Source organism: Ixodes scapularis, unplaced genomic scaffold (genome assembly GCF_016920785.2).
Source record: "Ixodes scapularis isolate PalLabHiFi unplaced genomic scaffold, ASM1692078v2 PGA_scaffold4__175_contigs__length_147842914, whole genome shotgun sequence".
NCBI lineage: Eukaryota > Metazoa > Arthropoda > Arachnida > Ixodida > Ixodidae > Ixodes > Ixodes scapularis.
The window spans coordinates 80,632,557-80,704,645 of record NW_024609879.1 but is presented as its reverse complement, the minus strand read 5'-3'; the positions used below and the strand labels follow the sequence as shown (position 1 = coordinate 80,704,645).

General features: G+C 45.8%; 1 pseudogene; it reads left to right on the top strand.

Annotated features, from left to right (window-relative positions):
* Positions 1-18,292: 18,292 nt before the first annotated feature.
* LOC120848082 lies at positions 18,293-61,280 on the top strand (annotated as a pseudogene).
* Positions 61,281-72,089: the final 10,809 nt, after the last annotated feature.

Sequence of the window (72,089 nt, the reverse complement as noted above, 5' to 3'; positions counted from 1 at the left end):
GTTCGACTACCTCCTTGGTTTCCGAACCCCCTTTTATAGGCTTGTCTACCGACCAACCTCCCGTTTCCCCACCGTTTGGGTCATTCAACTTCCCAGAAAAACAAAGCTACCCGGCATCGACCTAAATGGCAAAACCTATTGCATTTTTCCGACAACCAAACATACGTGCCCATCCATTCCCCCATACAAGTCCAAAAACATCAATTATCACCGATACGTAGAACACGACAACCACGACGGGCGGCAGACTGGGCAAAGCCGCCGCCTTCAAAAAGCGCGCTAGCCAGCGTAAACATCTTTGTACCTTGGCGGCACCCCCGCATGTCAAATCGGAACCACACCCGATCCAGCACACGCACCCCTCCGTCTGTGAGGTCAAAGCCACAAACTATGCGCCGGGATGATCCGCGTCCCCTCTCAATAAAAACCCATCCCGCAAACGAGCAAACCAATTAGGGACTTAGAAAGAAAACTACGATGGGACGAACTGAGATTAAAAGCGGTACCGCACTCCCCCTTCCCGACCGTACAGACATTTAAAGTGGTCCGAAAAAAAGATCATAAAAATATTTAAAAAAATAAAATAAAGAAAAGCCTGAATTTGTGACACCCCTCCCCGCTTCAAGAACTTTTCACGCGTGAAAATTTAAACACAGCACGAATTCAGACACATTGACGCCATACCAGCCGCTTCAAAATGTAAACAGAGAAAAACAACCACATACGTCTCCAGGCGGTAAAGAGCACACATACAAATGAACAAGAGAGAGCGCTTCGACGCCCCTGAAGTCAAAACTTTGCAAAGAGAAAATAACAATAATAAAAAAATGACAAAAAAAAAAAAAAACTCTTAAAGCCGACCTAAATAATCAGCTCTAACGTTTTCCCTGCCCTTTATGTACTAAACTTTCTGTTCGATGACGCCTCGTACTGCAAATGGTAGCGGGCACTGCTTTGTTCGCACTGGCAGATCAGTAGAGGTTTTTGGTTCATATCCGAGGAGATCGGTCCTTCTCGGAAAGTGCGAGAAGATTTTGTGGAACCTCTCTACTACTGCCTCGGCGTCCGTCCTATGTTGAGGGCTAAGGCCCGTCCCATACACAACGTCTTTCGAGCTCTCGCTTGCTTTCATTAGTAAAGAGAAATCCCGTTCGCGTTCCTCTTCTTCGTAAGTTACTATGTTGCAGGCATTGGTCGCCCCCTCCGTCTGTCGCTCTTCGTACTTTGTCAGCAGGTTGCCGTGAAACAAAATTGTCGAGTGCCCCAGATCCACCTCCTTGATAACGAACTCGCAAGGATATCTCTTCTTTTTGACAGTCATTTCTTAACCCTCGTTCAGGAAACAGCTCCGGAGGCCCTTATCCTTACGTTGTTCTGCTCACAGAGCTTCGGGAGTGACGGTTTCATTCTGGATTTCCGGGACCTTTAGTGGCTTAGATCCAGCCGTCTGGCTGCTCTTCTTTTGAAGCCTGGTTTCCACGGGGGCACTCATGGTAGACTCGACTTCATTCTCCCTGTCGGCTTTGGGTGGTGATCCCGTCATCAGCTGCTTCTACATGACACTCGGAATCGGGCTCTCCTGCTGCCAGAGCCCCGGAAATGTTGCCCAGAATTATGTCGTATAATGGAATATCCATGCAGAGTGCTCTTACTTCACCGCTGAAGAAGGGAGTTCGCATCGACAGCCTGGCTTCGGGGAGTACCCTGATTGTGCCATCCGCCAGGTAAACCGCTTTAGACGTTCCCGTGAGGTTCTCATCTGCGATAAGGCTCCTCCGAACGACAACGGTGTTGCACCCGGTGTCGCGGAGGATCGCGACTCCTCTGTTTTCCGCCGTTTTCCCTGCGACGAGGTTTGACTTTGGAACCAATCTTACAATTGAATAACATAGAAATATCGGTGAAGCAGGAACATAAATTTTTAGGCATGGTCTTCGATAAAAAACTTACATTCAGGTCTCATTTAAAGGAAATAAAGCAAAAGTGCTTGCGATCTTCTAACATCCTTAAGGTGCTGCCACATATATCTTGGGGGACTGACAGACGATGCCTCCTACGTCTGTACAATGCTTTATTTCGGTCACGTCTGGATTATGGAGCGATTGTTTATGGTTCGGCACGACCTTCCACTCTAAAGATGTTGGATCCGGTTCATCACCTCGGACTCCGGCTTGCCACTGGGGCATTTCGCACGTCACCCGTATCAAGCTTGTATGTGGACACTCATCAAATGTCTCTGGAAAAACGCCGACAGTACTTGAGCCTATGTTATTATTACAAAGTGCTTTCGGATCCGAAAAATCCTGCTGATAGTATTTTACAGATTCCTCAGTTTTGTAATTTGTTGGAAAACGAGCCAACAATTGTGCGCCCCCCAGGGTTTTCGAGTTCAAAGTATTTGTAGCTCTCTCAACCTCCCTGTCCCTTCCACAAGCGGTGTTAACTTGCTAAAATCTATGGAGAGAATCGCCCCTTAAACGAGCTACCCGTATGTTGTGACTGGTCTTTCACCAAACACAGTAAGAAGACCGTGGCTCCACACTTTCTTCAGCAAGAGTTTCCATCTTTGCAAGAAAGGATATCTAGCGGTTGCGCTGAATACTATACCGACGGGTCGAAACTTTTATATTCCGTTGGTTCTGCAGTTTATTCAAGTGGCTTTGGAAGAGCTGTGCAGCTTGACTCAATGGCAAGCATCTTCACTGCAGAGCTCTATGGTATTTTATTAGCCATTGAGCATATTCTGGATACCAGTGTGTTGAACGCAGTCATTTTTGTCGATTCACAAAACGTCTTAGCTGCTATCTCTTCCAGAGTTTCCACAAAGAATGTACTTACACAACATGTTCGTTTTAAAGTAAACAGTGCTCTGCGCCTTGGAAGTAATATCAAATTTTGCTGGGTACCAAGTCACGTGGGAATTGCAGGGAACGAGAGTGCCGATCGCTTGGCTGCATCTGCCACAGATTCAATAACATCTTTTGGCCTGCCCTATCAGGATTTTAAACCACTTTTAAAGAAATCTCTTTTAAAGACTTGGCAGCTAGAATGGGACAGTGAAACCAACAACAAACTCCACGTGATTAAACCAATGATAGGCATCTTGGAAAGTTCATTTCACAGAAACCGTCGTCTCGAGGTTATGCTTTGTCGCTTGAGAATCGGCCATTCACGTCTGACACATATGTACCTCCTTTGTGGCGAAGAAGTTCCACTTTGTGCCCATTGTGGGGAATTACTTACGATTTTGCACATTCCATGGGAGTGTAGGTTTTATCGTCAATTGCGCGTATCATGTTTTCCTGAACTTTTTAGAGACTATCTGCCCTTTCATCCTATGTTTCTACTTGGTGACAGTGCTTTAGTATTACTTGGACGAGTTTTTAGTTTTCTTAACAAAACTGGTTATTTACACAAGTTATAAAAACCTTCTCTAGCCTAGCATCTGTTTTGCTGAGTTTTAATAAACATTTTGTTTGGCGCATTATGGCCTCTGTTGCTGCTGCGCCATTAAAACCTTAATCTTACTTACTTACTTCCTCTGTTTTCCGACTTTTCCAGTTCGTACTCGTACTCCATCCGTCAAGTGCTTTGTTCCGGCCGCAATGATCGAACTTACAACCGGGAGTCGCTCCCCATTCTTCAATTTCACGTACCCGTTCTGAATGAGCCCGTCGGTCATCTGGGAGTTCTCAGCACCCACGCAGCAGAAAGCTTAAGATCGCCCCCGGGGTTCTTCTCGGGATCCTCCCTGGCAGAAATTTGCGGTGTGGCCCGTCCGACCACATCTCCAGCAGGAGAGAGTCTTTGGGCCTTTCTCCCAGCAGTCAGCAGCCCAGTGTCCCATGCGGTCGCAGAGAAAGCATCTCAAGGGAGGCCGTCCTTCTCCCGCAGGTTACTTGTTGACGTCTCGTGGAGCATCAGGGTTCGGTTTCTTCTATTCCGCCTTGAATTCAACAAACTGGGCCCCTTGTGCTTCCAAAAACCGATCGGTCAAGTCGGCCATGTCGTCCAGAGACTTAAACCCTTTCTCCTTGATGAAGATGGCGAGCTTCGGCGAGCACCCCTTCATGAATTTTTCGGTGAGCACTAGGTTTTGGAGAGTGTCGTACTCCTTGATCGTCTCGGCAAGTTCGACCCAACGGTCGAATAGGCTTGCCAGGCGTGCTGCAAACTGTTCTCACGACTCCCCGCTTTCCGGTTTGGCGTTCCGAAACTTTCCCGGAATCCCTCTGCAGTCAGACGGAACCGTCTCATCAATGCCTTCTTCACGCCTTTTAGTCAACGGGCTCCTCCGGTGTGAGTCGAGAAATTACCGACAGTGCCTCGCCCTTTAAACGCAATGCGAGCATCGTAGCCCATTGGTCGCGAGGCCAGAGTTCTCCCAGGGCTAAACGCTTGAACCGAAGGAGATATGCTTCTAAGTCGTCCTTCTTCTCATCAAAGGCCGCCATCCAGCGTTGAGGGCTCGTTAGGACGGCCCTGTGAGTCGCCAGAGCCCCATTCGTAGGGCTCGCATTTTCGACTTCTTCAAGCCGAATCTTCAATTCTATCATTTCCTTTCCCTTGACTTGCCGCTCGTCCTCCCGATTCATCTCATCACTCACCCGGTTTCGCAATTCCACCCCCTCGTAGCCCAGCTCTGTCCAAGCGCGGTTAATTCTACTCGCGACATGGTAGCACAATAACTCTCACGCTCAAAGCAAACAAACGATTACTCAAATCGCCCGCCCTCGTTCTCCCTCACGGCCCTCCTCCGCAGTGGGGTCGTCTCCCTAACCTTGCACCATGCCACCGGTCCTGTCGCGGACACCAGTTTGTCATGGAGTGGGGGTCAAATTAATAAAAATAAATCAATGATCCACTGTGAAGATCAACGAGAAATTACGGGAAAAGAACAAAAGAGCTAAGTTGGACCGGTGACTAGCGCTATGTCCACGCGTGGTGTAAAATCCGTAGAAAAAGTCAATGACAGAGGGGGGATAAGCAAACAGAAGATTAGATTTAATAAAGTGAAAAACTAAGCCGCGCACAGCAATACAGTCAAGCCCGTGTATAACGAACAGCAGGAAACGCTCCAATCAGTTCGATATAGCAAAAACCATTTACAACGAACTTCCACGATGCGTTCGTTGTAAGGCGAGAGCTTCTTTTTTCTCTCATTTCTTCTCTTCCACTTTGTAACAAAGCGCTGGAATGTTGGTTTTTTCTTTTTTGCATGCTTGCAGAGTTTTTTTTTTTTCTTTTTTTTTAGCTTATCTCCCCTTCCGAATCACCTGTCTTCGTAGGCCACCGCTTTGGGATGAAGTTTTTTTTTTTTTTTTGAATTCGTGCAGTTCTTTTTTTTTTTGGCTTTCTCCTTTTCTTAATCGCTTCTCTTTGTCAACTTTGTTCGCGGTTTGAGCTTTCAGCATTTGCTTTCTTGCCCGGCAGGCAGGGCACAAGCTAAAAATTAAACTTTCCAAGACTCACGTGCAGGGAGTAACCGCGTCGAGCAGCGACGCGGCCGGCTCCGGGGTTCGACTACCTCCTTTGTTCCCGAACCTCCTTTTATAGGCTTGTCTACCGACCAACCTCCTGTTTTCCCGCCTTTCAAGTCAGTCAACTTCCCAGAAAAACAAAGCTATCCGGCATCGAGCCAAATGGCAAAACCTATTACATTTTTCCGACGACCAAACATACGTGCCCATCCATTCCCCCTACGAGTCCAAAAACATCGATTATCGCCGATACATAGAACACGACAACCACGACAGGCGGCAGACTGAGCAATGCCACCGCCTTCAAAAAGCGCGCTAGCCAGCGTAAACATCTTTGTATCCCAGCGGCGCCCCCCGCATGGCGAATCGGCACCATAGGCGAGCCAGCACACACACCCCTCCGTCCGCGAGATTAAAGCCACGAACTGTGACCCGGGATGATCCGCGTCGCCGTCAACAAAAACTCATCCCGCAAACGAGCAAACCTGTTAGGGACTGGCTTAGAAAGGAACTACGACGGGACGAACTGAGATTAAAAGCGGCACCGCACTCCCTCCCTGACCGTACCGACACTTAAAGTGGTCCAAAAAAATATCATAAAAATATTTTAAAAAAAAATGAAGAAAAGCTTGAATTTGTGACACGCGGTTCCTCCATCCTGTGTTTATTTTGTGCTTTTTTCTACCACGAAGCAAGATATTATTCCAGCCGTAGGCACCATATGTCATTCCCGTCTGCGATCATAAGATTATAGAATCCTAACTTCCGGAAGCTAAGTGTCAAGTACGTCCGGCTTGTGCATGCAGTGCAACATCTTTTGCTATTTAACTGATCATCACTTTACAGCCTGGGTATCTCTTCTTGTAAACGACAGTAGTGCTACATGTTAAACGGCTCTACGGCGGTGGAGCAAATTCGTATCTCATTATCGTTTAGCTGAATAAACTCTTTGTTTGGCTATCCTTCTTATCCAATCTTTATGTTTTAAATTTAATTTTCTCATATGGACACCTTACATTATAGAAAAAAACATTTCTATAGTACGGAGGTGTCCATATTAAGAAGACGTGACTGTATCATCTTTGGAACTAGTTTGCCACAGCCAGTGTTATAATATGAAGTGATTTTTTATACAGTGCCTGCCTTTCCTTGCCTCTCGTGAGGACGACTGAGAAACCGACTTTGCGCCACAACGACTGCTGACAAGTATTCCAAGTGTCGTCACCTATACGCACCGTGCGGGAACAGTGGGGCGCGTTCGGCAGCCTGCGGCGCCTTTTCGCATGCCAAGCTTTGGCGGCGGAAGCGCGCACGGACGGAACTTTTGCTTTTTGAGCCGATACGTTGAGGGTGACGTTGCATGAGGGCTGAGGAGATCCAAAAAGGACATCTAGCTATTCTTCGCATCGTATATTGAGTTTAACTCGTTAATAGGGGTCCTTTTTCTAGTTGCGGTCAAAAAGGGGGTTGGAGCAATTATCCGAACAGCAAGATGGCCGCCATCATAACTGCTCTCAGTGGAAATTTTGTTTGGCTCGTCGCTGTAAACATAGGACTACTGGGACCATTATATTTGGAGGCCAGTGAGATGTTCACTAAAGGAAAGTGTGAAGACTTTACAGGTAGGAAGGGCCAGTGGACTGTACTTCCAATTGGAACAACTTTACGAAAGGTGGTTCAAAAGCCGAGAAAACAAAATTGTCGGCCAACACACGGTTTGGCCGTCAGAGGCTTTTGCAGTCAGCTGTTGAGTAATAACCTGGTTGTGCGAGTTGCCGATTTTCGGCATACAGGTACTTCGACATGACCGCAACTTGACACAACACTTACTATACCCAAAGAGGTAGCATAGAGAAACCAGGTGAAAATTTAGTTTGGGCGGCGTAACTGAATGGGAAACGTTTCAGACCGTCAAAGGCTGTCAAGAGAATACCACTCGTCTTGATATGTGCACACTTTACATTTCAAACAACTTTACAATAAATAACTCCAAACCGAGAGAAAAAAAAAATGTTGTCTAGAGGACTTGGGATGTCGGCATTTCCACATCCAAAAGGACACTGATAAAAAAAGAAAGCGCACTACATAAACTTCCATACTGAAACGTCGATTCTCCAGTGATTCCGAGTGTCATTGTAATTTTCCTTAGATTCATATTTGGCACTTATTGTATACGGTCCGAGGCTTTCTTCATGAAGTACAGACTGCATGCCATACTGTTCCGGAAATATCATAGACACGTACGATGGGGACGAAACTTCTTTGGAGGGCATTCCCACTGCATACCCTCGAGTGTGGGATGGCATTTCAGTTCGTCCCATCGGCTCTAACATGTGTAGGCGTTACTGGTACAAAAACAAACTCAGAGCGCAACACGGCAGTGTAGAGTATGTCAGCCGTGCCGACACAGTGGCAGGCATGATCGGGAGACCAAATTTCTCGCGTCGTGCGTCACGGGTTCATTGTTGTCGCTGTCCCACAAAACATCGGCGAGTTGAAAAACTGGGAACCTTTATCCCCCCGAGATACAACTCATAACTATTGAAGCACTCAACGAAGCAGAAGTTCATGCTGTTAACCCAGCGCAAACGCACTGCTACAATTTCAATGCCTACCAATGTATTCGGTGTGGTTTCGTTTCGCTGGGGTTCTCACTGCCTACCTTCAGTAACGGCCGCGCGGCGGCGCACCGGTCGCGTCGCACGGTGTGTATAGTGGTCATGTGCTATATGTTCGCAGCATTGTAGACCGACCGTGGAGCACTTTCAAAAGGAACTTTCGCCGTGTGCACTGTATGAGCGTGTACAATACGGGGCACGTACGGTCAGAAGAATTATGAAAGGGAACATGCGGGCGCGTGCCACTTGGTGCAGGCAGAGCAGCGTAGCAAGTGTCACGCTTGCGCACTGAGGGGCCCTGGTTTGAAGAGCCGAGGCAGAAGTTTCAGCGGCAGCGTCACCGCCCTGGCGGCTTGTAGCCGAAGCAGAAACGGTGTTAGCTAGCTTTGTTGGTGGCTTGCTTTGTGTAGTGTATGTAGACCGGGTACGTAGGCTTAAAAAATTCGGCAACAAGAATACTACGTGGCTCTGGTGTTTTGGTAGGAGCCACAGACGTGACACAATCTGCTACGACTAGCTACGACCACCCACCGCAGCGGTGAAGGCATCGAAGAAGCGCCATCTGTGTACTACGCCGTTGCCGTAACCCAACAGTGCTCATTTGGCATGGAGGGCTTTCTGCCCAGAGACTTCGCTCATCACAGAGTGTTATTTCCCGTGTTTCTCTTTGTGAGCTCAGTGGCTGGACGGGCCTCATACAGCAGTTCTTCAGGCTCAAAGGTGGCTAAAAGTTGAGGGTGGATGGACTTGCAGCAATCCTCTCCGTTGGTGCGTGTGACAATACCATTTTACGGCATCATCGGGAGGACACCGTCGTAAGTTAGCAAGTTGTACAATTTTATGTTCATTACAAATTCAAATTTTAAAAAAGCATGTTTAAAAGGATGCTGGACCAAAATTTGGATTTCATAAAATAAGGCCGCGGAAGCTTTGAGTGGAGCTCTACAAACTCCAAAACATCACTCATACATTAATATCTCAAACGGACGGCCGTATTCTTGGAAAAGAAGGGCACAATCAAACAAGAAATGCGACGTCATACTTCTCCTGGAATACTTTAGAATGAGGAAAAGTGGCCTCGCTTCTCTCATTCCCGCTTCGGTTCGCCTGCTTGAAGGGATGAAGCCTAGAGGAGAGGGAATGAGAATCGCGACATCACATGTCTTGTCGTGCTTGTTGAATCCAACACGCTTCCGAAAATTCGGCCATCCGTTAGAAATAATGCTCTATGACTGATGTTTTGGGGGTTTCGCAGCGTCCCCTCTATCGCTCAAGTCTTGTTTTGCGAGCTTCGAATTTAGGTTAACCATACCTTTTACAATGAATAATTGTGTCAACAGAACGTTAGATTATATCAGTTCTACACAGCTACTCTCAAACATTTTTGAGTGGTCTCGCCTGCCAGATGCACAGGGAGGGGAGGGGGGAGGCGGCAACCTGTACATGTTTTTATCTCTACAGCACAAATTGCTCCTATATGCACTGCAAATAGCTGTCGATTGACAGACTAGATAAAAGAGTGAGCACAAACAAGTCCAACTACCAACAATGCCGACCATGGCGAAACTCGGACACCATGTCTTACGTTATGTGGCCTCAGCGGTCTTTGTGTAGTTATTCTCATTGTTGCCGGTAGAGCAGCTACCGATAGTGGGGTTTCAAGGTTGTCAACTTTGAAATGCAGTTTCTTCACATAACGTTTGCATTTTGGGAAGTTTCTACACATATACCTTGAAGTCGTTATTCTACAGATGAAACAACTTTATAAAAGTGTCTATGAAAAATTTGGCAGGGTTCCTTTTAAGGTGCCTGACTTAACAAGGCTGTACAACTTGAGAAATTTCACAGGTGGGAAGCTTATTTGCATATAAGAACGGTGTACTTCTTCACAGCGCTCTATGTATACAACAGAAACTCCAAATGTCTTCAATAAAAGTTGCATTTGCTAATATTGTGTTCTCTGTGTATCTGATGCAGTAGGTTGTATTTGTCCTGGACGCTTGCAACATTTAGGCTATACAAAATCGTCTAAATTTTATGAGCATTAAAAACCAGTGCAACTTAAATCCGACAAGCATATAGAAAAAAAGTGCCCGGTCTGAATAAAAGATTCCAGAAAATACACGCAAAAATAAATTTCTACTTGGGGTAGTACAAATGGTGTTTTACAGTGTACTCTCATTATTTCAAACTCCAGGGCCCGTTTGCTCGAAGCGCTAACCGCGGCTGAAGTTAGCCGCAGTACCTAAGAGCGGGATTTTGAAATCACGTGACTTGCTCGGTAGGGATGCAGGGAAACATGGCGGTGCCCCGGTGAGTGAGCGCCGCTCGCTTTGGAACTAATATGTCGTTGTAGCTGCAATATCGGGCGTGTTAGTCACCAACGAATGGTGCAGGAGGCTCTCGCTTTGCCTTACCTCACTTGAATTGCAAAGCATGAGCAATGACCTCGCCGCATTTTTTAGATAGTCTTTCAATTCTGGCCATTCCTAAGCTGAAATGAACGCGGTAATTGTCGGCTGGGCAACGTCTTTGAAAAGCGGATTGTCTTGACTCAATCGGTCGGGTATTGATAGCACACAAAAGCAGACAGCATCCCAATAGACCTTTTTCTAAATTACCCAAGCATCAAGAAGAACGCTGGAAGTGTAATTCTACGGCCCGCGCGCACTGGCCTTCGTCTTATAAAAGATTCGAAGTAAGTAATCATAATAAAAATTTGACGAACGCGCGTGCAAGACAAAATTTGTTTTAGACTTTTTGCTTTAGAACAGTTACTACTGCAGACGCCAGCACGTGCAACGCGTGTAACTGCACTCGTAGCATGCACCTCGGTGCTTGAGAAATTTAGAGAAAAATCTATTGTGGTCTATTGGGACGCTGTCTGTTTTTGTGTGCCATCAATACCCGGCCGATTGAGTAAAGGGAACCCATTTTCCAGAGACGTTGCCATGCCGACATTTATCGCGTTCATTTAGGCTTAGGAATGGCCAGAATCGAAAGACTATCTAAAAAATGCGGCAAGGTCATTGCTCAGGCTTTGCGATTTAAGTAAGGTAAGGCAAAGCGAAAGCCTCCGGCACCATTCATTGCTGACTGACGCGCCCAATATTGCAGCTACAACAACATATTAGTTTCAAAGCGAGCGGCGCTCACTCACCGGGGCACTGCGATGTTTCCCTGCATCCCTACGAGCCCAGTCATGTGAGTTAAAAATCCCTCTCCTAGGTACTGCGGCTAACTTTAGCCGCGGTTAGCGCTTTGAGCAAACGGACCCTGGAAGCCACACACTTTAGTTTGAAATATCAGAAGATTGAATTATCAAAATTCATCTAAATATTGTCACGAATAGAAACATACTTATTTATAAAACTTACAATCAGTGTGTAATGCGTCGAACTTGTGCTGAGACACATAAAGTAACGAAGACCTTTGACGGTGACGGAAGGACAACTGCCTCAAGCACCCATGCGAAGGTCCTTTTGTAAGCGTGTGGGTATCTAGAAGTTTCCGAGCTCGAACAAAAAAATTGTAGTCATCTCATCATTCATGATTCCAGTCACGTAAACAAAAGAAAGATAAAAAGGACATGCGCTGGCGGGGTCAGTGGCATGAGAGTCGATCACGCTGCTGACTCGGCTATTTACACGCCGCATTACTCGCCTCTTGTGAAAGACTCATCGTCTGTATGCAACACAAAATCAAATCAACAGCTTAAAGGGCAACACCACTCCTTTTTTACATTTTTTGGGGGTTATGCTCTGTTCAGTCGAAGTCGGCGACCCTGAGTCACGAGATATAATTTGTTTTTCGGTAGTGTGTATAGTTTTGTAGATATCGCGAATCCAAATATCGTTCCGGCGGAACGGCGAAAGCGAAACTACGGGCTGAAGCAGCTCGGCAACACTGATATTAGTAGCGCGTCGTCGGCATGACCTAGGTCTCGTCCCGCGCTCCTGAGCCGACGCACCGACAATGCCGGCGCAGTCGCACGTGGAGTTTCAAAACAGAAGGTAAATTGCACATCTTCTTTTTTTAGCGCTTCACTTTGTGTTTTATTCTCCAAATGTAGTGAGTTTTAATGAATATTTATAAATTTGCCGGCCGAAAAGGGAATCCGACTGCTATAAATATGACGCGGTCAGAGCCGGCGCAGCGTGACTGTATTTGTTTCTTGCTCGCGGACCGAGAGAAAAATAAATAATGGGAGATAGATGGACAGATGTATCCACAAGTGGTCTAAGTTGTTAAAGCTAAGGTGCCTTTATGTGCACGCTAGTTAGGTCTGCCGCGATTCGCTGCGTCCGGCCGATCGTGCTGGAGCAGCGGGCGGACGGTACGCGAACAGCGACGGCACCGCATCCTTCTTCAAAGACGCGTGTTTCGTGGATAAACCCGCAACAGTCAGCGGCCGCAGATCCTGTGTGTAGGTGTCTGACGTAAAGTGCTGGGAGCAGAGCTTCGCGTTGGAGCTCGGAGTCGACGGTCTTCCGAAGTATGTATCCGGCGAACGGCACCGACCCACACCTTGTGCCTCTTCCGGTCTCTCGGGAAATGGTGGAACCGCAGCTTCGGGTTCCGCAACGGATTGTTGGTGCAACCCACAGCACTACAAGTTGTGCTCCACATTGCCCAACGCGAGTCCGGCGTGTGTCCCTGGCTCCACGACACGCGCGTGAGCGAGCAGCACCCCTTCGCTCTCTTCCGCTTTGTCGCGGAAGCAATGCTGGGGTTAAATGAGCTGCCTGGACGCTAATAAAAATAGGAGAACACAGGGTAACGTGGTAAGCACCTCTTCCGTCAGCTGGATCGCAGAATGCCACGGGAAACGAAGCGTCCGCGGCGTCCGTACGAGAACGTAGGACTAAACCTACGTCATTGCCCTGTGTTGCTTCACTAGCTCACCCGGTGCCAGCGTTGCTCACCCGCTTTCGGGCCGCTGACCGAGCCGGGAGAAAATGTTTAATATTAGTTTTATTCGGTAATATGGCGTCGGTTTGACGTGATATTTTGGGTATGACCGTATTTTGACCCCCTAAAGCGATATCAGTCATTTCAATAGGGTCGACTTTTTGAGTGGAGTTGCCCTTTAAACAAGACTAGGTCAACATACAAAGTCACGTAAATAGCAGATTTTCAGAGTCCTATCGAGCATACCTAGTTCAGTTGAGCCGGAATACGTGGATCACCTTCGGGTCGCAGAGCGCAGCGTGACAATGTTTATGTGCCATTGGCCAACGACTTGCAACTTAGGTCTCATGTAGCGAATAACCTTGGGGTCGAAGCACCACTTTAACAGTTGCTTGCTGTGACGATGAATTGGTGTTTAGATTCACACTTGGTAGCCAGGCTGAAACTGGGCGTCGTGGCGACAAAGATTGTACCAGTCATCGTCAGGAAGATGTGGCTTGCATCAAAATGCGACCGAGCTGGCAAACTTCCTCCGTTCGTTGAGTGACAACCTAAGCGTCGTCATCCTGTTCGTCTTCGTGGTTGATTTCACACTTGTCGCAGGTATTGGCATCGGGTTCATCATCAAGGTCATCGTCAAGGTTGTAGTCATGGTTGTCGTTGAAGTCATCGTCCGGATTGTCCTTGGGTCGCTGTCAAAGCCGCAGTCGGGATCGTCTTCCATTTCATTGTTCGAGTTGTCGCCTGGGTCATCATCAGTGTCGTCATCAGTCTCGTCATCAAGGTTGAAGACTGTTTGTCGTCGAGGCCGTAGTCTTTGGAGTCGCTCGTTTCATCATCGGCGTAGAAGTCGTCATCATGAGTTCGTCTAAGTGTGGTAGCCAGGTGCTTTGTCAAGTTCATTGTCCTGGTCGTTTCCTAGGCCATAGTTGAGGTCGTCGTTGATGTCACAGTTGGAGTCGTCCTCGGATGTTTTCAAGGACGTCGTCTTCACAATCGTTGTCTTCAGAGTTATTGTGTTCAAAGATGGTTTGCTTCATGGGCATAGATTGCGTTACCCTGCACATCCACCATTATGTTACGACCAAAAACAAACTTGAATAATAAAACTTAAAATCAATGTTTATTGCAGTGAACTTGTGCCGAGAAACATAAAGGAACAAAGACCGCACATACTTTGACGGCGGCGGAAGGACGACTGACTCGAGAAGCCATGCAAGCTCTTTTTGTAAGCGCGTAGTTATCTAGAAGGTTCCGAGCTCGAACAAACAAGATTCTTGAGTTATCTCAAACATTCTAGGCATGCAAACAAAAGAAAGATTCCCCATTCCATCCAACTAAATTCCAGAGAATTGGATTTTCTAAGACTAATTTCATTCCTTCGAACTCCTGGAAAGGAAAAACTGGGCCCATGCCCACCCCTGGAATGGCTGAACTGCTCCATTCCATTCCTCTCAATATTTCCCGATTGTGAAAAATGGCACTTGACAGCTAGTACTAAGTTACCGAAAAATAACGTCAGCATAAAGCTGGCGTTGTGAAACGCGTAGACAACTGCAAAATTATGCAAAACCCACCCCGAAATCATTGATTTTACTAAGTTGACCGGCGGTGGCACATAGCGGTAGTGGCAATCGGTAGGGGGGCACTGCAGATATCGATCGCACCACCAAGCGTAAAAGCCACCTAACAGAGAGGAAAACTTTAAGTCACCCATCTTCTCCACAAAAGATCCGTATATGTCCTTCACTTTTACGAGATACATAGTAAGTGAGGAGTCGCGTGTATTAACGAAATGCGGGCGGTGTGACATTGTCCCTGCCTGGGCCCGTCTGCTCGAAGCTGGTTAACTCTAACCGCGGTTAAAAGTTAACCGCGTTTCCCTACCTAGGTACCTCCGAGTACCTAGCCGCGTTCGACAAAAACTCGATGCACAATTTCTCCGTGTTTTATTATTATGCGGTAGCTCCCGCCACCTGCCGGTTGAAGCAAACAAATAGCCTTTTAAGAAACTTTTTCGCTAGTTTTGTCTTTATTAAAAAACATAAAACCGACATATTATCGCAGTGTTTCTTTTTATGTATAATATATATATATATATATATATATATATATATATATACTTTAAAAAATCATAAATATGTTGATGCATCTATTGTTTTGCCAAACACAGCATAAGTTTATAGCGTTGATTTCGGATCTGGCAACTGTTTTTATAGATTTGTTGTTTTGTTCTCGTATCTTGCAACGCACGTTTTCCGCGTTTTCATTATCAGCTGATTTTCACTGTTTGTCTTCTCTGCCGTTTGCCCAACCGACCCGCCGACTCGCCCGCCGACTGACTGACAACTGATTTGCGGTCGGATTGGCGAAGATAAGGGATGCAATGTCGACTGTGACGCGACGCCGACATCGAAGAGAGCGCGTGTTCGCCCAATACGCTGTTGTGATGAGGGGACGGCAGCTTGTGTTTCGTGACCGCTTGAACCCTTTGGAGGGGTTCGACAAGGACGAACTGCAGGAGCGCTTTCGATTCGGTCGCCGGGTATTGTGTTCCTCGCCGACGCACTGCGCCCGGACTTGGAGCGGCCGACGCCTCCGCAGCCGCGCCCTCTCTGCAGAGCATGCAGCAGGTCGTTGTCGCCCTGTAGTTCTACGCCACGGAGAACTTCCTCATCACCGCAGGGGACTACATCCCCGTGCATGTCTCCACTGCTTCGCGGACTGTGAGGCGGTGACTCTGGCCTTGTCACGTCGTGCCCGAGACTTCAAAGTGTAAGTGGTTTGGAGCATCTCCTGGCGCGTACCCATACTAGGCGCATGTGCATGCCAGTTTTCCAAGAAGGAAGCCTGGGCCTAGATTGCTCGATGAGCAATCACCATTATTGCAAAAACCGTTTGTATAAACATTTTGGTGCGTGAATACCTGAGTTCGTTAAAAGTGGTCTTCTCAGCACACCTATTCTCCAATTTATTTACGGCGCACCACCTGTGCAATGACACTTCAGTTTTTGTTTCTTAAGCTGTAGACTTGCTAGCATGAATATCTGCCAGCGTATGGATCCCCCCGTATACTGGTACCGCCCTGAAGGAACATTAATAGTGTTGCTTCAGCATTCGATATTTGTTTTTTAGTTATGAGCGTGACATGCAGACCAGTGAACTGAGCAGTAAAATTACACGAACCAACAGGAGTGTACAAAATGACTCCCTTAGTACCTATTATTGGTGCAGGTGCAAATGCAACGAAACTACAAATGAAGTAGGAGTGCAGATATTTATAAACAGCCTGGTTTCTACACTCCCAACTATGCACTTGGTGCCGCTGAGCTAGTCTTGCGGCTACTGAGTACTGTCATTGTGCGGACAAGGTTTTTATTGCTCGGTATTGATGAAGATGAATGATAGCTGTGTTATATTTAAGCATGTGATCGTAACAACAAAACCATCGCTGTTAATGTCATAGTGCTACAGACTGACTCAAATTCATCTACAATGCAGGTGACCAGGTGAAGCTGAGGGTCATGCCTTGCAACAGGCCTTCTTTGAGGTCGGTGGGCTTCCTTCGGTCGCGGGTGCTGTTGATGCCTGGAAGCACCCACGATTCTAGAATATTCACAGAGGGCTCGGTGTCAGGCAAGCTGGCCGATGGCGTTTAAGATGGTCTATTGCTTGGAAATAGCGGCTACACCTGGCAAGCCATGGCTGATGACGCCCTTCTCTCCGTCATCAGCAGCGGAGGTCGCCTACAATGCGTCGCATAGCAAAACGAGGAGAATCGTGGAACGGTAAAGCCAGGCTATGGGTCCTTGTTCGACGCTTCAGAGTTTTGGCACCTTGAGGCACCTAAACTTTTCTATATGGTTGTGCCTGCGCTTTACATTTGTTACCATTTTTATGTTCTTGCATAGAAGGCTACGGCTGCTCAGAAGCAAGGAAAGGAAGGCGTTTCTCTACTCCACCTTATTTATACTACTGGCTATAACCTACTGCCATAGCCTGTATTGTTTATTCTAAGGTTCAATTATTTGTCAGCTAACTCTATATGTCACATTAATTATTCTATTTCATTCGCTCTTTTCTGTTTGAACTTCAGAATAGAAGTTAGAACTTCTCTGAAACATATCCTTCCTGCTGGTGCTGTATGACTGGGTTTATTAACCTACAAGTTTTTACTAGGAGTTCATACTTTTAAAAAGATAGCAGTTGTAAGAAATGCCTAAATGTAATGCAATTCTTAGAAGAAAAAGCAATGCTTTGGATGTGAAATAAAAAATACACATTGGCTTATGCAGGTCTTGTTTTTGGACAATTTGAGTACAGACATATTCAAACATATCCTCTTAAATACTGCTTATCTCAAACTGCATTTTCCTTGCAGGTTTTTGCGAAGAACATTTTCATTATATCAGTGATGCGATTGCTGCGCCATTTGCCCCAAACTGATTACCCTGCAACCTTCTGCTACATTTAACCAAAATGTGAAGAATTTGCTCGAACATACTGCCAAAACTTAATGTCACTTTAATAATACTGAAAATATAATAGCTCGGGCCTCGCTGCCCGGCCGGACCGTTATGATATGCTTACGCAAGTGTTCAGGTTTTCAAAACTTTTGATTATCGTCTCAAATACCGTACTATTCAATCACATTTTGTATGAATGACAGACAGTATCTGGAAGTTTCGTAATAATTTTCATTTTAGTCGTCTGTTTATTCTGGAGGGTTAGCTAGTGTCGTTGAGTGCGCTTTTCACCGCGGTCTGGTGTACTGCAAAGAAGCAAACACCACGGAGTAGGCATCGCGATTTTGCATGTCCTGCTTCGCCGCAGCGCACCTCAATGGTAAGCGGGAAGCACTCCCCCAAAGCGAGACGCAACACAATTCCTGAATACAACATCAGCTCGTAAATATGATAGATTGTGAGATCCTAGCGGTACCTTTTTCGAATTCCAGATTTAGTAAGGATACTTCGGTATTGCAAGAACATTTATATGTGCTCTTTTGTATGTTTATTTATTTATGCCAACTCATTTGTTTAGCTATCAATTTTCTATAGGTGTGAGTAGATTAGAACTAAATTGACAGGAGCAGTGGATGGGATCTCAGGAAGAACCTGAATGAGTTCGGCGGGATTGGTTTTAAGTTTCGTTCACGTGCCTTTTTTGCTATGAAGTTCTACAGATAAAATGTAATTTATGTTGATAATCAAATGACAAGTGCTTTGCTTTTTATCTGAATTATAAATTGCAGTTTTATTACAACCTACATACCCTTGCAGCATGCCAAAGACTGTCCTCCCCGAAGAGGTTCCCGTCGAGCCCGTGGCAGCGGGTCGTGACGAAAGCAATGAGGCTCGGTAAGCCATCATTAGCCAGTTCATCGGTTGAGCGTAAGTATACCAATATATTGCGCATGCTGCTTCGCATGATCTTGAGTGCCAGTGCACTGTGCTGGCAAGGTACTCCCAATGATGTAAAGTCGTCAAACATTGCCTTTTAGAACTTATCCTCTGTGATACAATAATGATATATAAAATTTTTAATACGCTGTACATGCTTTAGTTATATTTCATCTCACCCGATGAAGGACTAGGGCCTATAGCAAATATACCACATGGTTTCAAACAGGCTCGTGATTGTACCCGGCGGCCTGTAGCATTGGGCATTTTAGTTCATCGTAGGACGAGACGGGGTATAGCAGAACTGAATCCAGAAATCTATTGACAGTTGCAAGTAAAATGAATTTTATTTCTCAGCAGCTGTGTTGGGTTTGTCATATGTAAACAAATACATTCAAATTGCAAATTAAGAACAGCATAATATGTCAACGTTTACTCATCTCCTAATAGTTTTTTTAACAATTTGATTTGCAATTCTGCACGCTGTGTTTCCAGTCCAATTAAAATTTTTTTAAAGTTTTTTGGTCCTCTAGTAATTTTTTGACTGATGGTAGAACTCCTCTGCAGCAGTTGCTGCTGCGATCATTGCTGTGGCAGCTTGCTTAACCCCTTCTGTGCACTCCTTCTCCAGCAGGAGATTCGCTCCCTCCAGATGCTGCTGCCTCTCTGTCTCCTGCAGGAACCGCTGCGAAACCTCCCGGCACCAACGTCAGCTGTACGGCACATTCGTTGGAGCCCGCTGCACCGCCTCATGTAGCAGACTCTCGTGCAGCACTTCCGCTCCCAGAGGGACCAGGTTTGTGGATCTATTCCCCTGGAGCTGCGACAAATGCATGTGCAAAAAGTGGTCAGGTTTTGTTCTTGTCAGTACAGGCAAAGAGAACACACTGTGCATAGTTTGTAACCCTGATAAAGATGTCGATGCTGTGCCAAAATACATTCATACGTGTTGGTGCAGAGGACAAAGTTTGCTCGCTAAGTTGGTTTATATACTGACATGCAGGCTTGAGGTCGGAGTACAGTGTCGTTACTTCTTGCACAATTGCCCAATACATCGTGTGGAAAATGCGCATTTGGTTGTGAAGACCCCGCAGGGGGCACCTGTGGAAGCAGGTGTTTGGAGAGTGGCGTCTCCACGTACCCCGAGCCCCGCAGGGGGCGCCTGCACCTTAGGTGCTAGGTGCTTAGTGAGTAGCGTCACCACGGACCCCAGCCACGTGGGCCACCATACCCGCACGCAGGGGGCACCTACTTTAGTAGGTGCTCGGTGAGTGGCGTCACTACGAACCCCGAGCCATGTGGGTTCGCCCACCCACGTCTGGCTGTGCGTGGCGTACCCGTGTCCGGGGAAAAGGGGACCCTGGTGGTTGAGCTGAGCCCGGGATATACTTGGACCCTTCGGGGCCCCCCGGGCGAGGCAATACACCGCTTCGGCCTCTGCTTCTCGTAGACGGGTGTCCTGGCTTGGCCCGACCAGGATAATTTAGTCAGTCGCCTCTTCTACCCTCTTCTTCCTTCTTTTACTTTTCCTCCCACCTCTTTCTCTTTTCTTCTACATTCTCTTCCTTCCTTTTTCACCTTCTTAGGCGGCAAGGGCCAACCTTGAGTGGAAACAGGACCTGTCCCTGCAACCACACTAGGGTATAGTGCTCGGGCAGCACCGGTAGTGTAATTGTGTCAGCCAAGCCTTTCTTGCTATAGCACATTACCTACCCCCTTGTTGGGCTCCGTGGTGGGCGGTACACCTGGGCACTGAACTTTCTTTCCCATCTTTATGGGTCTGCAAACCAAAACCTTCCTCGATCGGGCTCCGAAAAGAGTCCGCACCGAAGCACGTACACTTGAAGTTCCATTAGTAGCTACTCCGCAGTATCCAAAGTTTTTGGTTCTGCACTCAGAGACTGAGAAACCACTAAGTAAACTGTCCCCTTTTCTTGTCGCGAAAACTGTAGAGGGCGTTGTGGGAAAGACTTTTCAGGCTAAGAAGATGATATCAGGTGACCTCCTCGTAGAGGTTCACACTAAGATCCAGAGTGATGCTCTACTAGCATTGAACTCAGTCTCCGATTCCAAAGTCACCGTAACCCCCCACCGCACACTGAATACAGTACAAGGCGTAATTTCTGAAGAAGACCTGTTAGAAACTCCAGAAACGGAAATTGTTGAGGGCCTCTCCAGCCAGGGTGTGATCGCCGCACGGCGCATCACACTTCGACGTGACGGCGTGGAACACAAGACAAAACACATCGTACTGACCTTTGCAATGACCACCCTTTCACCAGCTGTCAAGGCAGGTTACCTGCATTGCCGCGTTCGGCCATACGTACCGAACCCGCTGCGCTGCTTCAAGTGCCAGCGTTTCGGCCACGGCTCGCGGAACTGCCGCGGATCTGACACGTGTGCGAGGTGCTCTAGCAAAGAGCATCTCGCAGATCACTGTGAGAACGATCCAAAGTGCACTAATTGCGAAGGGAAGCACGCTGCATACCCTCGGTCTTGTTCTCTCTGGAAGCAAGAAAAAGAGATACGTTGAAGGTCCAAGAGAACATTCCATAGCACGAGGCAAAGAAGCGTGTCTTGTTTGCCTCACGTGGCTCATATGCAGAGGCTGTGCACAGGGGACCTGCACGGCCAATGGTGTCCACGGGGACGCAGACATCTTCGGGTGACCTGCGTGTCCCGTCCGGGTCCCCCTCCACCTCGGGAGTAGTGCGGCAAAAACCGCCCCCGAGCTCTAGGAAAGATGTGGGCGTGCCACACCCAGTAAGGAGCAGGGCTTGGCGACCCTTGCTCCTCCCACTGCCCTGCCTCCCAAAGGACGGGGTATGGCACTCCACCCTTCTGGTACCCAGAGGAACCCTGGCCTGCCAACCAAGCCAGCGGCATCCAAGGGTCAGCCTTTGGTGACAACCACTGACGAGCCAATGGATCAAAGTGGGCTCAAGTCCGACGAGGACAGGTCCATGTCGGGGTCGGAGTGTTCCCTTCCTGGCACTGGTGGATCCACCAGTGAGCAGAAGGGTTCCACTAAAAAGAAAAACACTCCACGTATGAAGATTGATTTTAAGACCTGAAAATATATTCCTTGTCTGTACGTACTTAAGCGTTCCATCATTTTTAAGTTTTTAGCTTTTTAGATTTCGCCCTTTTTAAAATATGGCTTGCATTATGCAGTGGAACTGCAGAGGTTTTTTCTGTAATTTAGATGATGTGAAGCTCTTGCTGCAGAGGCATGAACCCTCTGCATTTTGCCTGCAAGAAACTTACCTCAAACCTTCCAACAGCAACTTTCTTAGATCATATCAAGTCTACAGGAAGGACCGCGTGACTACCTCTGGCGCTTCCGGTGGAGTTGCTATTGTTGTAGACAATGGCACTCCTGCCTGTGTGGTCCCTCTAGACACGCCTCTGAGGCTGTGGCGGTGAGGTTGCTACAGCAACGCCTTATTACAATTTGCTCCATTTACATCCCCCCCTCATTTGCCCTGGAACTCGCCCAACTCGAAGCTTTAGTCGATCAGCTACCTGAACCTTTTATTTTAATGGGTGATTTTAATGCACACAACCCCCTCTGGGGCAGTGTCCGAACTGACACTCGAGGTTCTGTTGTGGCGCGGTTTTTATATCTCGGAGAGGTATGTGTACTAAATACAGGAGAGCCAACATATTTTAGTTCTGCTAATCACTCCTTTTCTTGCATTGACCTCACTATTTGTTCAGCTGCACTTTTTACAGATTTTATTTGGAATGTATTGGATAACCCTTATGGAAGCGATCATTTTCCGGTGTATCTTACTCAATCGGAAGTCCTGCCCAGGCTGACTTGTCGTTCCCCCCGTTGGAAGATCTGTTCAGCAGATTGGGACCTTTTTCAGTCAAATATCCCTTCCTCTCTGAATCTTTCGCAAGCAGCCTCCGTGGGCGAAAAAAATGCTCTAATAACAACAGCAATTGTTGAGGCAGCCCGCCTGTCCATCCCACAGACATCCGGCAAGCTGCCAAGACGTCCAAAACCATGGTGGGATAACGAGTGCAAAGAATCCCGAAACCACCAAAACTGTTCTTGGGCAAGATTTAGGAGGTATCCTACTTCCAGAAACCTCTTGGCATTTAAGCAATTACGTGCAAAAGCCCGCTATATTAGGAAACGGGCCAAAAAGATATCCTTTTGCTCGTATGCATCTTCTATTAATAGTTTCACGCCAGCGAAGATTGTCTGGGACAGGGTAGGTAGAATGGATGGTGACTACCATCCTTTCTCAATCCCCTTGCTGTTAGACGAGAAGGGAGAAGCATTTTCATCATTATATGAACAAGCCAACGCACTTGGTAGACGCTTTGCACAAGTCTATAGTTCTGAATACTACACTGCAGAGTTTCTGCAGTTTAACTCCAAGCGCGAGAGAATTCCAATTCGTAGATCGGAAGATTGCACTGAAAAATACAATTGTCCTTTCTCCCTCGTCGAGCTTCGTCGAGCCCTTGCTGCTGCAAAGCCTACATCCCCTGGGCTTGATGCAATTCACCCTAGCATGCTTTCTCATCTACCTGAAACATTTCTAGTTATTCTCCTCCAGTTTTTTAACATCATCTGGGCGAAAGGAAAGTTTCCTAGCACCTGGAAACAGGCTATTGTCGTCCCCATCTTAAAACAAGGAAAGGACAGAAGTAAAGCCACGAGCTACAGGCCAATTGCCCTTACTAGCTGTTTGGGGAAAACTCTTGAGCGGCTGGTTAACAACAGGCTAATCTACATACTAGAAGAAAAGAACCTACTAAGCAATTTCCAGTGTGGTTTCCGCACTTTCAGGTCTACTGTTGACCACCTGGTACGTCTTGAGACGACAATCCGCGAGGCTTTCATAAATAAGCAGTTTTGTCTGTCTGTATTTTTCGACCTTGAAAAAGCTTACGACACCGCCTGGCGTTACGGCATAGTCCAGGACCTTATCTCTATGGACATAAAAGGCAGAATGTTCAACTGCATTGCTGACTTTCTGCAGGATCATAGCTTTCAGGTACGCCTGGGAGCTACAATCTCCGACCCTTTCCCCAAGGAGAATGGCGTGCCGCAGGGCTGTGTCTTAAGCGTCAATTTGTTTATTATAAAGATAAATTCTCTATTTCAAGTAATTCCGCCCACAATCTCTCATTCTCTTTACGTCGACGATGTCCAGGTTTGTTTTTCTTCATGTAACTTAGCCATTCGTGAGCGACAAGTTCAACTTACGGTGAACAGGATGAGTAGGTGGGCTGACCAGAATGGCTTCCGGTTTTCTGCCGAGAAGACTGTAGCTGTTTGTTTTTCTCGAAAACGAGGAATGTCTCCTGAGCCATCATTGTATATTAAAGGTACACCCATTCCGGTTAAATCAGAGCATAAGTTTTTAGGCCTAGTATTCGATAGTAAATTAACTTTTGGCCCACATATAAAGGAACTAAGATTAAAATGTCAGCGAAAGTGGAATCTTCTGAAGGTCCTTGCACACCGTTCTTGGGGTTCCGACCGTGTTTGCCTTTTGCGAATCTACAGGGCCTGTGTTCGCTCAGTTTTGGATTATGGAAGTATTGCTTATGGTTCTGCCGAACCCTCTACACTTAAAATGTTAGACCCAATCCATCACCAGGGAATCAGACTGGCAACCGGAGCCTTTCGAACGTCCCCCGTGCCCAGCTTGTATGCCGAGTCAAATGAGTGGTCGCTTGACAAACGTAGATTTTACCTTAGCACGCAGTACTATTTAAGACTCCGTACTCTCCCACAGCACCCAAATTTTTCTTTGATTGAAAGCATAAAATATGAGCAGACCTTTCAAAACAAGCCATCCGTAACGCGTCCCTTTGCACTTCGTGTGAAGGATGCTGCAGCGACTTACAGTTTTGACATATCTTGTTCTGTCATGGAAACTGAACAAAGACTTGCTCCTTGGGATGGCCTAACTATAACATGCAACCTCTCTTTGACAAAATACAACAAGAAAGTGGCCGCCGCTAATGTTATAAAACAAGAATTTTTTTGAGATTGCTAGTCGTTACGAGACGGACAAAAGTTTTTTTACTGATGGGACGAAAGGAGCTGGCTATGCTGGCTGTGCTGCGGTTGGGCAGTCCTACCAACGTGTTATTCGAATTAATGCCAATGCATCTGTGTTTACAGCTGAGCTTCATGGACTCTTAGTGATTGTAGATGAAATAATCAAACAAAAATACAGATTATCTGTGATATTTACAGACTCGCTCAGTTCCCTCCTTGCCCTTAACTCTGCAAGATCCTGGAAGCATCCCCTGGTTTGTCTGCTTCGTGTTAAATTAATGAATGCTATAGAGCAAAACATCACTATTCACTTTTGCTGGGTTCCTAGCCATATAGGAATGCACGGCAATGAGTAAGCCGACCGAGCCGCAGGTACATGTGTAAACAGGTCCATTGAAATTCAAACCCTCCCAGCGACAGACTATAGAACCAGGCGACGAAATAAAATCAAAGATTCTTGGCAAATAAAGTGGGACTCTGACCCTCACAATAAGCTATATAAAGTTAAACCTGTTTTGAGTGAATGAATGAATGAATGAATAAACTTTATTGCAGGTATGGGTGTTAGTACACCCAGTCGGAGCCCCTAGTCCGGGGCCCCATACGTGGCGGCCACCGACTCGGCACGGTCAATCAGCCATTGCTGGCCGGTGGCCGTGTCATCGGTCAGCCGCTCCTCCCAGGAGGTGGGGGAGGGGTTGGGAAGAGGCGAGACAGAGGGAATGGCTTGGCATTGCCAGACCATATGGAGAAGGGTAGGACGATCGCCGCAGTGCGGGCACTCAGGCGGACCGCGGGAGGGGTACACTTATGAGTAGAAAAGGGGCGTCGGGAAGCTGTTGGTTTGGAGCTGACGCCATAGGACGCCCTGTCTGCGAGTAAGGGAAGGCCGAGGAGGAGGATAATGTTGTCGAGCAAGGCGTAGCTCAGCTAGGTGAGTTGAGTATGAAAAAGGGGCTGGTCGGATGGTAGCAGAGTCTTCCCCAGGTGCCCGGTTTGAGAGTTCTCGGGCGAGCGCATGTGCGCACTCATTACCAGGGATGTCTGCGTGCCCAGGCACCCAGACTAACCGGAAAGTGTGGGAGGTGGAGGATAGGAAAGAGTCGAGTAGGGACGCAGTGAAGGGATGTAGGGTGTTGTAAAGGAAGTGGCGACAGGCCGTCTGGGAGTCGGTCAGAATGTGAGTTGGCGTGGAAGAGGAAAGAGTGGAGGTGGAAAGGATCGCCCTGGCAACCGCACGCTCCTCCAGGAGCGACACGTCGGTGAGACCACGTTCCGTGGCAGCGTGGACCAGCCTGAGATCACTGCTCATGACGACTGTGATCCCCCCACGTGCATCCTGCGGACTGGCGTCCGTAAAGAGGGCACGAACGGTATCGCAGCCTTCACTATACGCGCGTCGGAGGTAGCGCGAGCGATGGTCACGCCGGGCCGAGTGACGGGTAGGATGCATATGGCGGGGAATAGGAGCCACAATGAGTTTGGCGCGAGCAGCGGGGGAGAGACCCGCAGCGCTAAAGGAAGCAGGACAGGGTGGGAAACCAAGGGTGGCAAGGAGACTCTGCCCTTGAGCCGTCGAGCGCAAGCGCATCAACTGGGCAGCCTCATGCGCTTCTATAAGTTCCTCCAGGGTGTTGGTCACACCAAGCCGCTCTAGGCAAACGGTGGCTGTGCGAACGGGGAGACCGAGCGCCAGTTTCTGCGCCTTCCGTAGTAGGGTAGACATACGTTTGTGTTCGGTCTGGGTGAGGTTGTGGTACGGTAGGTGGTAGAGTAGACGTGTATGAATCAAGGCCTGGACAAGGCGCAAGGCATCTGCCTCTTTAAGGCCATTTCGGCGGTTAAAGACGCGGCGTAGCATGTGCATGATTTGGTTGCACTGGGTAGTGAGTTGGTGAAGGGTTTGTGTTGCCTTAGCGTTGGACTGCAACGTGAAGCCAAGCACCCGTATGGCCGATTTGCGCGGGACGGGTTTGTCATCTAGTGTGATGGTGAAGGGAAGATCGGTTTGTCCGCGAGCGTGTTTTGTCACGACTAGTAACTCCGACTTAGTGGGGGAACATGTGAGGCCCCCACGCCGGGCATATTGCTCGATGGTAGTAGCGGCTTGTTGTAGCTGAGTCTCTATTTGTCCGAGGGAGCCTCTCGTTACCCAGACAGTAATGTCATCTGCATAAATTGCATGTCTGACATCTGAGATCTCATCCAGAAGGGGAGGGAGACCACGCATAGCAAGGTTAAACAGGAGGGGAGAGAGTACAGAGCCTTGCGGAGTACCTCGGTTTGCCACCGGAGTGGAGGGGGAGCGAAGGTGACCAAGAACGAGGCTGGCAGACCTGTCGCGGAGGAAATTGCGGATGTAATTGTACACCTTCGCTCCGCAGCCAGTGGCTGCCAACTGTTCAAGGACCAGGTCGTGGGACAGGTTGTCGAAGGCTCCTTTAAGATCTGTGGCAAGGACAGCGCGATATTGAGCAGTGCGTGGAGCGTCTAGAACTTCGTGTTTGAGGCGGAGCAGTACATCCTGAGTAGAAATACCACTACGGTATCCATAGAGGGTGTGGGGAAGGGCGGAGGTGTCGGCAAAAAATTTGTGTAGGCGAAGCTGAAGGACCTTCTCGAGCAGTTTGCCCAGACATGAAGTAAGGGAAATCGGGCGCAGGTTCTCCAAGGAGAGGGGTTTGCCAGGCTTAGGAATCAGAACGACTGTGGCTTCCTTCCATTCCTTGGGAAGGGTACCTGACTCCCACACCTCATTCAAGTACGTAGTAAGTTGAGTGGTGTCGGAATCAGAGAGGTTGTACAGGAGAAAGTAGCGAATCTTGTCAGGACCAGGGGATGTGTTGCGGCGAATGTCGGTGAGTGCAGCGCGAATCTCAATGTCCGTGATGGGCGCGTTAAGATAAGGAAGATTGTTGGGGAGACCCGTGTAGTCCGCATAGCGTGGGGTGTCAGGAGGGGGAAGGTAACGCTGTCGTAGCTGTGTGAGGCATTCGGAGTCTGTTAGGTTAGTGGCCTGGAGAAGTTTGTATATGCCCTTGGCCCTGTCCGATTTGGCTTGGCCTGGTTGTATTAGATGACGGAGTAGGGACCATGTTCGTGCAGTACCGAGCGTACCATTGAGCTTGTCGCAGAGCGTATTCCAGTTTTGACCAGTGAGGTTGGCAGCATAGGTAGCAGCATCTACAGTGAGTTGTGCAATGCGTAGTTTGAGCTTCCGGTTGTGTCGTTGACGTCGCCACCGCTTGGTTAGACCGCGGTGCGCTTCCCATAGGTGAAGAAGGTGGGAGTCTATATCCGGCGCATCGGGAGTGGTGGTAAGGGTGCGCGTGTGTCGGTCTAGCCGGGTTTGCAGTGTCTGCACCCAATCCGTGAGTGTGTCGGGCAAGGTAGAAGAGGAAGATGCGCGGAAGGCAGGCCAGTCCGTGATGCGGATTTTGCGTGCCTCACCCGCGAAGTCTTTGGTGTTGATATGGGTGACAAGAATGGAATGGTCACTGCCGAGCTGCTCTTCAAGGTTGTGCCAGGTGCAGGGTTTTGTGCCTCGGTACAGGGTGAGGTCAGGACACGTGTCCCGTGCAACGCTGGTGCCAAGACGTGTAGGTGTCGATGGATCAGTAAGTAGAGTGAGATTGTGCTGTTGGATCAAAGTGTGTAGCTTGCGCCCCTTAGGTGTGTCGCGAGGGTAGCCCCAAGTGGGATGAGGAGCGTTGAAGTCGCCTGCAATGAATGTTGCGCAATCCTTGCGCCGTGCGGCTTCAAACAGCGTATCAAACCGTGCGTAGCGGTCTTGGGGGCGGCTATAGACATTGAGTAGGCGGAGAGGTTGGGTGTTACGCTTGCGTGGGGAGGCGGGAAGGAGTTCAAGTAGGACATGAGGAACGGCCTGGTTGTCTAAAGTAAAGTCTACCACGGTGTGAACACGTTTGACTAGGGTGGCCACAAGGTGGTCCTGTTTGGGATCGTTATGTGCCACATGTGTCACATATCCAGGAAGATTAGGAAGGGAGCGAGGTTCTTGTAGAAAGATGATGTCAGGTGGGGGAGCGTGCGATTGAAAATACTGTATGAGGCTGCCGCGCTTTTTTCGGAGGCTACGGCAATTCCACTGCCACACAGTGAGTTCTGAAGAGGAATGTGGCGCGGCAGTTGCCATTTACAATGATCTAATAAGGGGAAGGGCCATTTGAAGAATTGTGAGTATGCTGCGGGCCCATTCTGCGTCAATAGATTCCAAAAGCTTGCAGATTATGTTTGCTGCTGTTTGAAGCTTCGGAATCCACCCCTTGCTTGGAGCTGTGTCAGTTGAAACAGACGGAGTCTTACGCTTCGGTGTTCTTCACTTTCTTGGATCGGCGGGTGTGTTTCCTGACGTTGTCGGATTTTCGAGTTGGATTAGGTCAGGTGAAATAGGCCCTTCCTTAGTCGGAGGGGCCTCTATTTTGTTACTTTTTGGAACCTTAGTTAGTGCAGCGTATGTAGGCCTCTCTGGCACCTGGTTCTCTGTTATGGTAGCCAAAGTGTCCTGCGCAGTTGAAGAAGGCCCTTCGCTTTTTCTAGGCAGCTCCGGCCATCCGGATTCATGAAGTGCAGTTCTGGCAGTGCGGAAATCGACTCCGTGTTGTCTGGAGTAATTTTTTGCCTTTTTTTCCTGCCGCCATTTTGAACAGGATGGTGATGTAGCCGAGTGTGCGTCGCCGCAGTTAATGCACTTTTCTTGAGCAGAGCAGGAGTCTCTGTCCTCATGCGTGCCGCTGCAGCGTTTGCACACTGGGCTGCGCTTGCAGGTTGTCTCTCGATGTCCATAGCGGCAACACTTGCGGCATTGAAGTGGATTCTCTTGGAATTGTGAAACTGCATGCCGGACATGACCGAGGTAAACGTAGCTTGGCAACGTCGATCCACAGAAGGAGATCTTGATCGCTGAGCTTTTGCCTAGTCGTCGAAGACGAGCAACTCTGTTTTCAGGGGACCTTAGGTTGCTGGCGATTTCTTCGTTAGTCAGCGTGGTGTCTACGTCCCTGATTACACCTGTGGCGCAATGTCTGGGGAGAGGCTCATACGCTCTGACTTTGATTCCACAGAGCATCGTGCATCGTAGCAGCCCACGGGTCGTCTGTCCGTTCCTTACGTCAACGGCAATGAGATTCAGGCGGTTGTTGAACCTAATTTCCGAGATACATTCAGGGAACATCTTCTCTAGAGCAAGGAACAGTTTTAGGCTACTAAGGGACGTAATCACGTGGCCCTCCTCTAATGGCGTGAATACGACAGTAAGCCCTTCAGGCACTACTGCAGCACTGCAGACTGTCTCAGCACTTAGGCTCGAATTAAGGCTAGTCTTTTTCCGCTTTTTTCTTGTCTTGGCATCTTTCCATTCTGGTTCGTCAAAGTCAGAAAGCTCTATGTCACTGGTTGGTACAATGACTCGACGCGAAGAGGTTGTGGCACATTGCTGACCTGGAGTGATGTCCTCAGCGGTATTCATCGGCGAGTCCTTGTCTTCTGATTCAGCGGTTGAGCTGCCACAGATGGAGGAAGACAGACTATACTGATCGGTGGAGACGTGATGACTCGAGTGTTGAGAGGGTGGCCCGGAAGACATAGCCAGGTCGATTACCGTGCACCGGGAAAATGCCCGGCGCGGGAGACCACACCGTGGACAGGAGCAGTCAACTTACGAAGGTTATCTGGAGTTCCAACTATTCAGACCGACTGATAAGAGTAAAAATGTAAATTCAAGGGAGCGAGCTTGAAAAACGCAACCGTCTTCGAAACACTTCTTCTTCGTCCTCTCCCTGATTTGAGTGAATAGCGCAGCGCCAGACATCGAGAAAGGTTCTATGAGGTCATCTTATGTCGACTGAGGATAGGCCACACACACCTGACTCACAGCTACCTTCTAAGAAACGACGACCCACGGATGTTTGACTACTGCTCAGAAACTTTAAGTGTACTTCACATCCTTTTAGTATGCCCACAATTTAATAACGAACGCCGCTCCTACTTTTCTATCTTTTTCACAAAACAAATACCTTTCCACTTGGCACTTTTGCTTGGAGACGAGCCCGTTACTCCGTACAGACAAGTTTTTAACTTTTTAGAAATGTTTAATATTTTACATCGACTTTAAACTACAGTTTTCTTTAAGTAATATTTGATATTTTGATCCACTGCAATAATAAACATTTAGCCTTGTGATATTTCCTTACCCTGTGTTTGGCGCACTATGGCCTATGTTGCTGCTGCGCCAGAAAACTCCAAATTCATTCATTGGTTGTGAAGAGCATTTGCAGGCACGTGTTCATACACTTTCACTGCTAAAGGTTCGAATGCAGCTGTGTAGTTATGTGATTAACAGTTCATAAAATTAGTGGTCACATTTCCAGTCAAATCTCGTTGCACTGTGCGCATTGATAGGACAACTTCGAACATTACAGCACATAGTTTCACTGGCATTGATTTTACTCGCACAGGTTACCATCATGGGAGTCGTTAACTTCACAACTGGGATGAAGGTAGTGTTTGGGCCAATTTTCCTAAGTTGGTAAAACTAGCAACAGGATGGTTGTGCTGTGTGTGATCTTTCAATTTACAGATTGAAAACCTGTTAAGTTAGCATAAAAAAGCCATTGCCACTTTGTTGCATTTAATTTTGATTAGATTATGGTAATCAGCTTTACCTCCTGATTTTACCATTGCGTGCCGTCCTATTTCATAAATTTGTAGCTTCGGTAAAACTCTTTCAGCCTTGCTGAAAATAATGAGAAATGTGGTAGCGCTTTGTCTTGTAAAATCTTGGAGTGTACTCTGGAAGACGGTTTCGCGACTTATACTTCGACCCGCCTTTGAACTTTTGTGGTCGAAATAAAACTGAAGCCAGATTTCCCGAGACTTTCTTACGACAAAAGACCTTGTAAATTTATCTTACGAGAAAGTTACAAACTTTTGATTATTCCCGAAGCAAAATGTTCGCAAGTTTTGCGCAAGTTACAGATTTCGTCAAAATGTGCGCAAAACTTAAAAACATTTTGCTTCGGGAATACTCAAAAGTTTGTAACTTTGTTGCAAGATAAATCTACTAACTTTTTTTGCCGTAAGAATGTTTCGGGAATCTGGCCTCTGGTCTTTATATAAAAGTACTCGGCAGTAATGCTATTCAAATGGCAACATGCCCATCTTGTTATCAACATTTGTCCTCGTCTTTTAGAGCTTGGCCTGGAGCGACAGTTCTGCTTTACTATGACCGGTTCCTTAGCACCATTTACTCGTCACACAATCGGGTCTAGAAACCAGTCACCTACTCTTCCGTGTCACCTATGGTGGCAACCAAACCCGCACAGATTGGAAAAGTCCTCGCCGATCGTCTCGAGGACGGCTTCGACGAGGGGCGTCAAGACATGAGGGTTTAGCCTAGGACCTATAAATTAAGGCATAGTAATTTCGTCTCGTCTACTACTTACTCGAGTCATGAGCAAAAACAAAGGAGGTGGGATTCACTGTTCAACCAAGTATGTAAATGAAACTTTCATGGGAAAATCAAAATAAACAAATACTGCATGAAGCCATTCATTTAAACATTCAGTAACTGTGACATCACATTGCTGAAACTGTTGACTATGTAATCACGCAATTTTTGCTTTCTTACAGTTTGGCCTGTCGGCCTCGGTTGGCCTGGACCATTGTGCTCTAAAAATGTGTGTTAATATTGTGCCCAAAGTTTTGGGTCCTCCATAGAACGGTTTTACGAGTTCCAGACAGCCTGTGCAGAGCTTGTAGATAAACTGCAATAAATGGTCTTCTGATGCTGTAACACTGCTTTTACTGCTGTTCTTAGAAGATGACAAGTCGACTCCCAGCAGAGGGCAAAGGTGCACGAGTATACAAATGTCCACATGCGCGTTTCTAGGTCTGATTGTCAATATATTATCACTAAAGCAATGCAATTTTTTTAACTTAAGAACACAATAAACTTACCCGTGCGCTGTACGTGCTTCTTGTATAAGCTGTACAACAATCTGGTCTTCTTTAAAAGGTTCTTTGAACACTGCTGTAATTGGTCTGGAGTGCGCAAACAGCCCATGCCTCTATTTCTGTTTGGGTCGCGATCGCAGCACCGAACTTCCCCATAATTTGATATTTTCGCTTCCCCACTACCCGAATTAGTTGTAATTGTTCATCCCATGTCCAATTTCTTTGCCGTTTCATGCTGATGCTTGATGTCGCCCGACTCATTTTCGATTTCAGATTGGTTGTGATAGTCTGCTACGTAATTGTGCCTCTCCTTATAAACCTAACAAAACATCTAGTTGTTCCAAAACAAAATAAATTGACGAAAGACAAGCGCAAGAGAAAACATGGACACTTTTTCATGATAGAAGCTTTGTTTATTTCCCAGTTGTACAAGTCCGCCATCCGTGCCGGCAGTTTATATTGAGGTAACGGATATTTGCTTCCGAGGAAAGTTTTTAGTCTAGATCTTGCCTTCGTTGAACCGTCTCCCGCTGCAAGGGGGTCGTCTGTGTTGTGGATGCGCTGCAAATACAATACACGGTGAACTGTACTATAAACCAGACTCCGAGATTGGAGGAAGTTTTTCGGAGAGATTTGTTTCACTACCATGCGATTGCGGCTCAAGGTAAGTTTCAAAAGTGAAAAAAAGAAAGCTGGACGTTGATTAAAACGCAAGATCTACTTACATGACATTTCGATAGCGGTACGATCTCATAACTTCATCGTGAAACATCGTGGCACTCACGTAGGTAATATATTTTGAAGGTCCCGCTGACTGTACGTAGTATTCATTGAAACAGGTCCACTTCAGAGGGCGATGCGTGAACTCGAACTTAACGTGACCAGTCAAGCGTAGCCCTGCTCCCACAGCACGCCCGCCGTCCGGCGGTGGCCGAGCTGCCATCGACTCCGACTGTAGACTCTGTGTTGAAATGTTCCTTTCGTGGCACGAGGAGGACGCATCTTCGTAAAAATAAATGTTCCCAAGCGTGACGAGCAGCCGTAGCAGCTATATTGTCTGATGCTAGGTACTATTTGACTCCGCGTCCCTACTCTGCAGGTCACGTGACCTAAAATTCCCCCTCGTAGGGAAATCCGGTTAACCGCGGTTAGTTAACCAGCTTCGAGCAAACGGGCCCTGGTGGCCTGCGACTGGTGCTGTAATCACACATGGTCCCAACAGACTTATGGTTGCATCTCACAGCACCAGGAACGACACCTTGTCCGCCTACAACTCTACAGTTTGGGTTGCTTCACTGGGGTTACCACTTTCATCCTCGAAGGAACATAAGCAGTCAGATAACCAAACCGTATGTTACCTAAGTGCAATGATGCCGTTTCAAAAGCCCCTTTGACCGCATCGACGCAGCTCGCATTAGAACAAAGCCTATTTCATTCGTACTCTATTCTGGGTAAAATGCAGCTACTAATTTCATTCCCATTCCATATCAGTGCTGCCACCATTTTGTTTGGATTCGATCCCAGGGTCGCGGAAGTACGGAATCGCACCACCTTTGGAGTGGCAACTCCACAACACTGGTGATAGTCACCAAGGCACCCAGTTCAGTGCGAATATTGTCCTCACAGCCCATCCAAAGCTGTTATTACTGTAACAGACTCCAGTACGACGAAGTATGCTTAAAATTGCGCACAAATATATTTGTGCGCAATTTTGACCATGTTCAATTATTACCAACTCGCCCAACTAACCACTTTACGACGAAGTAGTTGGATCCGGAAGCCTGTTCTGCAGATTTGTACCTTGTATTGTTTCCGGTATTTTTTATTTCTTTCGTATTTTATAATGGACAACTCTTTCTTGCTAAAAGGGTAACAAGCATTGTAATCTCGGTATTGTTGCCAAATCTGCAGGTGTTATCATCGGCGCACTTTTAAATAAATATATGCCACTGCCGAAATGATAGATAATGTTGGACACCCGCGGCATATGTGATCTGAGCATTTGTTCTTTTCATCTGAAGTGTGTCTCTTGCTTACTATCTATAGCGTATACGATGTTCAGGACGGAAGAAATGCTGCGACCGACTCCGAGCAATAAAAACATTCTGTTTATACTCATGTCGTTGAGCTCGTGGCAATGAGTATGAGTAGCATTGTCATCTTTGGCGGTGCCGAGGCTGAACCGATAGACCGCCGCAGAGCTGTCGCCGTCAGCTCTGCAGACTGTGAGGAATGGCACGATTCCGTTGAAGTGATTGCGGCTCCAGAGAGGTGTTGTTGCTGTTGACATGTACCGCAAGCTGGATGACATACTAGAGAGCAGGAAAGAGAGCGTTCGGAAGGCGTGTATGGTAGTCAACGCCGAGGTCAGGAAATGAGGCAGCAGACAGGGGGGAAATCGACCCTGTCGTGCTTTAAGTCCGGCTCGGTCAGTTGGGAGTGTACATACTCAAACTGAAAGGGGTATGCCGGCCGACTGCGGGGCCGATGCAACATCCCCTAAGATGAGGAACCGAACTGAGAGCGAATGCCTGACGTGGCAACGATGAGGAGACCCTGGTCGGCTAGCAACATGCCTTGTGAACAGTGTGGAAATGTCGATGAATATTCACTTGCCGAGCCGGTGGGGCGAGCAAGGTGGTGGCAGCCCATTGCTGAGAGATGCCAGCGCTAGATGCGACAGAGCAGAGGCGGTGGCGGAGGCAATGCAGACGTGGAGGCTGTGAAAGTTGAAGATACGCCTACTGCATTTTCGCCCGAAGAGGCAGAGCCGTTGCCGTGCTCTTGGCCACGAAGAACATTCCCCTGGATAGCAAATGCTCGGAGTCTATCATCATGTCCAGATCACCAAATTGTAGCACTTTCGATCTTGAGAACGGAAGAAATGGTGCAACAGACTCTGAGTTTAACTGTGAAAACATTTTCTTCATTTTCGTACCGTCGAGCTCGTTCCGACGAGTAGCTTGCTTGTATACACGGCAGTCATTAGCATTATATTTGATCTAAGTGTTTTGCAACATTATTAATACGGCAAATATGGCGAGATGGTAAGGAATAATTACGAACCAGCGCACAGTTAGACAGTTACTCAAAATCCAAATACACAAAAATATACACTCGCACAGCGCTGATGTATTATTTGTGTTTGGATTTTGGGTAGCTGTCTACCTGTGCGCTGGTTCGTAATATTGCCACACTGCCGTCTTTAGGCGTTGTGGAGGCTGAACCGATGTACCGCCACAGGCCCATATCTCTATCTGTTTCATATACTGAATGCCTCTTTGCACGGCTCTGTGTTTGCCTTTGTCTTCCAGATTTTTACTGCTCACTTTTTTTTTCAATTTTATTTAGAGAATACTACAGGCCATTGAAGGCCCAAGTAGGAGTGGGGTACAACATATGCATTCACACATACAACAACAAAGAAATAACACAACATTAAAAGGTTTACAACAACTAACCAGCAAATATACAGGATTGTCATTTGTTTTGAATTTCCCCTCATGTAATGCGTCCATCGGACGCCCTTGGAGTGAATAAAATGAAAATGAAATAAAATGAAATATATATCTAAAAAAAGGGGGGGGGGGGCACAGCAAGCATCAAGCCCCCCAGCATGTAATTAAATCACTTGTAATAATAAATGTGAAATTTAAAACTGTCATATTTAAGCTTGAACATTATCGAACAAATGTGAATTTATTTAAGCTATACATTTTATATTGACTGTTACTTTTTATACAATTGTGCCTAAATTTGTCAGGATACAATCTGCAAGTAAGCATAAAGTAAGTGGAAAGTTGACAAAGCAAATTCGAAATTTCAAAACCTGCTTCTTAATAGATTTTTTTTTTCCAAAGTATTTACGTGACAGTGCGACTGAAGGCTCCTTTTTCAGCTTTTTTATTTGAAACAAACTTTAAACATGCATTGTTTTCTCATTTTTTTATATTCTCGGAAAATTAAGTTACCGATTGTGGTCATCTTATTCTAAACTGTTTATATCAAATGCCAGAGTGCTTCGGCTAACAATGGCTAGATAAGGTTTTCATAATTTCTGATAAAACAAACTGACTAGTTTCTCTGTAGTGACCGTGTCGCCAAGGTGACAACAGAACAAGTACCGGATCCCGATGTCAAACTGCAGGAATTTGAGATATATGTTTTCTTGGCGAATGCACGCCACTGTTGTGACATATTTGAATATCCTTATCGCTTGCTTTGGCCCAGCGGGTAATGCAAGTCGGCACTAGCATGAGTATAAAGGTTGAACTGCATATAAGCGATTTAGCGAGCGACGGCGACAGCGACGAGAGTCAGCGACGAATGACAAAGGTTTTTTTGCTATCGCTCGTCGCGTCACTCGGTTTTTGGATTTCTAGAAAACATCGTTCCGCTTTCATGCGGCTTGCCTCAACGCGCCAGTGACCGAGCGTCAGTGAAGCGGGTCGCCGTCGCTTGTCTCGTTGCTCGCAAAATCGCTTACATGCGGTTTATACTTCACGCTGTCAAGGATATCGACTCGAGCGCGCATACTTTCACCTAACATCTCATTTCCACGAGAGCGCGTGTAAATCAAACCCTAAACCAAGACTGGGGCAGCAGCCAGCCGCTTTGAGAGCGTCATACAACGGAGTATGGTTTGACAGTAGCAAGCACACACTTCGCTAGCGCATTACAGCATTGAGCGCTCGAACTTCCGAACACGAAACCAGATTTCGCTACATTTTGGCTAGCTCGAAACAATATTACTAAATACAGGGTGTCTTTTAGCCATAATCTAGACTAAGAGAAATGTGTACCTCCCCAAATTATACTGATGTCACTGTACTATATAAGTAATAATTCTGTATTATCGTTACGCTCATGTAAAATACGGTGGGGGTCACCGGACCTCCGTCTAAAACAAAAAGTCTGCTATATATACCGAGCGGGTCACTGCTATAATTGATTAGGGGTGTCGGGTTGTCAGGGCCTCTGTTCGTTGTTTGTGCCTGTGTATGTATATCGATGTTGTGGTATGTGCTGTGCTGTATCTGTTGGTATGTCGCCGTCCGCTCGAGCGTTGCAGTTCCAGAAATGCCAAAATCCCTTTCATTTTTGTAGTTTTCTGCATACTCACTAGGTGGCGCAAGCAGCCGCCCAATTTCATGTTGGCTATATTTGTGCATAGTCCATTTAGTGTGTAAGGAACCACACCACTATAGGTACAGTCTAGTATAAAAGTAACCGCGTATTTAAATGGCGCTGGCGTTCAGTTCGTCGTTCGTCGTCGTTCGCTGGCTGTTTCAGTAGCCGTTTCGTACCCGGAAAGCCGCAAAATTTTCGTACAGACAAGATATGAGTATGTCGTGCTACAACAGAAAAAAATGGAGTAGAAGAGGAAAACGTCGAGGGAGCAGGCCGGAGGAGAAGGGAGCGAAAAAGAGGAAGAAGAGCGGTTCTTGTTCGGCGGTAACCCGACCAAGTGGAAGCACACCCGGCAACGTCCCGAGGGTGCTACTGTCGGGTGAAACATCAGCTTGGCGGTGTGCAACCAAAGCGGCAACATCCGGCATGAACGAGGCATTCGGCAGTGATCTGAAGTAGCCGCTGGTGGGAAAGATTATCGACTTCGGCGGTGTCCCGGAGCAGAACATCCCAGACCAGCCTCAAGGAACACCCAAGGAACATCACGGGGAACGACTTCGGCGGTGTCCCGGAGCAGAGCATCCCAGACGATCAACAAAGAACAACACGCACCAACAACCAAGCGCTGCTGAAATCAAGACAGCACCAAGACCTTCAGCCACACAAGGACGGACTGAAAGTGAGAGAATTTCTGACCTGTATATTTGTGTATAGCTAGAACGTTTCTTATTTTTTGTTAATTTTTTTTTAATATATATATATCTTGATCAAACCTCACGGTGTGACTGAATTCCTCCTTCGGCGGTTTGACCTGAACCTATAACATCACAGAGTAGATACGTCGAAACGTCGCGTACAACTCTGCTCGCGGTAAAAAGGTGAGCGGGACGTCGGAAACGCCGGTCAGGTCGGGTCGGTGTCGGAGCGACCCGTCGTCGCTCACGGCAAACTGGCTTTTTCAATAAAGTTCATGTCAGTGGTCGCGAAAAGATTCATCCTGTGGACAATACCCGGTGTCAGTGAAAATGCAACCAGCATAAGCCTCGGAGATCGGCTGAACCGCCACGCGAACGAGCCCTGCTCGATGGGGAAACCTGCAGCTGGATACAGTCGATGGTCGCTCCTACTGTCGCCTAATCGCCGTAATGGATACGGCGTCGGCGCTTGGGGGTGAGTGCCTGCGGTGGTTTAGCGCGTATGGATGACCACAAATGAACACGTGCAAACTACGCTTTCGCTGCGGCGAAAAGCCGTGTAAAGCGCTGAGCCTCGCTCGTAGATCCCGCCTAACGCCAAACGGCCGCCCTTGTAAAAAAACACCCCTAGACGTGTGATGGCGGAACGAAGTACACGTTCAAAGATGTTCGTTTTACACGAGACCTCGGGTGCAAACGAAATACACCAAGCCTCGCGTGTAAAACGAACACCATTTGGGGTGTCCGCCCTGGGACAACGGTTTACACGTCCAGGGGAGTACTTTTCCGCTGTGTGTGTAGATATATATCAGAGAGAGCTGGGGCTACTGCCGATCCAGTACACACACCCTGTTGCTGGATGTATCATTGACCGTTATGTTGCACCACCGTAGAACCTGGGTACACCTCTAAAATCCTAACATCCTGAACAGATATCCCCGACTGCGACTAGAAACTGTCCAAATGTTCTTCCAAAAAGCTGCTTACCCTAGCCAATAAAGTCTTATGTTCTAAAGAATAGTACAGAACTTTCATGTCAAGTGAAAAAGATCGTGCACCTCTTTCCGTGGAAAGGTTGCAAGTCAGCCACTACATCATCAGAACACCGCAGCGACAACGGGGATCTTGTATCCAAGGTCGTGAGAGACTTCTGAAGAAATGAGGACACTATTTCCTGCCATGTGCCATTCTCGTTTATGACTACTCTGAGAGTAAGATCCACCTTATGATCTTTAAGGAAAGATTTAATGCCAAACGAGTCTTTAGAAACATTATTAATTCTGGTGGTCAAAGCGGCTAGATCGGCGTCCTTACAAACCCACACAATTTCCCTTTTGGAGTTTTTCAAACAACCGTCAAAAGGTCTAAGCGACCCCGCCATCGCTTCGTCTGATTTTTTTCGGAACTCCAACATTGGTAACACTGAAAACATACCCGACTTATCGGTTTCTAAGAGTACTACTTCGTTCTCATCTAAATCCTTTTTGACTGATACGATCTTGCTAAAATCTCTACGGTGACTTCTCTACGAATCGTCTACCATATCTGACAACTTTTTTTAAAGAAGACGCCATCAATGAAGTTATTTCCGCCGGGTCAGAGACGGTGCTTCGCACGGTGCGAATCCCAGATACAACATCCATCCTGGACGGTTTTATATTTACACAAAATTTAGGGCCGTTAGCAAGAATGCGTTCCGTCGGTTTTGATAGTTGAACATCACATGGGTTGACGACCTTCTTTAGCACAGACAATGCGGAAGACAGAACCGAATTCGACCTCCTCCGGGAATATATCCTAAGTCTTAAAGTTCTAAATGCTACGTCGTAGTCCACCTTCTTTAGCGCAAGCCACTGTGTGAACATCGATGAAGTGCGAAAGTTCCCACCTAGAAAGGCAGTTCATAGCTGGTCGCAAAGAAAACTCACGGTTCGAAGTTGATCTCTTGTGCCGTCCCGGTAGTCGTTGAGGACCCTCTTCTTTCGATGCCAGCCGACTTACATGGATGCCAGATGACCGAATCGTGTTGGGTCGACGTGCTTGTGTCGGAGGCATATTCCACTGAACAAAACCTCCGCTTCCATCTGGGCCATCCGTTGTTCGAGTTTCCAGAAAGCCCACAATGAGTGGGAAAACACTCGTGGAAAGTGGGCTGAATTCCCAGAAATAATCGCATGGGGGGCGAAGTATGCATCTTGTAGGAATAATGAACAAAATGTAAGGGCACAAACGAGCTGATGTACATTGCACATGTTTGAAAAAAAAAAAAACCCGAAACTGCGGGTAAACGACACAACACTAAGAAGTCTCCACACCTGATTTTTTTTTTATTTTCCGAAACCTGGTTATATACGCAATTCGATACAAAAGAAAAAAAGGGGAGAGGGTGAGAACCCCCAAGAGTGTCACTTTCCACCAACGTAACCTCTGACTAAACAAGAACAACGGACTCTGCATCATGCACTTCTCTTACCTTTGACCCCTCACTTCCCGACCACCAAACACACTGGTAACCCCAAGCCCAGTAACACACACACAAAAAGAAAAAAAACGACCCATCGTCCCCTTTACCCGAAAACCTACAGACATAAACCGTGAAGGTCAGAACTTTTCACAGCCTAAGAAAACGCCCAAGTTCGTTGTCCAACTCAAACGACGGCTTATTAACTGCGTTCCCTTGACCTAATATTGTTAATTACTCTTTTATCAACCGCTTCTGGTCATCTTTTCCCCGCAACTCTACTGAAGTTAAATGGCACAACGGTACACAGTTCCTTCATTCGATCAGATGTATTGACACTTCGGAGTACGGGTGTTTTTTCTTTGTAGAACATTTGTGTTCCGTTTAGTTTGCCCATTATAACAAAGACCAGGATCAAAAAGTATCTTGCAAATGACACCCGACGAAATTTCCACATCTTTTCTTCTGTGTTTTATCGCGGAACCTGAAACAGTCGAGGCAAAAGGGGTCAAACGGCTCAATCTATAACCTGTAGAAAAGACAGTGCCAACATTAAACCTGCTGGCTAACGCTTTGATGTTGTGAGAAATTTTATGAAAATATGAAAGGACTACTCGCTTTGAAGGTCTAGGAGTTTTCTGAATTGACTTCTTTGGAAATATCATATACAACTGCCTTAAAATATGTTCCTGAGGATATCCAGCAACTTCGAGGCACTTCTGTCAGACGACGAAGAGAAGAGCCAGTAAAATGTGAGCATGACTCTTCTGATGATCTCTTTTGATTTTGCATGCATAATGTGTCCCAGACTGTTCCGTAGTAGGATATGATTTCCCTACTCGTCAGTAGATGGTACTGGTCTAATTTTTCTTTTATTTCTTTTGATTTTTTTTGCACGCTGCATGTTTCTGACGCTGTTCTCTAGCACGATGTGTTTTCCCTACTCGTCAGTAAGTGGCTCTAGTCATGTTACTCTTTTTGTATTTCTTTCGTTTTTTAACTGCATAGTTCTGACAATGTTCTGTAGCAGGATATGTTTTCTGTTCTCGTCAGTAGGTGGCACTAGTATAGTTACTCTCATTTGATTTCTTCTGATTTTTTTGCAAGCTGCAAGTTTCCGACAATGTTCTGTGGCATCATATGTTTTACCTACTCGTCAGTAAGTGGCACTAGTCTAGTTACTCTCCTTTCATTTCTTCTAATTTTGGCATGCGTCATGCTTCCGACACTGTTCCAGAGCAAATAATCTACTTTGGGCCAGAATATGCGAGCCTGTGTTGTGAATGCGAAATATTGATTCACTCGTTTTGTGGTTGCCAGTGAATGGCAGCAGCCCGTGGCTTTTCATTAGTTTGTTCGCTGGGCCTGCTTTTTTTTATTTACCCCTACCCGAGCTTTTAGTCATTAAACATGATGTGAAGTGCTTGGACTCGTGGTCCTTGAGAGCTTAGGGTTTGCTTCGACCTAACATCCTTTGACAGACCTTTGTTTTTGCAAGCATCTTCTCTTTTGGTAGAAATCGAGTCATGGTATGTTCTTGAAGAGGTGCTTCTTTGGCTTTTGAGAGCATTGACACTATTCCGAGATTGGGAGAGGAGCGAGCTTTTTTGATTATTATTAAGTGTTTCTTTTTAAATTATACCTGGACAATCTTTAAGGAGGGGGCATTTGTTCAACACTTTAAACGGTGTCATATGGAAAGAAGGGCAAGCTACCAAAGCTTTCTCTTGTGCTTTAATGTTACCTAGAGATCAGAGCTAGGTATCTGTGGCAGGCGAGGGGTGGTATAAAATTTTGACTGCAGTATGCATAGGTGGTTTCTTGAAAGCATCCATGCCAGCTACAGCGCAGGGCACTAATGGGTAGGTAGATCTGAAGAATTGGACATTTACAGCGACATGTGTATCTACACTTTCAGCTTCTTTATTCATAGTTCCTTTTTCCTCGTTTTTGTCATAATACATTCACGGACCATAAAAACAATCAAGGGGTCAAATTTTGGTCAAAGGTCGAGCGAGCGCGCCACCTCAGCCGTCGGATATTGAGAAAGCTAAAATATAATTAACAGGCACATTGTCTGTGAACGCGAGTGAAATGTAGGATTTCGTCTTCAAATTCTGTCCTGCGTGTGACGTGATGAAAAGCCAGATTAAACTGGGAAAGTGCTATTTTACGAAGTATGAAAACCAATGACTAGGGCTTCGTTTAGAATTTCCGATTTGTTTTCTACTCCTATGTAACTTGATATCAACCGGAGATAAATCGGACATTGTAACAAGCAGCTACGTGGCACACGAGAGCTTTCATCTCCCGTAAATAGGTCTGAAGTGCCCACCAAGAGTGCCCTGTGTAACCGTGTGTGGTTGCGTGTCCAGGCAGCTGCGGTGGAAGCTCTCACTCTGACGAACCAGCAAAATCCTGCCCCAGGCGATCATGTCTCATAGAAAGCCTCCTCCGGTATCTAGCAGAAGGAAGCAAAACCCTTATCGATGCTTCAGCAGCTGTTAAATTTTCGTCGTCACTTACCTCTTGACTGTCGACCATTAAGTTAATGTTCATTCCGGTGCTGATTGTAAGCCAAGCTTCCCGTGTTCCGCTAAAAAGGTGAAACAGCACAACAGATGCCATTGGTACAACCTGCACAATTATTTTATTGCATTGAATGATAATTTCGCAGGATAAAAAGCGATAAGCTGCTTTTAGTTTATTCTGTCAAGCATTACTATTTGTCAGTGTCTATATTTCCACTTTTAATTGAACTACTATTAATGTAAATAACAGTTTTGAAAATGCCTCCATAGATTCCGTATGAAGAGAACCAAAGAATAATTGGTATCTGAGAGGAATCAAAAGACTAAAATACGTCTGAGGAGAGCGAGGTCAAACGCTCCTGCAAGTGGCAACCTTGAATCAAAAACACAGCTTAAAGTGCTGTTTGCACAGCAATCATCTGCGTACCAAGCGGTGAGTGACGACAAAAATCAAACAGCCACTCCAGATGCCACTCATGCACACACTAGCTTCACTGGTAGCTCCCTATGTAGCACTAATCTCTGGGCCGAAATTCGGCAATTTTATGAGAATTTTCGGACTTGAAAACCCGAAGACGCCAAAAAAGTGACACATTTTATTATCTTTGGCAAGCCTGAGGGAATGTTTGCCCTAATTCTCCAACGAAGTATGAAACTTTGGCTTCACTCCAGGCTAGTTGCGCTGTTATCTGTCCTCTTTCGTACAAAATCGCCACAGATGTGCCAAAGTTAGGCTTACTGCCTCGTAGTTCTACTGACACCTGGCATCTTTGGGCCCAAGTCTTCAAAAAAGTGCCAAATTTAGGCTTTGGTTCCTGATCGTTCGGCTATCATCTGGCCCCTTACGTTTTCCAAACTTTCGGCCAAATTGGGCGTTTCTCTGGGATGCTACCTGGGTAAGAATTATTTTATTAGATAGTTGCCTTCAAAGCCAGACGCTTGCTTGTGCTTTTTTATATTGTCCACAACCCTAGCCAAGCTTGATGCTATCAGGCATATTCATGCTATATTTAAAATTGAATAAATCAACGTCTCGTATGTAGCAGGCTAGGAAGAAATAACTCCATTCCTCTCTAGTGTTTAAAAGTGATGCAGCATGAATTGCTAGCGACTAATACTCTCAATATTTTTGCAGATGAAAGGCTTCGCTTTTTGGGGTGATGGAGAAGACGAGGAGACGGTGGCTAGACAACTTACTTTTATTGCCAAGGAGGTGCGTGAAACCAACCCGCTTTGGGAACAAATTCTGGTGTGCATAGAGCGCACCTTTGATGAGCGCAAGCATTGAATGGTTGCAAACAGCCGCTCGTGTCTTACATTATATTGAAATATCATGCTCTCGGGAACACACAAGTCGTAAGCACTGGTTTCTCTTCGCTAGAATATTTTGTTTGTTCATGACTATAATACGTATGGCTTGAGCAACTAAACATCTTTCTGTGCAACCAGTATACCTTGTATTTGAACTGCGAAGTCTGCATGAAGCATAAAGTATAGCAACATTTTGTGTTACAGGCTGACAACATCCAGGAGCATCACATTTGTTACGTTCTTCGGCTCCCTCAAATATCATCAGAAGAATTGTTAATAACTATCTGAAGTGTTACTACGTATAAATACTATTTCAATAAGGAAACAAAAATTAGGATAACAGTTTTTTTATCTCGTCTTCTTGCTGCACTTGCTTTAGCACGGCAAAGGCTGCTTTATGCGGCCTCGAGAAAAATCGTTTCAATCTGAGCAACAAGCCTCGCAGGTACCACCACTTTCTGTTCTTGGTTCAAGGTAAGTTGACAGCTCTTTAAAGGGATACTTCAACGAAATTTGAAGTGTACCCCTCGTGTTCAGAAATAGGCTGAATATGAATATTGGTGCGCGCGCAGCTGCCCAAGTAGGCAGTGAGCCCGCGGTCTAACGGTTAATGTTTCTTGCCCCCCACACGAAAAGCTAAGTTTTGATGCCTGGACGCGGATACACATCTTGATTATTCTGTAATGTCGCGTCCTAGAAAAATCGAGAACCCTATTTTTTTTCTAGGTTAGAATATTCAACGCGCCGCACCTTCTGCGCCGATATTTCCAGAATCCCATGCGTCTACATAACGGGCTTCGCGAGGCGAACCGCAGTGAGTCTCGCCCCAGCGCTCGATCCTGCTGTCACGCCGCTACCGACGCCTGCGACACTAGCCTTTATCTATTTTGGTTTTGGGAACAAGGTCGCGCTATTAAACGTTTAGTTCGTTACAGTTTTCGTCGCCTCATCAATTTTCAGTGCAGTTCCGCAGTCCCCTCGCGACTTTGCCCACGGCCTTCCGGGCATTCGTGAACTTATTCGCGACGTCATCCGGGAAGAGCTTAAGAAGCTTCTGCCGACCGCTGGGCGCTCGGCCTCGATCTCCATAGCCGAAGCTGTTCGAAACGAGGTTCAGCGAGCTTTCTTGTCAGATGCCCCTGTCGCCGTGGCCGCACCCGAAGAGGTGATGTTGACCTACGCCTCACTGGCCCGACGATCGCCGCCAGCTGCTCAACATTACCCCGTGGCGCCTCGATGGGACTCACTAACGCAGGCGCACTCCAGACGCCACGACGACAACATCAGTACGACTGCCGAGACCAACCAGCGCCAAGAAAAACCGCCGTATGGAGGACAGCGGATCGACTATCCCTCTGCTATCACTGTGTTGAAGCCGATCAAATTTACCGTCGATGCCTAAACCGACTACTGGGGCTGCGTGGGTTCCACCCGAACGACCCGCGCTCAAGCTACGGGAACGCCCTCGCGTCATCGAGGAATACCTCCGACGCCCTCTGTCACCAGCACGGACAGCAGACCGAGGTTCCCGTTCTTTAAACTCCCGACGTTCCGCCTCACCTGTCCGCCGGTCGCGCTGTGACAGCCTGTCTCCCCTGTCCCGCCGGAAAAACTAGGTGCGGCAACGCCTGGAGGTGGTGTTGCCGAAGACGACCGAAGTAAAGAACCTCCAAGAACGCCGGAGCGCTCCCCCCCTCTCGACGCCACGCATCGGAACGACGCTCCTGCAACGGTGCCCAACAACGTAAATGTTGTTATCGACTGCCAGGGTGCATCGGCTCCCGTGGATACCGGAGCAGACTACTCAGTCTTGAGTGGGAGGCTCCTTCGCCCCCTGCGAAACGTTACAACACCCTGCTTGCGTTCATAAATTTGAAACACCGGACGACACCTTATTACACTCGTCGGGAAGCCCGAAAGAAGATTCACGGCGAGACCATCCCTGTGAAATTCTTCGTCCTATAAAAAAGTACCAGAGACGTCACCCAAGTAGCACGGGGAGCCCGGCCGAAGGATGGCCATATCCCCATGGCCGAGCCATTTTTCATCGGCCATTGCCCGGCCAAAGAGGTCGGTGCTGACCTCGTTATGGTCCCTCGGCATAAGAAAGGCCCACCTGCCCGGGGTTTAGGAGGGCCGGGCCCCATGGCCGAGCACCCCCGGCTCGGGCATCGGCTGAGCACCAATGGCCGGGCACCGGCAGAAGACTAAGGGCCAAAGGCGGTATTGGGTCGGCCACCGAGCTGGCATGGTGGCATTGGCAGAACACCAGTGACCGAGGGCGGATTTGGGTCGGCCACCAACCTGAGATCGTGGCACCGGCAGAACACCAGTGGCCGAGGGTGGATTTGGGTCGGCCACCAAGGTGATATCGTGGCACCGGCAGAACACCAGTGGCCGAGGGTGGATTTGGGTCGGCCACCGAAATGATATCGTGGCACCGGCAGAACACCAGTGGCCGAGGGCAGATTTGGGTCGGCCACCGAGATGATATTGATGGCACTGCCAAAACACCAGTGGCCGAGGGCGGATTTGGGTCGGCCACCGAGATGGTATTGATGGCACTGGCAAAACACCAGTGGCCGAGGGCGGACTTGGGTCGGCCACCGAGAAGATATCGTGGCACTGGCAAAACACCAGTGGCCGAGGGCGGATTTGGGTCGGCCACAGAGATGGTATCGTGGTACCAGGAGGACACCAGTGGCCGAGGGCGACTTTGGGTCGGCCACCGAGATGATATCGTGGCACCGGCAGAACACCAGTGGCCAAGGGCAGATTTGGGTCAGCCACCGAGATGATATTGATGGCACTGCCAAAAACACCAGTGGCCGAGGGCGGATTTGGGTCGGCCACCGAGATGATATTGATGGCACTGGCAAAACACCAGTGGCCGAGGGCGGATTTGGGTCGGCCACCGAGATGATATTGTGGCACTGGCAAAACACCAGTGGCCAAGGGCGGATTTGGGTCGGCCACAGAGATGGTATCGTGGCACCAGGAGGACACCAGTGGCCGAGGGCGACTTTGGGTCGGCCACCGAGATGATATCGTGACACCGGCAGGACGCCAGTGGCCCAGGGCAGCTTTTGGGTCGGCCACCGACCTAAAATCCTGGCACTTGCAGAACCCTAGTGGTCGAGGGCGGTTTTGGGTTGGCCACCAACCTGAGATTGTGGTACCAGCAAAATGCCATTGGCCGAGGGCGGCTTTCGGTCGGCCGCCGAGTTGACAGTGTGGCACCGGCAGGATGCCAGTGGCCGGCAATGGCATTGGGTTGACAGCCAAGCTGGTATGGTGTCCATAGAAAAAACTTGGCAAAGATGGTTAGCCCAATGACTCTCACTAGAGGCCACGCTCAAGGTCTGTTCATACTTGCAAGACGCAGTGGTTGCGTGACTGCATTTTGGTCACCGAGAGACGGTGATGATCGCAAAAGCGACTGGTGTGGAGTTGAAACCGCTCGCTTTTGCGACAAAAAAGCAGTCGCACGACCACCAGAACTTGGAAGTGTGAATGCGCCTTTAGGGACTCCACTCCCCGACTGTCTTGTGGCACCGCCAGAAGATTAAGTGAGACCGCTCTGCCATGAACCGCTTCAACATTCCTGGACGACGGAAAGCTGTCCTTGAAATTCTAAGTAAAGCTCCAAATAATTTAAATACAATAATTTTAATCCATAAGATGGCCTAAGTGTTGTTACTCTGGAGCATAGCTTATTTAGTGTCGCTCATGTTCCCCTAACCAGTGGATTGCAGGTTGCCCGTTGGCCTATTCAATTTCGTTTCATGCAGCTGGCCTCCTCTGTTTGGGGGGGGGGGGGGGGGGGGGGGGCTACAGAAACACACCCTAATTCATGGCAGGAGCCAACAAAAATATGTAAATTTATTTCAAGTTAAAAATAAACAAGTGAACAGCGAATCCTATTTGGCAATTCCCTTAACAGTAAGCAAAGGACGGATATGTAATACTCTTTCAAGTAGCAATGACAGTCAAACTTCAGGGAATAACATTACCTAGCATTCCTTTATGTGTGCTTTGTTGAAAGTGATGAGATCTGATCACTTTGTTTCACACACTTGGTTCTGTTCCGTTGGGTATATGTGGAAGAGCGTCCTCCGGTACAAGCCCGTGCCATTGACTGCACTACGGTGCTATTTGGTAATTGGATGTGTCTATATGCCTTTTTCTCATGAGCACATGCCGTTGGCATTAGATCCTACAAGAATGACATCACCCTCAGCAGCTCCTGCCATCTAAACACAGTAAATGTTTAAAGTTGGAAAGATTGCTTGCCCCGATTTCCAGCAACCAGGATGAGCAAGAGTAAGGCTAGACACATCATTCTTTAGTCTTGCCTGGCAATAGGTTGTTCGAAAACACCATGAACTGTGCTGTCGAAGGCCGAAGCTGCTTTGTCCTGACCCTAGTTGACCTAAACCCGTTGTCACATCAAGAGAAATGTTTGCACATTATTCAGGAACTATGTTTTGTAGGTATGTGTGTACAGTCAAACCCGACTATATTGAACCCGTTTACTTGGAATTATTTCTTATATTGAAAAACTTTTGTGCACAGTAATGTTACAGCTATAATATATATCAACAATTACGGTTACATTGAACAAAAATAGCAGCCACTACCGATACATCAAACTGCCAAGAGTGCTGTTTTGCTCTGCAAGCTTGCTTTCCCCCAATGTTTGCGGCCGCATTGGGGGAAAGCCAGCTTGAAGAGCACGCTGGCTTCTTTTTTGTGGGCGGACGCGTCGACTTAACACCTCTAAGAAAGAAGGCCGTAGCGCTCCGAGTGGTTACATCACAATGTCGGAGAAGGAAGGCCATGGTGCAACTACATAAAAAAAAAGATCACATCGTCGTGAAAAACATTTTTCTTGTCAAGCGCACGGTGGGGTTCGTGCGCGTTTATCCGACATTAATATGTCTTAAAAGTGCTGTCTTGTACAATTTATTATATATATATAATATAAATGTAATATACAATGTGCTACCAAGGTTGAAAGTACCAATTTTATATTCATGATTACCCCCATAACCGCGAGACTATGTGGAGTCCCGCAGCTCCCCACAACTTTCGAATGAACCAGTTCGGTGAGACATTTTCATCTTCCCTCCAACGGCTCCGATTCTGGTAAATGTATGTTCTGTGCGAGCTGCAGACTGTCTGAAAAGGAACGCTGGGACTTTCAGAAGGGAAGAGAACGAAAAAAAATCTAGTCATCGCCGCGGGGAGCGCACACGAGCAAGAGATGGGCCGACGACGTTAGGCCTCGCCCACACTGCTCCGCTGCTCTCGTGTGGGGTTCTTTTGATTCTTGTTCCCGACGTTTTTCTGTCGTCACCGCAGTCTCGGGTAGTTTTTGTGTTCGCTTGGATACTACGGCATTTGCGTGGATTCGCGGAACAAGTCCTGCTACTGTTTGAGTGACGTGTGTGGAAACTAGCCAACAATGACGCTGGTCGATTATCGATAGACCTCTCGAGATCTCGACAAAGAGGGACTTCTTGGAGCTTGTCTTCAAATGTTTTCGTGCCAGATATTGTGGGACGTATGGATACGATCGACAGGTGAGAAACAGCTTATTTACGGGCTTTCTTGGTCATGTGGGACGCAAGTAAGTGCTGCAGTCTTTCTTTTAAAATTTTGTGATAGAGTGGAATTTTGTTCTTTGTCGCTATCCGTGTACAGTGGCGTCGACATTTGTAAATATGCGTTGTAACATTCTAGTTTTCACTGGAAGGTGAATGACAAGTTTGTGCGATCATACAAAATGCATTTTTTGTGGTTTCGTGTTTGTTGATACTAATGTCATTTTATTGCCTTTACCGCATTTATACCAGGACCTTAACTGTATTACAGCAATAGTATTATTGTATACAAAAGAAGTTATATTTTGTTTACATGATTGTAAGTGACCCTTCTCTAGCCGTGTCCACGTTGACTACGTCTACCTGATCTTTAACTGATCTGTTTTGCTGTGTCCACTCACTGCGTGTCTCACAATTTTGTTGAAGCGTTTCTGTATAAATTATGCATTCCTACAACAATTGCGTGACTCAATGTTTTCAACTTAAAACAATCACTTTGTATAGGCGTCTTATACGCATACTTCGTGCCATTTTGTACCGATTATTTAGCGATGTAATGCTTTGCCCGTGAAATACGATGTTTTCTAGACCCATTGTTATGGGCAGCTTTCATTTTAGCTAACAAATCACGCTTATGTGACTAAAACCGCGTTACGACAATCGACCCACGCGCGTTGCCTTCACTTCGACGTGCGCCCCCGATGGCCTTCATTTGCGACGTCACGAGAGGAGCACTACGGCCTTCTCTTCTGGGAGGTGTTGGTCGACCGCCCGGAAGAAAAAAAAAAAATCTCTTTTGCGCAGGGAGCAGGGGGAGGGCGCTCCATGGTTCCTCTTCCCACTCCGTCCACAAAAAAGAATACTGTCTTTTCTTCCGGGAAGGTTGAGGCGGCCGCCCGAAAGAAAAAAAGCCAGCGTGCTCTGCTAGCTGGCTTTCCCCCAACGCAGCTGCCTGCCTTAGGGGAAAGCCAACTTGCAAAGCGAAACGGAAGCTCTGCAGGTGCTACTGCTCGGACGTGCTCCGTGCTCTCGGCATAGTTCGGCCCTAATGTGCGAATATAGAAGGCAGCGGCCTCAATTTCGGAGTCCATCGATAGCGTAGAAACATATTGTTATCGCGGATGCAATGAAAAAAAAGCAGCAGAAGATGCAAGACTATTTCATTGTGTAATATGTCAGCAAAAAGTGGATTTTTGAGAGTCAAATTCATTAATACTTCTAATTGAATAACCCGCTATATCGAACTGGCAGACGTTTTCTTGCGAGTTTGATGTAAACGGGTTTGACGTATAGTGGATTTTGAGCTCAAAACGAATTTAAAGCGAATATCTTTTTGTGTTGAATATTTTTGAATTTAATATTGTTACAGTTTTTACAAGCCTTCCGCTACTGTAAAATACTTCAATAGAAACCCTGCAGGTTGCTGCCGAGATTTCACTTGTACTCTCCTAAGTCCTTATTTTAATACGTAACTCATATTTATAAACTGCGGCATCTGAACAAGAAATTTGTTGCAGATATTCTAATCAAGGGGATTTTTAAATCTGCTCGTTTATGCAAATATTTTGTATTCAATATAAAGTATGAAAAAAAAAGGAGCATGAATGATGAACGTATGTTCTCAAGGCCTCTTTTGCTGTTGTTTTGTTTGTTGTTTTGAAAGGAACCTGACAAAAACCTGCTTTCTCGTCAAAAAATCACGACTGGGGCTGTACCAAAAGAGTCTAGAAAGGTTTGAAGGTTAGTTTTCATGTGCTCGGTTCGTCCGAGAACGTGGATATGTGCCGTGAAAAGGGAAAACCAGACGCCGTCGGACCACAACTGCTTGGGCGGGAAGCACTTCGGGTTCAATTCACGAATACTGGTGGTCATCAATTTATTTTTTTGTTCCCAGATGAATGCCAAAAAACCGTCATGTTGTACCGACCATTGTATAATGACTATGTTCAGTCCGTCTTCAAGTTCAAACGGCCGCCTCATCATTCGAACTATCGTCTGTTGTCTCAGACAATTCTGCTTGTCTGCTCTTTTAGACGACACCGGCCCGAACATCAAATGTTGGTGCGGTACTTGCGATAAGAAGTAAGTGCAGTCCTCAAAAGACTTAAATTTGAAGGTTGGTAAGCAGGCTCGATGTAAACAGTAGATACAAAAATATGTTGATCATTGTTACCAGTGGCCATCACCAACTTGTTATGCCTAATTCACTTGGTCCGATTCTGCTTGCGATTTTCAGTATCGGCGTCGACCATCTCAGCTACGGTTCACGCTGTTGCAGCCCGAGTGACTTCGCGACTGAAAATTGCGAGCGAAATCTCATTATGCGAATCAGGCTTTAGCGTACATTCTGCGGAATGAATCGCCGCATGTCACATTATTTACGCGAAGTTTTGCGGTGTAACGAGCCTCGGTAATCTCCCTGAGGCCCCTCAAGTAGTCAGGCATCGCCAAAACGACGTAGAATCACCAATTCGAACGCCAAAAAGGGCAGGGGAACACGCACCGACAACGACAACATCGCATTCCAATGGTTTGTTTATGGGCAACGGCGAGCTTCTTGCCCACACTCCATCGCGCATGCGCGGCGCCAGTGGCGCTCCAGCTTGTTTGTAAATATGAGTTGGTGTAAACTATAATTTAGGGAATGACATATAAAATATCAAGCAAATAAAAAAATGTCAACCATTTACCTACTATTCAGTTTCATCTGAAATGACCCAATACCATGGTGTTAAGAGAGTTCAGCCTTCAGTTGTGTGGTGTAAACATCAGCCAGTGTGCAATGGTATTACAAATACCAGAGTCACCACTTGTGCGAAGGCATGATGTTGCTCCAATGACACTGCCTAGCTTTCTGCTTCTTCGTCCATTTATCATTTTCTTTTTAGACACAGCCTGCTATTGTTTCGCCTTCGCCATGCCCGCCATCAATTGGGGCATAAAATTCATAATGTTTCCTGTTCATATGTTCGTTATACCTTACAATACAACACAGACCATGCTACAGGCCACACAAGTCAACTCAATGTAGTGAGTGACCTCGGAGAGAGGCGCTGTGATGCGTTGTCACTTGATGCGCTAAGTTGCCCGAGACAGCTTGCAACGGCCGCTACAATCCATTCCACTTACAAACGGAGTATAGTGACTTCTAGATAAATTAATTGAATCATTTTGTCAACTCGCCACACACACTAAAATACTACTTCGAGAAATTAGCACAGTTGAGAGCAATCAACCAAGCACAGCACCCCGAGGACTGATGCACCACAAAGTTCAGCTTTCATAGGCACTACCAGGCACATCACAGATAAAAAAAAAATATAAATAAAAAAACATTTTTTTGTATGATGCTTTGTGGTGCCTGGGAGATAATGCGACCAACTATGGCCACTGTGGATACGGTGCTCGAGTAACCACTAGTTGTTGAGACACAGCGCCTCCAACATAAATTGACTGCAACAGACTCGGCAAAACCGTTATTTCTTTATTTTAAGACAATAGAATACAACAGGTCTTGGTGGTGGATTCTGAATCACATGTTTCTAAGTGTTCAATAACGAAAATTAAAAAACAAATTGAGGATGACAATTTCTTTGAATTGTCACAAAAAATTGTTTGACTTTTTCTATATTTAAAAAAACTTTTGAGCATGCATAAAAATATTTACGTTTTGGGAAGTTTTATTACCCTGTGGAGCTCGAAGATATGTTTATGCGCAATTGGGAAAATCATATTTCCACCTCCTTAGACGCAATTTATTTTAACAAAAACATGGAAGGTCTTTTTGTAAAAGTAGGTCTATTCCATTGCAAGGACATATTTTGCTAGCTCCTATAAAATCTTAATTGAAAACAAAAAATAGGCACGACATTATTGCCCTATCTTAACATGTTGCCCCATTTGTTTTTATCGCCTTCCTTGTTTCTGTTAGACTCTACACATTGGACGGTTCCCCAATTCCCCATTCTTGGGTCAGGCTCTGTTGATGCACTGTTTAGTTAAATTAAACTATAATTGCTACATGAAAGTTTTATGAGTCTGTGCTTTGTCGGACACATGTCTATATTTCCTGTTTACAGTGTAACAGTTACACTTGCGCCTCACCCGCACCGTGTCGCTTGCTCCAGTGCCGCTACACGCCATGCCTTCATAGTGCCTTGTTTGGAAGACTTCAATGTCATGGGTGCCTTGCGACCACGGCTTCTAGAAAAAAAAAAACAAACACACAATTAATTGCCTGCACGCAGAACACCAAAGAAAAAAATCAAACCTCTGGGTATCTAATGCCTGTCAAGAATATCAATGTAACCTGTGCTTTACTGCACATTCTATATACTCTGTGCATTAGTTGTAACATGGGGAAGAGAGCAGATGCTGTACAGAGATGTTGTCCACCTAAAGTAGGTTTAAAGTATGTCCCTTACATCTATCACTTGCTTCATGCAGTTAAGCATGTTATGTACGAACCAAGATTGAATATGATATTCAGTCAATTTCCGTGCAAATGACATAAACAAACACGTGCCTCTGTCAAGTGGCAAATTTGAATGCAAGCTCTGCTAGGTACATAAATATGTCTCGTCTGGTTGAAATTAATCACAGGAGCTCACTCTTAAGAGACATTGCACAATTTCAGGTTGTCCGAGCCATGCAGCTTGCTCCATCTTACGTATCATTGCGCAGCATGTTAGTAACATGACAGCCTCCTTGTCAACACTAAAGTCATTTTCCTCTTCTGAGGTTTTTTGGCAATGCTTATTCCACAGCCTACAGCCCTAAAACTTGAATCTCTATCATATTGAGGGCTATATCACTCAGCTTGTATCCACCCCCTTCTACAGGCTGCAACCACAGAGGCATAACATAAACAGATCCAGTCCCTATAACACCAAAAAATATTGAACGGTTCCAATCGCATTGCTGCATCAATAGACCCATTTTCTGGAAGTTCACACAAAGCACACTAGATCTTGTAAAGAGGTACAGTAGCACAGCCAAAAATAATTTACGTCCCCACTCACCCCTCCCAATATTATTTAGCAGAGTACGCTGTGTAATAATAACGCTACTTTCCACTTACAGTATGGGTGCATGTTCTGGTGTAAGTCATCGCACCAGTAATAGGCAAAATAAAATTGCCCATAAAACTGCATATCGAGTGGAACCTTGATTATGCATTTCCAGTTTAGGCAACGTCCTGCATTTTACTATAAATTAGCGCAGGTTTGTCAAAGTGCTGTAATTATCGTCTTTTTGGGTAATACGACTCTGGGTTCATTATTTGACACTTTTGCGCGTTCCCATAAATGTTGTATAATGAATGTTCCACTGCATACGGTCTAAACTTCCAAGGGGGAGGGGAGGGTACTGAAGTTTCATGAGTAAAGCACTGAGGATTCGCCAAATGCCCAAGAACTACCCACGGTTATGCCCAATGAACTGGCAGGTGCGGATAAAAATAAATTAGATTTGGCGGATTGTGAATTGGATGCAGATGTCATGGGCTACAGGCGCGGATATCCGTGGGTCCGGATCTATATTTTTGTCGAGGGGGCTCTCAAGCGTGTGTCATCGCAGAGCGAAGGGAATAAGTGAGTGATTCTACAAAGTGCATTATGGAATGTTTGCCAGGAAAAAAATTACTCTCTCAGAAAAGGAGTGCCAATTTGGGAGAAAATATTTCTTTATACTAAGACCTGAGTCTTATCAGAGATCGGTTTAAAGTGTTCTGCTTCACCAAACCTGCTGTCCCTACAAAAAATAAAGAATGTAGGGGCATCAATTGCCTTGGGAAAGTGTGTTCTTGTCTGGCACGAAAAGAGTGGAAAACATTCTTCGGGCAAAGGAAACTCAAAACGTACAAGCCACAAAAAAGTAGAAGCCCCAGTCGTGTAATCGCGTCTTACCACGCATATACCAGTGCTTCTCTGCAAAGAGTGACCGCCTTTCCTCGCACACTTTTTTTTATTTTTTAAAGGGACACTGACAGGGTATTTATGCTCGCCAAGGTTTTTAGTTGTACGTGACATATGAGAGCTCAACTACCCAGAACAGAATTTGCGGCTCGAAATTCGGTTTCTTTCCGCCTGAAAACCGCCGATCAAGAACTGGCCGGTTCGAGTCTCGCTCACTCTCTTTTTCGCGGTCACGGGCCGTTTTCTAGGGTATCGATGCGACCACCAAATTTAATCAAAGTCGTGGGTCACTGAAGGCACACACTCAATATTAAAAATAGAAAAAATATGAAACCCATTTTTTGTGGCTTCTAAAAAGCTGTAAATACATTGATTAAAAAAAAAGTTCCACAGACAACCGGAAGCATTCTGTGCAGGACATGTGAGCCAGCTCTTCACGCAACATCTTGGGTGTATTCTTTTCGGAGCCGATCATGGAAATTCAACACGGGCACTTACTACTCATCCTCCAACTCCTCAATGTAGAAAACAACTCATCTTGGAGTACAGAACAACGAGCGGAACAAACATAACTGCAAAAGAATCGCACGGCGAGCAGTTCCCGCACGCTGCATCGCACACCGCATGTCGTGTCGTCTGCTATGGAGAGGAGAAAAAAAAACAAAAAGTGCACGGTCGGGTGTAGCTACGTGACTTCCGCTACTCACTCTCTTCTCTCCACTTCTCCGACCTCCGTCGGGTTTCGGTTTCGATTTCGAGCAGTTGCGTCTTTTGGCTTTATTAAACAAATACGCTACTCTGTTGCAAAATATTAATTGGGTAGTCCTCCGACACCATAATGAAGCGCCTGGCAAAAAATAAAAAAAATTTTTGGGGGGTGTCAGTGTCCCTTTAACTTGAAAAAAAACCTTCAAAAAAGAAAATGTAGGAGGGACACGCAGGTAAAACAAATTTAACATGAACAAAAAAAAAAATTTTTTAGAGGCTGGTGCACATGTACAGCACAGAGCAGATGAACCTAATTTAGCACTAATTCACAACTGTATCACTGGTGTAGCACACAAAGTACAATGTCAGAACTGCATAAACAAGATCAGCATTACAGTATAGACCACTTATAACGTAACCGCGTATAGTGCAGGACCAGGTATAACGCGGCTTTTTTAAACCACCGGTTCGCCTCCCATAGAACTCCATGTAATTACATACCACTTAAAATGCAGGCGCAAAGGGAAATACTGGTTATAGTGCGGTTTCTGGAACAGCGCGCCGATTGCGCCGATTGCCCTGCGCAGCCAGCACGCTTCCCTGTGCGACACTAGATAATGGCGCTAGCCTGGCTAGCCGCAAGCGGCCCTCGCGGGGCAAAGAGGTTGCTTGAAGTCGTGGCTCCAAGAAGCGAAGAGAGAGGCTTCAGTTGCCATACCGACGAAGGGATGCACGCACGTGTCGTTCACGTGCGTGCGTTGGAAACAACCGCAACGACAGACCAATCGCAGGTTGGGGAGAACTGTTAGAGCGCGTTGCATGTCAGTCGCGGGCCGGCTTCTATCCGCAAACATGGCGTCGGTTGCGATCGTTCCACGTAAAAGCACTATCCTTGACTGTGAATTTACGTTGTGTGCCGCTATGATAACCCAGCATGTACTAGAAGGGGAGATCCACCTACTCGTGCGGCGATGTCGTGGCGGCACTCTCAAGACGGCAGAAACGCCCATGTCGTTGTGTTTGTTTACTTCGACTACAGTGGTGCTTTCTAAGCATTTGTGTTTTCGAACATCGCCCGGATTTCTTATTTAGAGCATTTCATGCGTGCGCTCAAGTTGAAGGTATTACTGGCGCGTACCGTATAAAGGATGCGAATTTTCATGCGTCTTCATCACCGGAGAAAAGTGATTAGGGTTAGCAATCCTAACGCTTGCAACGTCCGTCCGCAACCAGCGACGCCGTTAAAAGGCTGCGCCAGGCAAAAGTCGCTCATTTCTTTCAAAATTGACACACTGCTCTTCGACTAACATAAAACAATTTTTTTTTTAAAGGTAAGTTGTCTCATGGCATGTATTTTGGCCTGAAAAATTGATGTTTTCGTTATAACGCGGTACCGCTTATAGTGCAGATTTTCGCGACTCCCGCGTTTTACGTTATATGCGGTCTACACTGTATTCCCAGGTCTTGACTAATAGCCCTAATGTAGAGCTGTGGTTGTATGTGTAAACAGGCCTTACATAATATCTTTTTTTCACTATTACCATGAAGGTTTCACAACTGCGGTGATGCGATTGGTCTACCCCGTTTTGCAGCACCTTTCGGAGCAGCCAAAACAGTGTTTTGGTGCAGCAAAAGTAGCCTTTGCAGCAGCCAAGACAATGTTTTGGAGCAGCGAAAGTGGCTTTTGGAGCACCCAAAACAGTGTTTCGGAGCAGCAGAAGTGACTTTTGGAGCAGGTATTCTTAGAAAAATAAAAATATTTGTTTTAAGTGCTGGACAAACGAAGGGCACTTTGCTCGCCGCAATAAGCAAACTATGGTCAAGCTAGACCACCTGGGAGTCTTTCAACGTGTAACTGAAATGCCAATGACATGACACATTTTGCAGTGCTTCAGGTAAATTATACAGATATATGTAACCGCTGGAGATAAATAAGAACCAAACTGCACATAATAAAATTTATTTGAAAATGATCAGCTTACTAGTAAATATCACAGCAGTAGGTTGACTAGTTATATAATATAACGAAAGGAAGCAGTCTCCGACTGATGAAACGCGTAACTACTGCAGAGCAATGCGAAATTGTACAGAAGACAAAGGTTTATTACGAGTCTTGGCGCGTGCTTTTCTTTTCGCTTTTTGAAACTTTCTGAAAGGCTGCTCCAAGCCTCGCTTTGCCTTCAACTAGAAATAAATGTCAACTTTCAATGTCTCCAGAGAGACATTGAGACATCCCATAAGTGTACAATGCTGTAGGCGTTGCCGAGCGATTCCGAAAAATCGCTTGCCGCCGTTTCACTGGATCCCGACGTGCCAGATTTTCGTCAAAAGTAAGCAAACGTAAAACAATGAATTGCAAGCGTCCCAGCAGGTGCCTCTGTTGTACAATCATATTCGCATGCACCTGAGGGCAACTTCGGCAAGCTTGCAGTTGCACGTGCTTCGTCGCGTGAGCGGAGATAGCTGTTCGACCGAAACCAACTGTATGCAAAATGCAACTGTCCAGGAACAACAAAAACGTTCAGCGGCACGTGCTTGATAGGCAGGCAAACAAGGTACGTACTAAACACACACAAAAAAAGAGAACCTGAGCGCATCGATGCAAGACATCGCAAGTAAGGGTCAAAAAGCTCTTGGAGCGCTTTGTGCAACGACTGAACTCGAGACAAACAGGCACGCTCTGCGAGTTCAGCGTGCACACATTGCCTTCTTTGCTTTAGATCACTTCTTTCCACCCACTTTCTTGCGTGGGAGATTTTTTACGTATCGGGGTCCCTCTCGAAAAAAAACCTACCAAGAGAAACCTAAATAATCATTACTTCGACAGAGCAAACTGAGTTAAAGAGGGATTTTTGTAGTAGCGTAAGATTTAAAAATGCACAGGAATTTCGGTGAACACGCCGCGAACATGCGGCAGTCCTTAAATTTCACTTTAGAAAGCACCACATCTGCAGCGACGTGGGGATGGCAACGCCCGACGTTGCGCCACCACAATGACTGGCAGGCAGACACAAAATATAGTTTTCCATCGGCCGTTGTTTTGAGGAGCGAGTGCTTCAGCTCACAAAGTAACTCCTCCCACCGCGCAAAAACGTGGTTTCGTTTCACAGTATGACGGCATGGCTGGCCTGGTACCCGGTACGCTACTGTCGGAGCATCCACACATGCCCGCGTTTATCTTTGAAAAAAAAAGTCAGCCGCGTGAACCGCAGCGCGTGCAGCGTCATTCGCTCCCCAACACACAAAGTGTTGTGTGTTGGGGAGCGAATGACGCTGCACGCGCTACGGTTCACGCGGCTGATCGAAGTTGTTTTGTTTTCTTCTTTTACCCTAAACCGCCGATCTATCAAGATCGGCCGCGCCGAAAAACAAGGCAAAACGACGACGACGACGAATAAACGCTCAGTCTTGTGACAACCAGCTAGGCTGACATGACTCCTTCATTTTGTCTTCCAAATTTACTTCACTCCTGTATGCTCAATTATGGTACTCAGTTTAGTTTCGGTTTCGAAAAGCCACCAAAATTGGTCCTTTGGCAGAGATTACTTTTATTTTGACGAAATATAGCAGGATATAACATATATATATAACAGTTCTAAATTTCGTTTTGCTCTTCTGCCGGTTCCACCCCATGTTGTATTTGCTAACGTTAGATCACGCGGCTTGACCTGCCGATTTCGGAGAGGTTTCGTGTTGTTGCACAATTACGCTTTCTATTTCTTATTGCTACTGCTGTGCGGTGACGTTGAATTAAATCCCGGCCCTCTTTCTGCCGCGCAAGAAAATCAGCTAGTTGAAGCAATGCAACTAATTCCTAGTATGCACGAAGGACAAAAGACTGTAATAAACGAACTGAAAGCCATCAAAGATTTGCAAACCACATTCGAAAGAAAACTGGAGGGCTTATTTTCTCGTATAGCCATAATTGAGAGCGATGTGGCTGCAATTAAACCACTGAGGGGAGAATTTGAAGAACTTAAAGCGTCAAATCGGGAACTCGATACGCAGCTTAGAACAACAGCTTTACGTCAAGAAGAACTGGAAAATCAATCTCGGAGATACAACCTGCTCATCTACGGTTTGCCCGACGTGGCGGCTGAAACCTGGGAAGCTTCAGAGGCTAAGGCTTTATCTTTTTTCGCCGATAAGCTCGATATACACCTTGAAGCTACTAGCATTGAACGAGCGCACAGGATTGGCCGCTTTGCTGCTGATAAAAACCGCCCTTTGATTTCGAAGTTCCTGTCATTTAAAGACAAGCAAAGGGTTCTTTCCAAGGCCTTCAAACTAAAACGAAGTGGTTTTTCTATAAGCGACGATTTTTTTTTTCCCCTGCAGTACAGTTTGCAAGACGCAGACTTCTAGACTACGCCAGTGAGCAGAACGCGCAATTTAAATTGCGATACAACAAGTTAACTATAGGCAACAAAACGTATATGTACGATCCAGATAATGACACTGTGTTCGAAAGTGCCCGGTAACCACCAAAGTATACAAGCGGAAATGGAGAACTTAGCTTTCAAAAACTAGTCTTCATAACTGTCAACTGCAGAAGTGTTAAAAACAAAAAAGACGAACTTGCCTTTCTTCTGAATTCAACACAGGCTGATGTGGTTATTGGTACGGAGTCGTGGCTTGATGGTTCTATAGACAGTTCTGAAATATTTCCAGCTAACTATGAGGTCTACCGCAAAGATAGAAATCTAAGGGGCGGGGGTGTGTTCTTACTTGTGTCTACAGACCTACCAAGCACAGCCCTTGAATTTCACGACTGTATTTGCGAATCTGTTTGGTGTAAAATCAAACTGCGAGGCTCGAAATTTCTCACAGTCGGCTCATTTTATAGACCACCGGGTAATAATGCACTGGATCCCCTTTTGTGTTTATCTAATACTTTGTCAGCAATAACCCCTGATGACGTCATACTTAGTGGAGACTTTAATCTTCCCGATATAGATTGGGTGGAAAATATACCTAATTTGCGTAATTCACTCTCTCTTTATACCACGTTTGACGAACTGATAAACACTCATGAGTTGCAACAGTTCGTGTCCCTTCCAACAAGATATAGTGCACGGGAATCTATTCTAGATCTTTTTTTTACAAATCGTCCTTCTTGTGTGTCCTCAGTAATGACGACACCGGGCCTCAGTGACCATGAAGTTGTAGTTACACAAATAACTTGTAGGCGCGATGTCATCATCAAGTCACGCCCCAAAAAAGTGTATGTTTTCGATCGGGGTGATTATGATAACTTGTCTTTTGACCTGTTGGCTTTCCTCCCCGAGTTTGAATGCTCATGTACGTCACTTGACATTGAAGATTTGTGGTTGTTGTTTAAAAGTGTACTTATGGCTCTTATCGATAAATATGTTCCCTGTAAAATGTTATCAGGAAGGCGTAGACACGATAAACCATGGATAAACAAAAGCTTGCGTTGCCTCCTAAATAAGAAACGACGTCTGTTTCTTAAGTATAAAAAAACAAAAAACCCGGCAACGAAAAGTGAACTAAAATGCCTCGATTACGCCTTTAAAAAAGAGGTTAAGGAAGCTAAACTGCATTTCTTCTCTACCCTGGGTCCCAGGTTGCTTAACAACCCAAAAGAATTATGGAAAATTGTGAAAAGAACGGGTAATAACGAAAGCATAGGTATACCCCCAATACTTCAGAACAATGAATTGACTTCGGACGACTTAGAGAGAGCGGTTTGCTTCAATAATTTTTTTCAGTCTGTTTTTTCTAGTCCAGCAGAGACAGACGAATTGGCCCCATCTATGTCAGAACTTAATGGGATGCCAGAATTTGTAATTGAGGATAATGGTGTACTTAAACTTCTTTGTAATTTAAAACCTCATTCAGCCACAGGACCCGATGGAATCCCTAACCACGTGTTAAAATCGTGTGCTACCGCGATTACGTCCTTCCTAGTTATATTGTTTAACAAATCGCTTTTCTCGAGCAAGCTGCCGTCGGATTGGAAGACTGCTAATATTGCACCCGTCCATAAGGCAGGTCTTAAACGCGAGGTATCTAATTACAGGCCAATATCGCTGACTAGTGTTTGTTCCAAACTGCTAGAACACATCATATACTCAAATATTGTATCTCATCTAGAGTTAAATAATTATTTTACCCCGCAGCAGCATGGTTTTCGCTCGGGTCTGTCGTGCTCTACGCAGTTGATTGAATTTGTCCATGATATTTCTCTCTCATTCGATAAAAATATACAAACTGACTGCTTGCTTTTAGACTTCCAAAAAGCTTTTGACAAAGTGCCCCACCCCCTTCTTATGCACAAATTGTCATCCTTGGGGTTACCTGGTTATCTTATCAAGTGGCTGAAATATTATTTAACTGATCGTACTCAGTGTGTAGTTGTCAATGGTGTTAAATCCCCGTACGCAGCAGTTACGTCAGGAGTTCCCCAGGGGAGCGTACTTGGACCTCTTCTCTTTTTAATTTATATTAATGACGTTCCTCAAAACTTAACATCTAGTATTCGTTTATACGCGGATGATTGCGTTATCTACCGGCAAGTTTGCAACGACGATCATTCCTACTTACTCCAGACTGACCTTGAAACAGTGGCGGCGTGGTGTAACAGGTGGGGAATGTGCCTAAACATTAATAAATGCAATTATATTCGGTTTACCAAAAAACGCAGCCCTTTTCTATCAAGGTACAATCTAAACGGCACTGACCTTAAAGAGGTTACGGAGGTAAAGTATTTAGGGGTCTATTTTAGCAGCACTCTTTCCTGGGCCAAACACGTGGACACAGTAACACTTAAGGCGAACCGTGTCCTAAACTTTATAAAAAGGAATTTTAAAATGGCTCCTGAAGATATAAAAGCTTTGCTATACACTACTAACGTTAGGCCTATCTTAGAGTACGCGTGTTCAGTGTGGGACCCTCATTTCCTCAACTTGTCCTCAAAAATTGAACGCGTACAAAATAGAGCTTCGCGCTTCGTTACAAATACCTACGCCTTTCGGTCAAGCGTCACCAAACTTAAAGAGCAACTGAACTGGCACTTGCTGGCTTCACGACGAAAGTGCTTGCGATTAAAACTTTTTAGAAGTATTTTCCTACAGAACACACGCATTAACAAGGATAAGTATCTTCATAGTCCTGATTACATTTCCTCAAGGGTAGATCATTCGCTTAAAATAAAAGAAATTAGATGTAGAACAGAACTGTTTAAACATTCCTTTTTTCCAAAGAGCATTCATGAGTGGAATGCCCTTCCTGAACTTGTGGTGACAGAAACCTCAGATGCCAGCTTTTCTTCTCTCCTATTGGACCTATAAAACTCCCTCAGTGTTCAATATCCTGTATTGTGTTTATTAGTTATACTTGTATCGTGTTTTCTGTTAGTAATGTGCTTGCTGATTGTATTCCTTTTTTCTTGCAACAGATCTTTGATGTTTTTTGCATTTTTTTGTGTATTGGTGCTTTCAAGCACTATGTTTTACTTGCGTTTAACAAGTGTGATGCAACCATCTTTTATGTATTTTAACCCCCCTACTGTAATGCCCTCTGGGCGATGTAGGTACTGTATAAATAAATAAATAAATAAATAGCAGGGTTAGTCCCTTGGTGCAGTTTGGCGTAATTGGCGCAGCAATCACATCACTGCAACTGGGCATTACACAAGGGATAGGCTGCTGATATTTGCGCAAATAAGTGACCATTACACTCAAGAACAAGAAACGTCATGTAGGTAGTGTTCTAAGACATAAGAACTCAGGAGCTACATTATAAAAGAATGGTCACCATCTTTTGGTTTTATTTTACATCCACTTCCTTCCCTTCTTCTCATACTTCAGTCCTTGTCTTCTTCGATCTCCTTACACTTCCACACTTTGAGACTCATACCTCCTGGGATGATAAAGTAAAATATTGCCAATTGTGGCAAACTTGAGTTGGCATCATTATTTCGATATCCAATGGCCTTCAAAATGCCTTGCTGGCTGGACATCTTGACAACGCGAAAGGGCCAAGGAGGTTGGAGTTTGTCCCTAGGAGGTCTTTACGAACTAAGACCAAGTCATTCAGCTGCACGTTGGGTATCTGGCTGCCGTGGCGAGCCCTGAAGTTTTTCTTCATGCTGAATCAATACTTGAACCTTTTGTCTGCTATTTTCCTTCATTCCCTCAGCTCCAGTTTCTCCGAAATTCCCAGCTGCTGGTCCCCTGGCAATTTAGGAGCGTCTTCAAAGACAGCATAGTATTGCACCCAGGAGCGGCAGTACGGGAACGTTGTGATGAGCCAATTCTGCCGTGAGGCAACGTTTCCATACGCCTTTGAAGGTTGGATACATCGTTGCATATTGTTGGTCTTGGATGACCCTCTCTGCCATGCCATTAGCTGCTGGATGGTATGAAGATGACCATTGCAAAGTGATTCTGCGCTGTAGACCCCAGTCCCAGAGGCGTTCGCTTACAAAGGCAGGTAGGTCCGTTGTCAAAAATGACGGTCCTCCCATTTTTAATACATCCCACTCTAAAAGACGTATTACACTGTTTGCATCTTCCTTTCCAGGACGGGCGGCGACCCTTCCTGGGCCGTGGTTGATGCAGATCAAATGTGCTTGAGTTTTCTGAATGCGTGGGCTCTTTTTTATATCGGCGAAATCCAGGTGAACAGTCTTGAAGGGTTTTCCGGGGTGCTTTGGAAGAACCATTTTGTTAGTTCGCGCACGGTACTCGGCTTGATGGAGTTGGCATTGGTAGCGAGTTCTAACATACTTCCAGATGTCCTCCTTCATGTGGTTCCATCTGAACCTTTGTACCAGTTTGTTGTAAGTGCACCAAAAACCATAATGTATGCCTGCATCTCCAGTATCATGATACAGCTGCAGCACTTTATGGACGAGTGTGCCAGGAATGGTGTATTTGCCGTCTTCGAATTGGAAATCTTCTGTTCCTTCAGATACCTTTTGAAGATTAGTCTCCTCGAATGGGAGGTCTACAGCCAGCCGGGACAATGCATTTGCGTCAGCCAGAATGCTCCCAGGACGATGGTTTACTTAAAACTCAAACTGTCGCAGTTTGTTTATCCATCTCGCCAGCTTCACTTTTGCTTCCATCAAACCAAGAAGGTAGGTCAGCACTTGATGGTCCGTGTAAACATTGAAATTCTTTTCATTGAGGTAAGTATGAAAATATTGAATCGCCATCAACAAGGGCAGTGCTTTTTTCTCAGTGGGTGTGTAGTTGATCTGTGTTTCCGAGAAGGTGAAAGAGTAGTGTCCGATAACCTTGATTTGTTGATTCAGCGGTAGAGTGGTGTCTATGATACAGCACAGCTCCTGTTACATAGTGCGAGGCGTCGGCATTCAGTTTAAATGGTAATTTGATACCTGGCAGGGTCAGCACAGGATCACTCGAAACACCGGTGATCAGATATTGGTATGCAATCTTGCACTGGTTAGTCCATTCAAATGGTCTTTCTATCTTCGCGAGCCCCACGAGGCATTTCTTTTCTCTAAAATAGCCCTTTATGAACGCCCGAAATCGACCAGCCAAGCCGAGGAAACCTCGCAGAGAATGAACGTTATATGGCCTCACAAACATGGATATGCAATCGACGGATTCTTGCTTCGTCGTCTTTGTGAAGCCATCAAGCGTACGACCCAGGAAGATGACCTTGACTCGCTTTCCTTAGCATAAATTTTTAAATACGCAGTCAAAGCTTTAAGAACACTTGTGAGCTGTTCGATGTCTTCTTCGGCGGTCCTCAGGCAGACGATAATGTCGTCAATGTACACTGGAGAACATTCCTATGAAGTGCTTCAAGACCCAATTCATCATTTTCTGAAACAAGACTGGAGAATCTTTCCACGCGAACTACAGCCGGCTGTACTCGTATATGTCAAATGGAGTCACAAAGGTGTGTACTTGTATTCTTTCTGTAATGAGACTTGCCAGAAGCCTTTGCATAAGTCGATGCGCGAAAACATCTTACAGCCACCAGTCTCGTCGATGATGGCTTCAATTCGTGGCATAGGAGACGAAAATAGATGTTTGTTAGCTGATAATCCTGTAATCCGTGTACAGATGAAACGACCCATCCTCTTTCGGAACAACAGTAATTGGTGATGTGAAACTTGAAGTAGATGGGTTATTTTTTTTTCGCGTCTAGCATCTTCTGCAGCTCCGACTTTGGCCACACCTTCCTCCCTCTTGACATGTTGTAGGGTTTCCTGATGACAACCATTATGACCCTTAGTTTAAAAGGTACCTCGATTGCTGTAGTCATTTCTGCAAAATCTCTAAGACATTCGAGTTCCCGGTACATCTGTGTGACGTCCTTTGCTGATTTGTGTTTTCGGAAATCTTTTTCTGGAGTCGGCTGTGCATCTCTGAAGACTTGTGCTTTGTCAATAGTGACCTCTCCAGTCCAGTAGATGTTCAAACAAAGCTGCTCAATGAGTGGTCAAGGCAACAGGAGTTGATAGCCTTCACGGTGTATTGGGCATGCAATAAATACCAAGTACCAATACCAATAGGCAACATTCTGCATCATCAGTGCATTGACTTTGGCGTGGATTTTTTCATAGATGATAATTTCTGCCCATTTTCAATACACCAGCTTTTCACCATCGTAGCCCTTTACCTCAATGTGTTCATCAGATATGTTGGCATCCTTGACATGGTCCACGTTAATTACAGCGACAGTTGCTCGACTGTCGACTAAAGCTTGAAGCTTGTTTCTATTTACATTGACCAAGATATAAAGGTTATGATTGTTCAAAGAAACAGTCTCCCTTGGCGTCATTGGTCAGATACCGAAACCCTCTTTTATTAGTTTTTTGCATTGCAATCTTCCCCCTGGCCTCTTTGACGTTGCCCTCTTGGGCCATGTTGACGGTGTTGGGAGTGGTCTACTTTTGTATCCAATCATTGGGGGCAGTACTTCATCCAAATGGTCCAGTGGACCTGGTGACAGAGCTTCCAGTGCTTTTGTGTGTCGGCACGCTGGGCTTCCGTGGAACTGAGCAGTTAAAAAAACTTTCCGCTGCTTATGTGTGTTGGCTAATTCAGACAGTTGTTGCATACATCTTGGCAGTTATGCCAAGATGTATGCACACAACTGGTCCTTCGTCATCCCATGAATGATTAAAGGAACCAGTGAAGAATCTGGTAGCTTTGAATCTGCAAGCTGCACAAGTATCCTCTTCTAAAAATGTATGGCATTGCAGTCCCCTCTTTGTACTTGTAGGCTATTGCTCGTTGCCATGCTTGTAGCTTCTGACCAAAAGAGGAAAGAAAATTGTCTTGTCAATCCTGCCATGACTCATGCTCATTCAAAAGCACGCGCAGCACGTAGTACTTTTTGGCCATGCCATCAAGAAAGAGACACAAGTTCTTAACTTTGTCGTGAAATGTCTGCCAGTTGTTAGGCCCATAAGCATGCTCATAGAAATTAATCCAGCATTCTGGGTTGCTAAAAGCTCCATCAAAGATGTCGGGCTTCACCATCTTAAAACGTGGTTTGTTCGCCGCTTGCAATGTCAAAGCAATTGTCTGAAGTAGTTTGAATTGATGGACCATCTGCTGTTGTAATCCAAGCATCCTTGCAAGTAGAAGGCCTGCATCTTCAGAGTGCAGGTTTGTTGGCTTCGGTCAAGTAGTTTCCAAGATGAACTTCTGATAATCTGACAGTTTCATGTTTATCTTGACCTTGACTTTTTCTAAAACATGTTCAAGGCTTCGGCCTGGCTTGTCAACTAGATATTGAATGAAGGTGCTGGTGCTTACCGCTAGCGGTAACGCCATAGGCTCTTCATCGCAGCTGACATTTCATGGAATGTATAACCCCCCTGTCGTCGCTTTCAACTTCGAAGGTCACCCCTTCAACTTACTGCAATCCAGTCGGCTGTGCCGTTTTGTAGTGTTCCAAAACATTAAAACTCGGGAGCCACATTATAAAAGAACGGTCACCATCTTTTGGATTTTATATCTTCTTCCTTCTCTTCTTCTCGTACTGCACTCCTCGTCTTCTTCGGTCTCCTTACAACTCATAAACTCAAGAATAGTATACACAGATAAAAAAGTAAGGGGAGACATGGCCTAGGAAGGTCAACTTTTGAACCATTCTCTCAAATTGATTTAAACTTTCAGGGTGAATTGAACCCCATTAGGCTTGATGACATCTAAAGTTTAAGTCTTATAGGCCAGTTCTACAACCCCACCCCCCCCCCCCCCCTATACTATGCTTAACAAACTCCAGAAGAAAGTCACTTTATTAGGAAATGTATTTAAAAAAAATTGCATCCCACAAAATGTTTGGTTTAATGTGAAGAAAAATACCCATAGTGCAAGTTAAGGTAGACATTAATTGTAGAAAATGCAATTCCAGAGAAAAACAATAACACACAAAAAAAGCAAGCGATTTTAACAAATTTCTGTGTTTTAAAGTATTCAGTTTCGCCATGAATTTAGATTTTTCAGATTATGAGTACCTTAACGTGTCCCTCAGAAATTTCAGTCCATAACACCCTGAATGAAATCTTCACCCTTTCAATATGTCCAATGATACATTTCCTAATACCATATTTCCTGCCAAAAAGTGAACCTGAGTAAAATTCATTTGGAGTTTCAACTTTAGGTTTCTTTCTTTTATATGACTTTGAGGTAGGCAAAATTCACCTGGAGCATTTTTAGCACCTTCCTTTGAGGCTTTGTTGTTCCCCTGGCAATAGCTACCAGTTTGTGTCACTTGCAGGCGAGCTAACTTTTCTAGCAGGCACTCCTTGACAGATAAACTGGCAAGAACTAAGAGGCAAACATACTAAGGGAGAGCAGCAAAGCAGGAATAGGATCTGAAGTGGAAGATACTGTGAAAGGGTGTTACCAAAGATAACAGAATATCACTTCACCGGGCAGGACCAATGATAAACCCTGTTTCGGGTCTCAACCAATAAGATTGCTCTCACCAAATTTTCTGGATTTTTTGTTTGGATGCATAGGCTTCTCCTGGCCATTGATACTTTTAAACTTGGAAAACTTCTACGGGCTAAACCTAGAATAAATAGCACTTACAATGAAAGTGGTGAGATGTTCTGGGAATGTTAAACGAGCATTAAGCCGTGCTAAATAAAATGTGCAAAAAACTTGTTTCCCATTCACTCGGATATGTCGAAAATAATTTATTGTGAGATAAATCTTACATGTTTATGAATTAAAGTTTCTGAAACCACTCTTTTGAAGTTAATAAACATAAACATAATCTTTTTTAATAAAAAAAACTTTTTTCCTGAATTTTTTTAGTCTGAGGCATTATCACCCTTTAGCAAAAGTTATACATACAAAAATTAACAAGGGACATCTTATCACTTGAGTGGTATTGTTAGAACCATTGATTCCAAATATTGTTAGCAGTGACTCTGTGGTCGGGCACAGCGTTTCCTTCTGTTATTGTTAAGGGTATCAAAGAGTTTGCACAGTAGACGCGCGAAGAAGGCCTGATTGTTGCAGGTAATGTCTCGTCTTGGAAAAAAAATGAAAGGGGAAATGGAAACAATGTGTTCTTAAGTGCTGGATTATGTGGTAAATTTGTAAAACAGTGCCCGTCGACATATTTCTCGTCTTAATGGTTAGCTCTGGGCAACGTTATTAGAACACTCAATTGGGCAACTAACCCTTGAAACCCGGACCGCGTGCGTCCACCAAGACCAAACATTTTATTTATTTACTTATTCATATACCTTTAAAGGCCCTCATGAGAGCATTACATAAGGGGGTGGGGGCCTGCGTGGATAAGTTTCATACAATAATTACACGAAAAAGGTAAAATAAATATACACGCATTAACACGAGTTCCCATAAAAGCACAAAAAAAACCATTAGGCACAATAAACACATTTCAAGATTAAACCTCGCTGTTTATTCAAATAATCTCAATAATTCAGTTTTGAATGCTTCAGAGTTTTCAATTGTTACTATGGCATCAGGCAGGTTGTTCCAGTCGACAATTGTCTGGGGAAAGAAACAGTGGTTGAATGCGTTCGTGCTACCAGATAAACGGGTGATTGTTCGAGAATTGCCTTGTCGGGTCGATGATCGGAGGGGAGAATGCAGTAGGGCGTCGCGAGGCGTAGGATGATAATAGTTAATTTTGTGAAGAGCTGAAAGGCGTGCAATTTTACGGTGGACTTGTAATGGTGGGAGGTTCAGTTGATTCTTTAGAGCAGATACGCTGGTGGTGCGGTCATAGTCGAACAAGGTAAATCTTGCTGCCCGGTTCTGAACTGATTCCAGAATGTTGATAAGGTAGATCTGATGAGGGTTTCAAACCGATGCTGCATATTCTAATTTTGACCTTATGTATGTGTTACATGCCATGTTCTTTACATGCAATGGAGAGGCTTTTAGGTTGCGTCTAATGTAACCCACAGTTCGGGATGCTTAAGCTTTAATGTTTTTAATGTGGTCAGACCAGGTAAGGTTAGCTGCCATTGTTACACCGAGATATTTATATGAGTCTACAGCCTCTATCAGACCGCTTCCTATTGAGTATGAGAATACTGATAATGATTATTTTCAAGTAAAGCAATTTAATTTACATTTTGATTTATTCAGTGACATAAGCCAGTTATTATACCATGTGCTATGTTTAAATCGCTTTGTAGCACATAGTGGTCATTCTGATTAACAATTTGTATGGTATAGTACACAGTCGTCGGCAAAAAGCCGAATGGTAGAAACGATAAATACAGGGAGATCATTAATGAATATTAAAAAAAGTAAAGCTCCAAGCACTGATCCCTGGAGAACTCCTGATGTCACTGGTTCTGTGTTAGATTCACGATTGTTAACGGATGTAAATTGCGAGCGTGAAGAAAGGAATTCTTGAATGCAAGACAGAACCAGTCAGTCAATATTAAGGCATGAGAGTTTGGCGATGAGACAATTGTGAGGAACCCTGTCAAATGCTTTTGCAAAATCCAGAAATACGGCATCAGTCTGGATACATACTTGAAGGTTAATATGATGATCATGGGTGAATTCCAGAAGTTATGTCTCACAGGAGTACCCTTTCCGAAATCCATGTTGATGGTTATAAAATCTATTGCTCAATTCCAGATGCGATGCAATGTGCAAGAATAAAACATGTTCTAGGAGTTTTGATGCTATGCAGGTTAATGATATTTGACGATAGTTCGAAACCAAAGAGTGAATGGCAGCTTTAAAAACGGGAACAACTCTGCCTAATTTCCAATCTGCCGGAAGACGTGATTGGGACAATGATTGCGCAAATAGTAAGTGGAGGTACGAGCTTAAAATAACTTTTGCGTTAGCAA